The 72,089-nt window shown below is 32.9% G+C and overlaps 1 non-coding gene and 1 pseudogene across 1 annotated transcript; one reads left to right on the forward strand and one right to left on the reverse strand.

The window, feature by feature from the left end:
- Positions 1–10,792: 10,792 nt before the first annotated feature.
- On the reverse strand, positions 10,793–38,236 carry LOC109680388 (RNA-binding protein EWS pseudogene; annotated as a pseudogene).
- Positions 23,659–23,786, forward strand: LOC141422944 (small nucleolar RNA SNORA51). Its single transcript, XR_012447635.1, has one exon. It is a non-coding gene; the product is annotated as a small nucleolar RNA SNORA51 (small nucleolar RNA).
- Positions 38,237–72,089: the final 33,853 nt, after the last annotated feature.

A 72,089-nucleotide genomic window follows, 5' to 3' on the forward strand; every position in this document is an offset into this window, starting at 1 on the left:
GCAGGATACAAAATTCAGTATACATAAATCAGTAGTATTTCAATGTCCTAACAATGAACCATAGAAAAAATTGGGAAAGTAATTCAATTTACAATAACATCAAAACACAATGCTTTGGCAAGGAAGTGAAAGACTTGTACACTGAAGACTATAAAACATTGATCAAAGGAATGTAAGAAGACAAAAAATTAATAAAAATATATTCTGTGTCTATAGATTGAAATATTTAATATCATTAAACTGTCCATACTGCACAAAGCCTATACTTAGAACACAAATTTCTTAAAAAATGTTCTCAAGAAAATTCTATTCCTCAAGAAACCCTTGGGCTTTGTATGCATGTATGAAATAGAACTATGAAACCTTTTGCAATTGCTTTAAGTGGGGATGGAAGTAGTTTGAGGGGGAGATGATGCAGGCAGTTTAACCAATGTACAATGTAAGACTACTTGGAATTGTCACAATGAATCTCCCCTGTACAATAAATATATCCTAATAAAAATGGGGAAAAAAAGAAACTCATGGACCAGTGTTTACACATAATTTCTCTGTATATGTTGATAGGCAGACATCTTCATATGCTTATTTTGTTCATATCTTATTTGCTTGGATATCCTAAAAATAGTTCAAATTCAACATTCTCAAAACTGAATTCAATCGTTGTGCATTACTAACTTCTTGTTCTTTTAGTGTTTTATTTGAATGATGAATAAAATCATTTATGCTCTCAGACACCCAATACAGAAACCTTAAAGATATATTTGACTCCTCATTTTCCCTCTGTTTCATCTTACAAATCTGGTTAATCACCAAATTCTGACGTTTTTGTTCTAGGCAATATTATCAACTCTTTTTCTTTCCTGGTATAGATTTTATCCTTGGATTCCAACACTACACACCTAACTGGTTTTATTTCTTCAATTCTATACTTCTATATAATTATCCTCTGAGTTACCAGGGTTGCTTCCTTAAATGACTTTTGGAATCAGTTCTCACTAATCTTAGTTGATATTAGGTCTTTCCTATCTTATGTGCCTGGCACAGGACATAGGAATGGGTGATTAGGAGTGTTCTTCTTTGTTAGAAATTTCAGCTTAGAAGTGTAATTATATAAAAGACAAACATGTTATGAAGATCAAGAATTAGCGTAGACTCTGAGACCTCCAAAAAACTTTATAGATAGATAGAAAAAATTCACAATAAGAAATCATCTACATGTCTCTTATTCTTAAATTTGGCAAGGATTTAAGAGTCACATTCACAACTAGTTGCATATTCACTTTGGCATCAAAAGAAATGCTTGCTTTCTTTAATTTAGTACCCAAAATAATTTTGTTTACTGATGCTATTATCACTTATAAAATGCAGGATTATTTAAAATACTTTCCCATTAAATTCAAATATATTTCTAAGTATAATAATAGTTTGCATGATGGATTACTTTTAGTTTATAAATCATTCATATAGCTTCTTTTACATAACTGTTCTTAGAAAGAACACCTTTTAATAGATTTTTTTCCCCTTTATTTTATTGTATTTGTGTCATTTAGTTATATTCACAGGCCAATCACAGATAAAATTAAGTTAAATTTGAAGTCCGAACAGAGAAAAAGCATTTTAAAGTGCTACTAGGGGAATTAATTTAAACTTCTCTTTGTTTTTCTGTCTTGTTCTTTTATGTTTAAAAATATCATAATAGCTAATGGATGAAAATTGCAGCTTAGCTTATGATTCCTAGACATTCCCTATGACCTCCTTCATCTTTATTTGATCCTAAAGAATGGCAAATTAACTTAAATTGTTCTTTTTGAAATGCATTTCGTCCTTCTGACTTATCCTTTCTTCCTTGTTATGCAGTCCTTGTTTATATATTTAAATATCTTCTTAAAATTATATTCAAGATCATTTTGCAGTATTATATTTTGACTATCATTATGAATGCATACAATTTTAGAATGTGTGTTATAAAAAATAATTAAGTTACTGTAAAACTTTTCTTTGAATTTATTTTATGCTTCATATTTGCTTTTCCCTGAAGAGTTAATGGATTGCTGGCCAAGAAACCACAAGCTTAGAATAAAATACTAAGCCAATTTCAGGGTTTATCATGACCATTTTAAGTTTATTTTTCCCACCATATTTAGCTATGAAGATGTATCCATAAGAAACAATGCTTCTGCCTTGTCAATAAGAAAGTCCTTAATAGGCTGACCTTTAGCTTGTGGACAGACAGAACTGAAATCCAGCAGGTTATTTTTAATTAGTTAAGATGTCATTCCAAAGAAAAAGTAGTGAAACAAAGTCATAATTCTGCTGGACATTGGTTCAGTTGGGATTTGGATAAAGCTGACAAGAGGCAGTGCTGTCAAGCTTTAATGATTTTCTAAGCCTAAGTGACAACACATTTCATTATGAGTAGGTCAAGGTTAGTTTGTCACTCAGTTGCAGCACAAAAATACAACCACAGTCTAGCACATTTTATCAGAAGGAAATCAAAAAAGCTAAGAGAAAAGATTAATGTTAGGAATTTATTTGTTTCCTGTCAACAATTTATAAAAATTATTAGAAGTATAGTAAGTGCAAACTGAAAAAAGTATAAAGCAATATAGTTATTGGTACTTTATGTATTTCTATATATGTTTTCAACAAAGGATTAATTTGACAAGTTTAATCATGTTTAACAATTGATGTATTATTTTTTCAACTATGGGAGAGCTCTTAGTAGGGTTAAATTTATTGATAAATAAATTTAATTAATAAATTAATTAGTTAATAAATGTATTAACTTATTGATAAATTTTATTATTCTATTAATGAATGCATTTATTAATATTTTGTGAATGAATAAACTTTAAAACTTTGGGATTTACAACTAGTGTTCAACCAAATCCAATTATGTTCTGGTTGTTGTAATAATTGCAGCCATGGTTTTCTCTTGGTATTTACTACTCGACTTTCTGACCATAGTAAATTTCTCATTGCATACCGTAGGTGAAAAAATTAAATTTGTTTTTATCTTGTTCTAACTCACAATTATTCTTTAAGCTCATTCATATTAAGCTTTGTTTTGTACTAAGGATCTTTTAGAACATATAAGAAAATTACACCAAGAAACAAAATTAAAATACAGCTAGATTCAAATACATACATAAGTATAAATAAACTTATGTATAAATAAACTTATATGTCTACACTTATGCATACAAATCCAAGAATATCAAAATAAAAACAAATCAATATAGAATACATTTATTATGCTTTGTTTTTGTACCTGAACTGATGCTGCTTTGGTTTTTAGCTTCTTCTGGCCTTTTAAAAGATTTAAAAATAAGTGGCCATTGCTTACCATTTGTGATGAAATTACACAGAAATATGGGAGAAACATAAATCACCATTGTAAATACTTTGTACTATTCCTATACAATATTCATTACATACTTTTATTGGATTCTTTGAAAATGTCTTTGATTTTAGGTTGTCTTTATCTGGAAGGCAGTTTTATGGATAAATCCATGTTCCTATAAGATTTTATAAAGTTCAGTCTGTCTTGTTTGGGTTTTAGATATACCACACACCATGAAATACTCAGCTTGCATTGATTTTAGATGTGTACTAATAGAATACTCCCATTGGTTTGATTTTTAGACTGACATTGACCCAGTGCTTAATTGATAAAGCACCTAGTTTATTATTCAGGTACACTATTAAAGAATTGCTTACCTAAGTAAAATGTTGGCATGTCTCCTAAGAGTAATCCTAGCTTCTGCCCAAATCATTAGCCAATACGCTTCCTCTAATTCCTAACAATGGAGGCCAGTGCTTTCTAGAACTTCACCACCATAAATATACCCATGTCCAATTTATCTTCCCTTTTTATTTTTTTATTCTATGTTCACACAGACTAGTGATCTGCAATTAGTGGGAATAGAATGTATAGGCTACTTTATTGCAAACTGATCTAGTGAGTTTTGTTTTATCCAATATCATTGGAATTATTCCTAATTTTTATGAATGTCAATGAATGAGCAAAACAGCCCATTATTTTGATTAGAAGTATATATATACCAAGTGAGAAGAGAATACACTCTACCTCATAGGTGGTTGGAATAGCATGCCTACATTTAGAGGGAAGCGATTGATGGTTTTCCCCTTTAAATTCAATCTGCCACACATTTTTTTGGGACTGAGCTTGGAACTCAAGGCTTCACACTTGCAAAGGAAGTGCACTACTACTTAGCCACACTTCCAACCTATTTTACTCTGGCTAATTTTGAACATGGGATTTCATGAATTATTAAGCCAGGCTGGCCTTCAGCTGAGATCCTCCTGATCTCAGTCTCTCAAGTTGCTAGGATTACAAGGGTGAGCCCCCAGTGTCCAACTCTACCACACATTTTCTTTCATTTATTGTTGTGCTGGATGAGGGTACATTGTGGCATTTACAAAAAGTTCTTACAATGTATCAAATATATCATACTTGAATTCACCCCCTCTACCATTTTCCTTTATCGCCCTCTTCCAATTCCTGGAATAGTTTCAACTGCCACACACTTTTTTTAAAGCAACTATGTTCATATACAATTTAATTCATTTCCTTTATTTCAATTTACAAATTAAAAATGGAGACTGTACTAAAGTTGATTTGTTTTACATTAATTTTGTAAAATGCAGTTTGAAAATCTTTTACTTTTAAAATCACTTAGTATGAATTATTAAATTACTTTACAGAGGACATCTATTAAAAATCTGAAACTGGGTTAACTAGCTGAGGGCTGTACCACAGATCAGATTTTTTTTTATAGGTATATCCAAAGTGTTTCATACATTTAAAAATTATTTTATACAAACTTATTTTAGCTAAGTGGACAGAGCTAGGAAAGCCTTCCTTTTCCTGATGGTGCTAAAAAGCCATGTCCCCATTCCAGAATGTTCAAGACAACCTACTTGTCAGTGATTACTGTGAATGCAGAAAAATTAAATTCTCCAATTAAAAGACATATAGTGACTAAATGAATAAGGAAATCCAGACATATGTTGCTTATAAGAAACTCACTTCCCCTTTAAGGTCACACAGACTGAAAGAGAAGGGGTGGAATAAGATATTTCATTCAAATCAAATCAAAAGGGGGTGAGGAACAGAAGCAACAGTATTTAAAAAATATGCTTTAAATAAAAAAAATTTTTAAAAGACTGGGAAAGTCACTATAGAATAGTAAATGAGTCAACTCAATGAGAGGAAAAAACAAGTTTAAGTAAATATACACTCAATATTGGAGCACCAAAATAAGTAAAGAAAATAGACCTAACAGGACCAATACAATAATAGTTGGGAATCTAAAGTCCACCGTTTCAGCAATGATCAGCTCACACAGAAAACAATAAATATCATTGTTAAATCTGCTTCCTAGAAATAATGCACACAACAAACATATAAAAAACATTCCACCCAAGAGATTCAGAATACCCTCTTCTCATCAGCATATAGATAGAACACTGTCCAGGGTAGATCATAGGAAAGACCACAAAACAACTCAACAAATTTAAAGTATCTCTTGTGACCACAAGACAATAAAACTGGAAACCTTTAACAAGAAAAATCTTGAAAACTCTATAAAAACAAGGACATTAACTAACTTCCTCTTAAACAATCAGTGGTCAAAGGAAGAAGTCAAGAAAGAAATAAAAACCTTTCTTGAAACAAATGAAAATGGAGATATGAAATACAAAAACCAGTGTGAGACAGCAAAAGCATTATTATAAAGGAAGTCTGTAGCAATCAGCAACATCAAAAGAAGCAGAAATATCTCAAACAGACAACCTATTGCTGAATCTTAGAGAACAAGAAGAAAAAGAAAAAGAAAGAACACGCCAAGTCCAAAATTAGTAGAAGGAAAGAAATAAGAAAGATCACAACAGAAGTAAATGAAATAAACAGTAAAAAAATCACAAGAACAGATTCGTGAAATGAAGAGCTGGATCTGCCAAATGTTAAACAAAACTAGGAATACCTTAAACAGGGTAACTTAAGAAAAAGAGAAAAAAGTCTCAAATGATAAACTCAGAGTTGAAAAGGGAGACATTGTACCTGGTAACACAGAAATAAAAAGGATTATTAGAGATTATTAAGAACAAATATATGTCAACAAATTTGACAACCAACAAAAAAGATACAAATTCCTGGACCCATACGCCCCACCAGGATTGAACCATGAAGAAATAGAAACCTTTCGCAGACAAAAAACAAGTAATAACACTGATTTAGTAATAAAATGACTACCCATCAAAGTAAAGCTCAGGATCAGACTGCTTCACTGCTGAATTCTACTAAATATTTAAGGAGTTAATATCAATATTTCTTAAATTACTAAAAAGAAATTTGATGAACAAGAAATTCTTCAAAAAACACTATATGAGGCCAGTATTGCACTGATATCAAAGCCAGGCAAGGACACAATAGCAACAGAAAATTACAGGCTGACATCCTTGACCAATGTAGCTGCAAAAATCCTCAGAAAATACTAGCAGACTGAATCCAAAAACATATTAAAAGACACATTAAGAAGTGGAAGAAGGCTTGTCTAGCATGTTGAGGCCCTTGATTTCATTCCCAAAATAGCAAAAATGAATGAATATATATTATATTGAATTATATCATATCATAACTTAGCATATATTTTGTCATATATTATAATTTAAATATTTAATAGATAAAGATGATTCATCATAATCAAGTGAGATTATCCCAGAAAGCAATGATGCCTCAGCTATGTAAATCAATGAATGTGATAAGTGATGTAAATATAATGAAAAATAAAAGCCATAAGATTATCTTAATATATGCAGAAAAGGCATTTGATAAATTAAACATCCTTCAAGCTAAAAACACTAAATTAGGAATAAATAGAACATACCTCAACATTATAAAGGTAAAATATACTAAGCTGATGGCTAACATAACACTGAATGGGGAAAAACTGAAAATTTTTCCTAACATTTGGGACAAGGATCCCCTGGTTCACCAATTTTATTCAACATAGTAATGGAGGTCTTAACCAGAACAATCAGAGCAAAAAAATACATAAAGGACATCCATATTGTAAACCAGGAATTAAAATTGTGACTGCTTGAAAATGACATATATATATATATATATATGTATATATATATATATAAATACTTATATATATAAATACTTATATATATAGTACGCATATATATAATATAAATATATATATATATATATATATATATATAAAATCCCAGTAATGCCACCAAAAGTTTATTAGAGTATTAAATGGGTGAAGCAAAGTTGTAGTGTATAAAAATCATACAAAAATCTTTAGCATTGCAATATATCAATGATGAATTGTCTGAAAAGGAAATCAGAAATCAATCCCATTTGCCAAAAGTTAGAAGAGAAAAAAATACCTAGGAAAGACTTTAATAAATAACAAAGAAAAATACAATCTCTGAAGTGAAAATTAAAGAGACTTCCAAAAAATGGAAAGACATACTACTTTCAAGTTGGAAAGAATCAGTATTTTTAAAATTTCCACACTACCAAAAACAATTTACAGATTCAATGTATCCCTATCAAAATACTAATGGCATTCTTACAGAATTAGAAAAAACATCCTAAAGTTTTTACAGAACTACAAAAACTCCCAAGTAACTATGCAATGTTGAACAAAAGAACAATGCAGGGGGCATATCTTCAGATTATACTACAATTTTGTCAAGCTCCAAAGAGCAGAGTATTGGCATAAACACAGACACATAAACTAATGGAACAGAATAAAGAGCATAGACGTAATCTCACATATCTATAACCAACTAATTTTCCAACAAAGAAGTTAAGAACACACACTGGGACATGACAATTTTTAACATACCATGCTGGGAAAATTGGATACGCACCTGCACAAGAATGAAACTGACACTTGCCTTCACCAATTATGAAAATTAAATAAAAGTGGCTTAAAGACTTAAATTTAAGGCCAGAAACTATGAAACCAATAGAAGAAAATACAGGTGTAATGACTCTGAACATCAAGAAATTTTTATACAAGGCCCCAAAAGGACAGGAAAGAATACCAAAAATTATAATCAGGATTACATCAAATTGCTTCTGCACTGCCAAGGAACAATCAACAGAGTAAAGAGACAATCTATAGACTGGAAGTAAACATTTGCAAGCTATATGTCTGATAAGGGGTTGATATGCAGAATATATATGGAACTCAAATACTCTACATCAATAATAATTATAATAATAAATAAGCTAATTAAAACTTCTGAATATACCTGAATAGATATTTCTCAATGGAGGACAGACCAATGGCCACCAGTTATATGAAGCAATAATCAACATTACTGCTCATGAGGAAAATGAAAATTAAAGCCAAAATGATAGATTACATCACCCCAGTAAGAATAGGTATTATCAAAATAAAAAAGATAACAAGTTCCAGTAAGGATGTGGAAAAGAGGTAAACCTTACAACCCACTGTTGGTGAGAATAGAAATCAGTACAGTTATGGAAAATTTAATAAAGTTTGCTCAAAAATTTTAGAGTAGAACTACCATAAGATCCAGACATCCCATTATTGGATATATATGCAAAGCAAGTAAAATCATTATTTCTAAAGAGACAACTTCACTCGTGTTTTTTGTAGCACTATCCCAAGAGACAAGAAATGGAAGCATTCTAAGTGTCCATCATCTGATGAATGCAAAAGGAAACCACAGTGCACATAGACATAAAATACTTTTCAGCTATAAAAATGAAATCCTGTCATTTGTAGCAGCACAAATGGAACTGGAGATCATTGTGCTACAGAAAACAAGATAAGCACAGAAAAACAAGTATAATATGATTGTGCACATTGATGGAGTTAAATAGTTGACCCCTAACTTCATAGAGAAGTTGAGAGTAGAATTGTGGTTACTAGAACCCTGGGAAAGTAGGAGAGAGATGGATGATTAAGGCTGATCATTGCACAATGTGTTGCAATTAGACAGGAGTAAGAAATTCTGCTATTTCATATTATGGTGAGTATAGATAAAAATTATGTACTGTATATTTCAAAAATCTAGAAAGATTTTAAATATTTTCACCATAAGGAAATGATGTGTTTGAGAAGATAAATATGTTTAGTCTGATCTAAAATATATATTACATATATATGTAGCGCTTAACAAATACATTGCACTACTAGAGAAAGCTGCATAGGTCCTCCTTGTCTTGGTGTTTGTTTCATTTCTGCAAGAGGAAAGTAATACCTTTGCTTCATTTCCCTGAAGTATAATATTCTTGCCCTACCTTTTCTAGGATATCAGAACCCACAACTTAAACAGCACACAAATATATTCACTGAAATACAAAATCACATCATTCATGACAGAATATTTGCAACCCTGACATGTGATTGATGTCTATCTCTAACAAAGCTCTGACTCTTCATCTATTAGGACAGTCTATATTTTTATGGTTTATATTCAAACTCAAGTTAGCAATACTCATAGCTAAAATATCTTACCAGTCAATTCAACAAAGTATTATGAGGTAAAGCAGAATAAAAAGACAAACCTGTCTCAGTTCTTCCTTTCAACTTGACAATATTGACATACTTTAATTTTATTTTGTTTTTTCTAATTGATGATCCTTCCTATCTCCTATTAGTCTAAGCCAGACAAAGCCTAACATTACTCTAACATCAACATGAATGGTGTGTGTGTGTGTGTGTGTGTGTGTGTGTGTGTGTGTGTATGCGTGTGTGTGTGTGTGTATGAATGTGTCTTGAGCTTTGGTTATATGGCTTTTGTATGCAGCAATACACAGAGACAAAAAGTAATCAAAAATCTTTATAATGATTCATAAAAAACCATCAAATTTTGTAGTATGTGCCAGTTTGTCTTACACAGTTTCAGCACTGACAGAAAACTCCCTCCAACACACGTTCACATTCATGCATGCACATATGTTAACACAGGGCATTTTAGTGTAGGAATATTTAAACACATATTCTTATACTAAGAATAATATTCTAAGTAAGAATATTGAATATAACCTGGAGAGAGCAAAAGAATTATTTATTAACTATAAGCTGAATATAGTAAAGACTCACCAGTTGATGTAGAAAGTCTGTCATACTAACTGTCCATCAGACTTTTAGTAAAGTTTTTGACCCCAATATTCAATACAAGGAATGTCATATAATAACCACAATGGATTGGAAAAAGATTCATAAAAATAAATTTAACAGAAATGATTTATTTTAGTCTCAGAATATAGGCTTTGAAGTTTAATAACAGTTTTATATTGTAAAAAAACCATGTTTTTGCAACATAACAGCAATAGATATTAATTGCCATAGGCACTTCAAAACTTATTTTCCCACATACAATCTATGATTATTTTTCATCATCCTATATGGCACAGTTTATTAACTAATACTTTTTCAGTTGCACAGAAGCAGAACCACAAACATCAGATAGTCTTAAACATCCAAAGTAGTTAGCCTCTGACTGCAGAGAACATGCTACTTTTAACATGATAAGCTGCCGTATTTATAGGCAACCAGTTCAATGATAGAATATGCTGTAGGGACAACCCAGACCTTTTGCACTCCCAGGAAATGGATTTTGTCATTGTGGTGGTTATATTTATTTTTGGCTAGACTATGTTGCCAGTTTTTTTGGTAAAATGCCAATCTAGATCTTACTTTTTTATGTGATTATATTTGTATAAGCAGGTTAGTCTCCATAATGTGAATAGGTTTTATCTAATCAGTTAAAAGCCATAGGACACAGTAGCATCACCTTTGGGCTTTCTTGATTTCTTGTCTAGGTGGATATGGATCACAGGTTGCTCAATTCTCTTGTTCATCTTAACAATCCCATGCTGCTTAAAGATATCCATCAGATCAGAGAGAGTCACATTATCATTTAATTTTTACCCATAAATTGCACTGTTGTCAGTTTTCATGAGGCTCCATGGAGGGCCTAAATCAAGGTCCCATCCTTCTTTCATGTCTCCACCAAATTATTGAAGCCGCCTCACTCTTCAGAATCAATTCTGCTGTGTGCTCCTCTCTACTCATTTCTGCTTGTACATCTACAATACCATCCCTCTCTTCCTGTCCCCAAGTTGTCTGGTTCTCTTCTGGTGCAGACTCCTGCTCATAAAAATTCATGCTACATGGGTAATCTTGTCAGAGTGAGTCTTGTCAGAATTAACTCTACTGTCCATAGTCGATGCTTTGTTGCCTATATTGACTTGTAGCCTGGTTGTAGGATCCAGTCTTGTGGGAGTAGGAGATAATTAATGAGAGGCTGCTGCCCATAACTGTTTTTTAAATCATAACTACTCTGCTTTCTATAGCTGCTCAGTTGCCCATGGATGTTCTGCTGAGAGTAACTGGTCTGATCCTAACCAGTCAAGCTGTGTAGAGGAAAAGGTAGCAAGAGAATAGGATGGAGTTATAGTGATTAACTGAATGGTACAGCTCCCAAGAACTTGGGGATAACTGAAGATACTCTGTCCATAGCCCAGGCTGATCTGGTCATAACCTCCTGTGCTAGATTAAGGTTCACTACTCTTGGTGGGTTTGTTACCATTATGAGAGCTCGCAGAGGTGGTGGCTATTGGCTGATGCCTATATGCTGGATAAGCAGGCTGAGTAGCATATGCAGACTAAATTGCCTAGGAGACCTGGATGTTAGTGACTGTAGCTGGCGTGTGTGTGTGTGTGTGTGTGTGTGTGTGTGTGTGTGTGTGTGTGAGATAAGCACATGTGCTGTGCTCCTGGACAAGCTGGCTGTATACCTGGGGTAGGGGGCAGCTAGGCTACAACCAGTGGGAGGATGCATATGAGAAGTTGTATATAAATTCTACCAACAGGTGCCTAGGTATAGCAGACATCAGTAGGCTGTGCGTAGGTTCCTCAGCTTTGTTGGCCATATGCCTGGGTCGTCTGTGCATATCCTGAGTTGGCTCAGCGGTAGCACTGTAATCCTCTTGGACTACCACCAAACTGTAGGTACTTTAATGGAGGGATATCATTTTCTCTCCCTCATTCTCTCAAAATCTCTCTCTCTCTCTCTCTCTCTCTCCCTCCCCTTGTCTCTCTCTCTCGCTTTCCCTCTCAAGGACAACTCTTAAAGGAAAACAGTATTCAAATTGATACACAAAGGATGAAAAGGAACAAGTAACTAAGATTGCCATAAGACCTGTTCAGACAGAAGAATCAGTAAACACAAAGTTCCTGTGGTAAGAAATAACTGTTTGTGAAACACACTAGCAGGCTCTGAACATTCAGTAATGGATGACAGAGGTTAGCTTCTGAATTCATAGAGTTTAAATCTAGTGGCTATGATTTATATTAAGTGAATAATTATACAACTGGTATTTAATTACATTTATGAGATAATTATATATTATAGTTCTTGTTGATTGGTAATATTTGATTCAGTGAGAGAAATGCAATCAACAAGTGATATCAAAACCCAAGAGTTCTGGATAAAAATGTTCACGAATTCCAAAACTTTTAGGAAATTCATTTAGCAGCAAAATTTTATTCAAAAAGATGTGATGCTTTATGTAACCTTTATGAATCTTATTTAGTGTGAGTATTTACACATATTTCTGGAATAAAATGATGCACTTGAATATGAATATTGACCTGGACTCTTCTGGGAGTATTAGATAAATTAAAACCTAAAAGCTCTTAAATTACAAAGAAACACACTTATAACGCTAAGATTGTCAGATTGTGAGATATAAAGTTAGATTTCTCCAAGAAGTACATTTAATGGTATGGCATGAAATGGAATCAAGACAAAAACTGTAGCAATTCCAAAAAAACAAAAAAAGGATTTTATTGTGTGAATATATAGAGAATCCGAGCTCTGTACTTCCCACAGTCTCACAGAAACTCTGATTTAGCAACTACATACTGGCCAGAATGAATTGAAGACTTAGAAAAATTCCTAAAAACATATTAACTACTAAAACTGAATAATAACAAAATAGAAAATGTGAAATATTAATAACAATGAAGAGCAAGTCAGTAAATAAAAGGCCAGAAACTGATGGTCTTGTGTTTGGTTTCTAACAAACACCTAAAGAAGTATCATTACTTTTCAAATTCTTCCAAAATTTTACCATGAGGGAACAGTTACAGCATCATTTAAAAATATTATCAGTACCCTAAGAGGAAAGCCAAATGAAAAATAAAATTAAAATTTAGAAATTAATGTAATGTGGTATACTGGATGGATTCCTTAGACACAAAAAGCAGATTGGGCCAAACTTTAAAAAATGTAATAATGCATGAACTTTAATTAATAGCAATTTACCAATTGATTCATTAGCTTTCTTTAGCATACAAAACTAATATAAGATGTTCAGAATAGGTAAAACTTTATGTGAGAGTGTTCTGCATGATTATCAATACTTTTTCTCCAAATCTAAAACAATTTGACAATAAAAGTTCTTTAGAAAATAAGCAGTAAAAACAAAAATTTAGGGCATCTCTAACTTAAGAACAGGTAAAAGTTTGAGAGTTCAAATAGTCTTACATTATTAAAGAAGCTAATGATAGAGATGGTAATTATTAGCATCTTTTGCCAAGTGTGTTATCTTAGCCTTTGTACTGACTTTTCTTTCCACAAACAAAGTAGGACCTATATTGCTGAGGAAAGCAATCTTGGTGTATGTCCTCTGGACTTAGGTGCTCTCTGAACTTCCCAGAATCACTAGTGCCATCTGTTGTTAACCTAAGCTCTCTTTGTTCACAGAAGACTTCATTCTGATTGTTGCCTCCATAATAAGAATAATGTAATCTTTATGGTTAAAAACTTTATTAAATGTGTATTGATAAATATACAATATTCTAACAAATCTATTAAATATCTTGGAATGAATTGCCTGGGTTACAATGCCAAAACTTTCAATTGGTTGGTTTTCCCTAGGTGATTCCTGCCTCTGTTAACTTTGTGACACAGTTGCAGCTTTTCTTCTTTAATCATATCTCATCGCATTCTACGATTTATGGATTTCACGCAATTATATTCTATCTCTCCCTCTACTTTTCCTCTCTCCTCTACATATACCTGTCAATCTACCTACCTACCTACAGTCTATCCACCTATTTTACTAATATTGACATATTCTCTGTTTTGGGGGGAGGAGATTGTATGTGTCCACCATTTGAAATCCCATTGGATTTTTCTGCCCAAACAGATATTTACCCTAAATGAATATTATAATAAGTGTTTGCAGTTCAAGTTGAATAATCTTTAAAAGATAAGAAAATAAGAATCAGCATTTTAGCAATAATACATCACAATGAGCATCACTGGTGATCACTCAGTGACCCTGATTACAACACAATGTTGTTTCAGAGCTTTGGATATTTAAAGAGTACATGACACTATAATGAATTTGAGTTGGTCATAAACATAAAAAGGATAGTTATTAGACTATTCACAAAATACCTTAAAATTGAAAAAATACAAATGGTACATAACCACAAGATACAATGTTCTAGAAAGGTTTTTATTTTATTGTATCTGTTTGTTTGTTTTGTTTTTTGTGCAGTTAGGTATCAATCCCATGTCCTCATGAATACTAGGTAGCAGCTTTACCATTAAACTACATCCTCATACCAGTAGAAAGTTTTCAAATGACATTTTTATATATTGGTAATAGACATTTTCACAGATATTTAACAGTTATATATGTATATGTATATATGTTTAGCATTCTACCAATAAGTATCAGAATTTTTTCTGTCTCTATACTATAAATACAAATAAGTATAAAAATATAATTATAGAAATACTGTATTTTATTCAACAAATTATACATTTGTCTAGACAAAATATAGTTTTGAATTCTTAAGGGATAGTAAACATAAATTTGCAAATGCTGTGTTTTCTGCCTTAAGGAAATATATGAGTAAGTTATCCTTCTCTGATAAGTAGCTATACTCTGTGGTGCTACAAAAATGCTTTAAAATAACCAATAGAGTGATGTATTTTAAAGTAGACACATTATTTTCTACTGTTTTGTTAAACAAGTGATTTCTTTATAAAAATTGCTTTACTGGAAGAAACTAAGTATTTATTTGTCAAAATATCTATGTTTTAGATAGAATTCATTTTTTTCTTCCATAAATATAAGAAGTTCACTATGTATAAGATAAAATAATATATCATTAAATAGTTTTTTCAACTACATATAACTTCTCTTTAAAAATAGCCCAAAGCTTTTATATTTGCCTATCTTATAAGATATTTATCCACATCAGTTCTAAATGCATGTGAACTATATTATTAATCTCCAAAGAATATAAATTTCTCTAAGATTGCAAACAAATAAAACTAGCATTATTCTTTAATAGTTATCTTTCTTCAGCTTCAATATTGCTGCCATTTCAGTTTTCAGACCTGAAGACATTCCAGGATAAATGATAAAATTAAATAAATATTTATTATTATAATACAATGCATAAAATATATAAAACTAGGTATAAAAATCACATTATATCTTATATTTTCATCTCAAATGAACCAATATGGATAATCATATTGTTTGAATCAATGAAATAATCAATTCAGGGACAGAACTTGATTTCTATATTAAATTTGAGATCTATTTTTCAGTTTTAAGCTACAAATAATCCTAACAACCAAGCAGAGTACACAGTAAAGTCTTTGATTATACAATGATATTTAATCCAGTAGCAGTCCACTTAAACAAAATTGCACATAGACATGTCAGTGTTGAGAGGATGTGCTTCATGTCAGCTCAAATGTGTCACCTCTACAAGAAAATGGATTTGCTTAATGTGCTCTCAGTATTGAGGTAGTAAACTGAGATCTCTAAAGCTTCACCAAGTTCTAATTTTCCATCCTGCCTTCTCCATCTTTGCTATACAAAATCAAAAGATATATGTCTCTTAACTGAATCACTGAAATTCATTTCCTAAATGAGTTCCTTATTTCTATGATGTTTTTAAGACTTTTTCTGAAAACTCAATAGCTCCATATCTGAAACAAAGACACAATGATCAAGATATCCTTTGAATTGTTTTAGATTCTTGGAAGAAAGCTTGTAATGGTGGCTCATTCCTGAAAACAGCGGTTCACTGATGTGACTGTGTTTTATAATCACCTGGATTATTTGGAAGAAAGAAAGAAATGAAAGGAAGGATGGAAGGAAGAAAGGAAGAGAGGGAGAGAAGGAAGGAGAGAGAGAAGGAGGGAGAGAGAGAAAGAAAAACAGAGAGAAAGAGGAAAAGAGAAAGAGGGGACAGAAGAGGAGCCAATAATGTTTTTGCCTAATTTCGGAAATTTTGGTTTATTTGACCTAAGGTGGATCCCACACATTTGTATTATTAAAATCTCCAGCATGTAATTCTAATGATAGGACAAGCTTGAAAATGACTGGATTAAAGAATGAAATCTAAAATCCTTAAAAATGTAAGATTCCCAACTCTTCTGATAATGTAACTGCATATTGCATAGTACACAAGTCCAAATTTTTTCAATCACAACAGGCTATTCACAATTCTAGAGTCTATTCATGTGTTTCCTTTTGACAAATTAGAATCTCCAATTACTATATTAACAATACAAATCACTATAGAAATATCTGTATTCCCATGTTCATTGAAGCAATACTCATAATAGCCATGATATGAAATTACCATAAGTATCAACTTATGATTGGATAAAGAAAAATATACACACAAGAAAAAAAGAAACTTCTGTCCTGTGTGACAACATGGATGGAACATAGTCAAATGTTAAATGAAATGAGCTGGGTTCAGAAAGACAAGTACAATGACATTCACATGTGGAATCTAAAACAAGTTGACCTCATAAAAGTTGAGAATAGAATGGTCTTTACTAGAGGATGGGAAAGATAAGGGGAAGAGAGGATGGAAAATATTGGTTTTAAATAAATTATAGTCATCTAGGAGAAATAAGTTCTCATATTCTATTGTGCAGTTGGGTGATTATAACAAATGATCAAGTATTACATATTTTTTAAAAAGCTAGATTAAAATTTTTTAAAGTTTTCACTGTAAGGAAATGATAAATATTTAGAAAGATAAATGTGCTTACCCTGATTTTAAAAAAATTATACAATGTATACATTTATCAAAACATTGTATGGTCCCCAAGAATATACAATATTGTGTCAATTTTAAAAATAAGCATATACAAAAAGAACCACTCTCACACTGTTAAAATCAATTCTAAATATGAATTCTAAGTTGTCTTGCTTTAACAACAAATACCAAGCCAAAAAAAAAAAAAAACCCTCTATACAACATCTTTTATCACATAAATAGAAAAAAAGATGCAGAGAATATGACCAACAATACAGTAATATAATATTTTGCCTAATTAACATGTTTATTTTGTAGTACTCTGGGAGGGTACTGGGGATTGAACTCAAGGACTGATGCTTATAAAACAAGTGCTTTCCACTTGAGCCACACCCCTAGTCCTTTTGCTTTTAGCTTATTTTTCAGATAGTATCTTGTACTTCTTTTCCCACTGGCCTTGTAATGAGATCCTTCGACCCCCACCTCCTGAGTAGCTGGGATTATATATTCACTATTTTCTCAACATAGTGCTAAGAGCATGAGGGAAATAAGTGTAAGAAATCGTCTGGCTTATGTCTTTGTGTGTACATCAGAATGTAGAAAACAGATTGAGAAATCATCCTTTCAGGGCAACTTCCACTCTGTATAAGATGCTGATGCTTTCTGCAGTACTAAGGAAATCCAATATTTTATGAAGGAAAAGGAAAGACTCATGTATATGCATTCCTGCTCTCCAAAATGGAATAAAAACATTTGAGTTACCATGTTGCAGTATGATTCCTTACAGTCTCTTCAATAAAATTCAGTTATTTTTACAAAATAGAAATTCACCCACCTGTTACTTGCTATTAATTTATTTAGGTTTTCATGTACATATAATTCTCAATCAATTGATAATTCTATGACAGATAAAATAATAACTTTAATGGTTCAGTAAAGTTCTGCCAATACTACATTTTATTTTATTGTGTTGGTTAGACTTAGCATAAGCCTATCAGTATTACAGAAATCAGACAAGGCCTATGCTTCTTTAACTTGTATCTAATACATACATTGCTGTCTCAATATACTGATTAGATAAGCAACAACTTTTGTACAAAATACTTAAATTTGATATGTAATAGTGTATGTTTTTACTTAAATATGTTTAACAGACATTGTAATTTCACCATAATGGAAACCTAATATTTCCAGATGTAGAGATAATCAGAGTGAGAACTATTATTCAGTTAGGTTTGACCAGAGATCCAAGATGGTGACTAGAGGGAAGAAGAAGCTAGCGTGTGTTCCTTAAAGTAAAAATCTTGCAGCGATACTGGAGACACACCTGGCAGGAAAAAACACCAAGAAGAGGCAAAACTCTGACAACTCCACACCCCCAGCCGGCACATAGTTTCCCCACGCCATGATATACAGAGAAAACAGGAGGGCTTCTGTGATGCCAGGCACTGGCTCCTAACCTGCTTGGGAGACTCAGACCAACAGGTGAGCAAACAAGAGGCACATGGTACTCCCACAGCCACCCCTGGGATAAAACAACATAGCCCCCTGGACAGACGGGCCCCCACCCTGCAAAAAAAAAAAAAAAAAAAAAAACCTGAATAATAAACAAGTAACTAAAAAAAGAAACATGGCAAAGACGGCAGGGTGTCCTGAGCTCCAGAGAAAGGAGGAGGGGTGCTTCCCCACACAAACTGTAAATAAGCCTTTCAGAGAAGGCAGGTGTGGTAACCAACCCCCCCACCCCCCACTCCCCCACCCCCACAGTGAGCAGGGAGTAGGGAAGGTTTGTAACAATGCAGAGAGTGGGGGATGGGCAGTTCCCCACATGAACTGTAAATAAACAAGGCCTACAAGTGTAAATAGGCTGGCAGGACTTACACTGGAGAAAAGAGAAGGGGTAGGCGTCTGGGAGAACTCTAAATAAACAAAGCAGCTGGATTAGGTGAGTGTGACAGCTCAGCCTTGCAAACTGCAATAAATAAAGCCTGCAGCTGCAACCGACTGACAGTAAGTGGCATTGAGCTGCAGCCTCAAACAGACCAGTTAGAGGCTCACAAAGCTGTCTTCAGACCCAACCACCAGGCAAGGCAACCACAGTACTATTGATTAAATACCAACACCAGGACTGCATGCTGAAGGAGAAACACCACAACTACTAAAACTGAACTGGTGTGGTTTCTGGACCTGAAACTTTTATTCTTTTATAGTTTTAGATACCTTTTCTATTTTTTTAATTATTATTTTTTTCTTTTCTTTTTATTATTATTTTTTGTTTTGTGTTTGTTTTTTCATGGTTTTTTTTTCCTTTGATGAGACAACTACAGAACTACTACTCAAACACTAACCCCAGGACTGGAGACACAAGGAGTAACACCAGAACTATTAAGACTGAAACTTCATGGCATTTGAACCTGGGTTTTTCTTTTATTTCTTTCTTTTTCTCTCTTCTTTTTATCTTTCTCTGTCTCTCTAATGCCTGTTTAGCTCACTGTTGATTAGTACTCTCTCTGTTTATTTCTTTGACTTAGTATTTTTTTTTCTCTTTTTCTTTATCTTCTTTGTTTTCTTTCTCCTGTTACCCTTCCATTCCATATATCATTATTTTTAGTATTACAAGCTAGATAATACTAAATTACACATAGTACAGGGACAGTAACAGCAGCAAGTGGAAAGATGGGAAGATGGAAAAAAGATTTTAGAAAAGCTCCAAATATTAAGGAAATAAACAAAACACTTCTAAATAATGTGTCAAAGAAAAAATCAAAAGAAAACAATTTTGAATTGAATAAAAGAAGAAACAGAATATAAAAATCTATGGTCTTATCCTGAAACTCTGAAGTTAGTACAGGAAGGAGCAGGAAACACTCTGGAACTAATAGGTATAGGCAAAGACTTCCTCAATAGAATCTCAGCAGCCCAGCAACTAAGAGAAAGGATGGACAAATGGGATTTCAAAAATTAAAAAGCTTCTGCACAACAAAGGAAATGATCTCTAAACTGAAGAGACCACCCACAAAGTGAGAGAAAATATTTGCCAGCTGTAGATCAGACAAGGGATTGATAACCAGAATATACAGGGAACTTAAGAAACTAAACTCTCCTAAAATCAATGAACCAATTAAGAAATGGGCAACTGAACTAAACAGAACTTTCTCAAAAGAATAAATTCAAATGGCCAAAATACACATGAAAAAATGCTCACCATCTCTAGCCATAAATGAAATGCAAATTAAAACCACACTCAGATTCTACCTCATCCCTGTTAGAATAGCCATCATTAGAAACACCACCAACAACAGGTGTCGGCCAGGATGTGGGGAAAAAGGAACCCTTATACACTGCTAGTGGGAATGCAAACTAGTACAACCACTCTGGAAAAAAATTTGGAGGCTTTTTAAAAATCTAAACATAGATCTGCCATATGATCCAGCAATACCACTCTTGGGGATATACCCAAAACAATGTGACACAGGTTATTCCAGAGGCACCTGCACACCCATGTTTATTGAAGCACTATTCACAATAGCAAGTTATGGAAACAGCCAAGATGCCCCACTACTGATGAATGGATTAAGAATGTGTGGTTTTTATACACAATGGAATTTAATGGATAAGAAGAATGAAATCTTATCATTCGCAAGTAAATGGATGGAACTGGAGAACATCATCCTGAGCGAGGTCAGCCAGGCTCAGAAGACCAAAAATCATACGTTGTCCCTCATGTGCGTACTTTAGATCAAGGGTAAACACGACAAGGGGTCTGGGCCTTTGATCACATGATTAGGCAAGAACACACAAGGGAGGTATAAGGATAGGTAAGAAACTCAAAAAACAAGAAAGCATTTGATGTCCCCAATGCAAAGGAACTAATACAGAAACTTTAAAGCAAGAGAGGCCAATAGGAGAAGGGGACCAGGAATTAGAGAAAAGGTCAGTTCAAGAAGAATCAATTTAGAATGTAACACATATGTACAGAAAAGCAATGCGAGGAATCTCCCTGTATAGCTATCTTTATCTCAACTAGCAAAAACCCTTGGTCCTCCTTATTAATGTTTATACTCTCTTCAGCAAAATTAGAGATAAGATCAAAACAGGTTTCCTTGGAAGTGAGGGGGTGGGTGGAGGGGAGAAGGGGAGAAGGGGAGGAGTCGGAAAAAAGGGAGGAGGTGGGGGAATGGGGGGAGAAATGACCCAAAAACTGTATGCACATATGAATAAAAGAAATTTTTAAAAAATTAGGTTTGACCTAATATCACAGTTTTCATCTTTTTAAGAAGAAAGTTGTTTAATGTTGATATAGCAATATAAACCTAATTATTTTCCCTTGGTTTCATCACAAAAATTAAGAGACATAAAAAAGAAGTCAATCCTTATAACATTTTATCATATAATTTATACTAAATGTCATTTAATGCTTTATCAATATACTATCTAAAATCATTTGACATAACAAAAGGGCTAGGATATTTTTAATATTGCAGTTGTTTAACACATGGTAATTTAATATCTCTCACACATGCCTATGTGTACACACCACACAAATGATAAATTTTTAGGAGTTTATTCCTGACTTGGCTGCATTTTGAATATCTATGTTTTGAACAAATGCTTGTTAAGAAGGAAAAACTCAAGTTTCCCTTCATTAGACCTGGATTATGTACTCAATCTTTTACCTATTTATATTCTACCAAATCTGTAACTAGTGTTTTGAGAGAGAAAAAAAAATAATAATAATAGATAAGAAATATGTTAGACTGAAATACATTTTATATTTGGTAAAGTGTTCTCTGGGCACCTATGGATTTAAAGGAAAGCTTTCTTAAGGAAGCCATTTGTCCACAATCATTGAGTAATAGCCTATTGTAGGGTCTCTATATAATATCAAGCTATGTTTTTAAGTAGTCAACATAATAAGTGATGTATTTGCTTCAGCCTGAGGAGTTAACAGAAAGCAATAGAGAAAATCCTGAAATTTCCAAGCTTTAGATATAAAAGAAAAGCTGGAGTAAGTTTTTATGAAGACAGCTGAAATGATGTGCAGTGTGTATGTGTATGTGTAGGCATGTGCATGTGTGTTTGTATGTGTGTGTGTATCTCAAGTGGTAGACCACTTACCTAGTAGTACAAGGACTACTACCAAGTTCAAACTCCAGAATCACCAAAAAAATTCTTAAGGCTAGGTGTGGTGGCACACAGGAAACAAAGATTGTGAGAAAAACAATGGAATTTTGTTCAGCCGTAAGGAAGAATGAAACCATGTGATTTGGAGGTAAATGGATGCAGTTGGAGTACATCATGTTATGTGAAGTAAGCCAGGCTCAGAAAGACAAAGGCCACATGTATTCACTTATATGTGTGGGATAGACAGAATAAAATATGAGCACTATTATGAAAAACAGGTTACACTAAGGGGAGGTCACTAATAGGAGAAGAAGGGTAAAAGAAGGAAGTTAAGAAGGTAAATATGGGTAATGTAATTTCTATACAAGTATGAATATAGAATTTTTAAGCCTGTTGAATACACCATAAAAAGGGAACTAAGGTAAAAAGAAGAAAAATAGAGGTATGAACCAATTTGGGTTATAATACATATATACATGGAAATGTCACCAGGAAACACCCTTTAGAGCTATCTTAAACTAACAAAAATGCTTTTTTTCAAAAACAGAGAACATAAAGACAAAGGAAGTAATTTCTGGTGATTGGTACCAGTGGAAGGAGGGAGGATATAAAGAAAGGGTGAAGGAGGAGGCTGAATGTAGTAGAAATATTATGTACTCATGTATAAAAATGGAAAAGTGACACCTGTTAAAACATTCCAGGAATAGGGAGAAGAGAATGATAGAGGGGGTAAATACAACGATATGTTATAAGAACTTTTGTAAATGTCACAATGTACCCCCAGCACAACAACAATTTAAAAAAAAGAAAAAAGATTAGGAGGATAAAGGGTCAAGGCCAGCCCAGAACAAAAGTTAGGGAGACTGCATCTCAAACCAGGCAAGGTGGTACATGCCAATGATTCCAGCTACTAAGTGGCGTAAGTATGAAGATCATGATCTGAGGCAAGCCCAGGGCAAAAATAGGTGACTCTACCAGAAAAGTAACTAAAAGCCAAAAAGAGCTGAGGGCACACTTAATGATAGAGTGCTTGGCTAGCAAGTGGGAGACTCTGAGCTCAAACCCCAGTACTGGAAATAAAAAGATAAGAAAACATAAGATACCTGGAAGGGTAATTTAAAGTACGATCACAGCATGTCCAAAGATAATGTAATTGCAACAGCTATGAACTTTCAGATATAAAAACATTCTTTGTTGGTATATATTTTTATAATTGCACTAATTTTCAAAAAGATTCTTTCTTGATTTGATCTCTTATTATAACTAGAGTTTTCTATTGATATATTTTTGCAAAACATACCTTAAAATCTGTGCATTTAGCATTGTTTTAATAGCTGTAGCTACCTGAGATGTTATACACGTAGGGAAATATCTGTATATAATTATTACCAGTTTTAAGAAATTGGAAGTTGGCTTCCTGGTGCTTACCACAGTGTTCTTACACTGAGTGTATAGAAAGAGGAGACAAAGTAGACCTACCCCATATACACCTCATCCCAGGCCCTGTACCTGGTCGGTATCGTGAATGGGGAGACATGGTAAAAAAAAAAAAAAAAGAAATTGGAAGCTCAAATGAAAGAATTTCCTCTGAGTGCAAAACTGTAAAATTACAACTACTACAATGTTACAAAAGACTTTAAAAGTATCATTAGACACATAAATTCCATACAAACTATTTGAAGTCATTATTGTATGTAAGTAATTTGACTTTACAATAATATATTTCATTGCAACGAAAAAAGATTTCATGTCACAAATGACAGACTATTGATTTTAATTGTCAATTACACCATCATTTTACATTCTTTTTTGGTTCTTGATGTTATTGGAGTTTGAACTTGGGGCTTCATGCATGATAGGCTGGTGCTCTACTACTTGAACTATTCTTCCAGTCCCTATGCCTTAATTTTAAAAGCTACAAAATACCAAATTATCCAATAAATCATAATGAAAAAACTTAATTCAATTAAATTCCAGTCTATTTCCTGATCTTTCCTTCACTAGCTTTAAGGTTTCAGGTTTTATATTAAGGTCCATAACTCACTATGAGTTAGTACTTGTACACGTTGACAGACATGGATCTAGTTTCAGTTTTCTGCATGCAGATACCTGGTTTTCCCCACAACATTTGTTGAAGAGACTGTCTTTTCTCCAACATATGTTTTTGGCACCTTTGTCAAAAAACAAGTGGTAGAGCTGTGTGGATTCATACCTGGGTCCTCTATTCTGTTCCACTGGTCTTTTTATCTTTTTTTATGCCATGCTGTTTTTAGTGCTATGGCTCTGTAGTGTAGTTTGAAGTTAGGTATTGTGATACCTCCGTATTGCTCTTTTGGTCAGCATTGCCTTGGCTATTTGCAATCTTCTGTTCTTCCAAATGAAAATTAGGTTAATTTCTCAATCTCTGTGCTGAATGTCATTGGAATTTTGGTGGGAATTGCATTGAACATATAGATTGCTTTTGGTGATATAACCATTTTCACAATATTGATTCTACCAATCCATGAACACGGGAGATCCTTCCATTTTCTGTAGACTTCTTCAATTTCTTTCTTCAGTGGTTTGTAGTTCTCCTTGTAGAGGTCTTTGACATACTTTCTTACGTTTATTCCTAGATTTTTTTTTTTTTGATGATATTGTGAATGGAATTGCTTTCCTACATACTTTTTCAGTCTGTTCATTGTTGGTGCATGGAAAGGCTACTGATTTTGTATCCTACTACTTTGCTGAAACTCTATGATGTTTAAGTTTTTCTTTGGTGGAGTTTTTTGGGTCTTTTAGGTATAAGATCATATCACCTACAAATATGGATAGTTTGACTACTTCCTTTCAATTTGATTCCTTTTATTTCTTCTTCCTGTCTTATTACTTTGGCTAGAAATTCCAAGACTATGTTGAATAACTGGAGAGAGTGGACACCCGTGTAAGATAACTACACAAGGAGATTCTTTGTGACGTATCCATGTATATATGTATTATAACATGAATTGGTTCATCTCTTCTATTTTTCTTCTTTTTATCTTAGTTCCCTTCTTACAATGGTTTCAACAAGTTTAAAAATTCTGTATTCAGTCTTGTATAGAGAGTACATCATCCACATTTACCTTCTTGACTTCCTTCTTTTACTCCTCTGCTCTTGTATGTGACCTCCCCTTAGTGTGAACTATTTCTCATAATATTGCTATATTTGTATTAGGTCTATATTTCACATATAAGAGAAAACATGAGGAGCTGAAGGATGGTGAATATAGTGCAAGTACTGTGTACACATGAATGTAAATGGAAAAATGAAACCTGTTGAAACTGTTCCAGGAATTGAGGGAGAGGGAGGATGAAAGACAATGGTAGAAGGGGTGAATTCGAGTATGATGTACTTGATATATTATAAGAACTTTTGTAAATGCCACAATGTACCCCCACCCAGCACAACAATAAAAAACAAAAGGCTAAATAATGGGAACATAAGCTTAAGCTTAGACTTGCCCTAGGCTTCAGATCCAGTGTACAAGATATTTATAGGTGCTATGTCCCTGGTAATGATCATGTTGAGAGTTCATAAAGAAATCTATGCTTATACTAGTGCTGACATAACAGACCATACCAAATATTACTTTTCTAAAAATTCCAAGGAGACTTGATATAACCAAAAAGATACTGACTGATGACCCAGATGAGTTACCAATAAATTATATCTACAACTTAGTACAAACCACTTCAACATGTCTACAAGACATGATTACACAGCAACAGTATCCAACAGCTTTTTCATACTTTGGCTGAGGTGACAATCATGATCATATTTCAGCATAATTGCATCAGCAAATTCCAGATTTACTGAAACTCACCTGTACAGCACACAATCCTTGGGATTGAAAACTTTTAACAATTAAGTAAAATAAAAGTCATTTAAAGTAATGACTACATATATAAAATAGTACTTTTAAAGTCCTATGCTAAGAGCTTTGTATTCATCTTCCTCTTTGTCTTCTAGCATACTGTATAATTTATCCTTACTTTTTTCCTCTCTTGTAGAATAAAATGCAGCTGTTTTAAGAGTTTGAAGTTACACATTGCATGTAGCCTTCCACAATTGAAATATAGACTTTCTGTACCCTGGCCCTCTGGAGAGTTCCTTCATTCTCTTCAGTCTGCAACATAAGCAATGGCTGATTTCCTCTCTGTCTCTTCTAGAATTTTATGCAAATGCTGCCACAGAGGATATAGTCTTTTATGTCTAGCTTCTTTGTTTAGCACAATGTTGTTGAGATGCTTCCCTGTTGTTGCTTGTTGATATGTGCTCATTCTGGTTAAGTGCTGAGTAGCATTCATTTCATTTTATAGAACAATTGATTCACTACTCGATGGACATTTGGGTTATTTTCAGTTTCAAACTATTATGTATTGTAAACTTTTGGTAAAAGTGTTTACACAAACATAAATTTTCCTTTGTAGAAAAGGATAAATGCTTAAAAAAATAAAATGGCTGGACTATGTGATAGGTATAGTTTAATTTTACCAGAAATAATCAAATTGTTTTCAGACTGACTGTAGCATTATGCATTCCTACCCCATCCCATCTATACTAGGAATTGCCATTCTTTTTTTTTTTTAGACATTTTGATGATTGTGTAGTGCTGCATAAATTTTATATAAGAAATAGAGAAAGTTAAACTATATTTCACTTGAATACTATCTACCTAAGACAATTTCTTAACCATTACTACTGTAAAATTTCTAGATTAAATGCATAAAACTACATGAATTAATTAAGACTTGGAGCATAAGTGATGAAACTGAGACATGGATTTAAATTATGAACTTTGAAACAATATATAAAAATAATAAATATATGAGGTAAATTTTGTGATGTGGTGTGTACTTGTGTATGAGAGACAGAGAGAATATGACAGAATGAATGTCTATATAATTATTACCTTACAATAAAGTAAGAACAGTGTCAAAAAAACTATAAAAAGATACTAATAGCAAATAAGAATAAAATAAATTATACATGAAATAAAATCAGTTTTTGAAAAAATGTTAAGCATGAACATGAAAACAATAATGGGATACTGCTTAAGATTTTTAAAAATTATTAGAAAATATGTTTCAAAATAAATCTAGAGGTATTGAGTAAAAATTGAAAATGTTTTGTTAGTGGCTCATGCCTGTAATCCTAGCTGCCTGAGAGGCTGAGATAAGGAGGACAGAAGTTCTAGGCCAAACCTGGGCAAAAAGATCTCAAGACCATATCTTTTGTAATTTTTTTCAGTTTATCATGTTTATATTTACTCACATGTATATACATTGTTAGGGCCACCTCCTTCCCCACCCCTTTCCTACCTTCCTCGGGGCAGAACTTGTTCTGCCCTCTTGTTCGCCAATTTTGTTGAAGAGGAAATATAAGTGATAATAAGAAAGACATACCATTTTTGCTAGTTTGAGACAAAGATATCTATACAAAGAGATTCCTAGCCTTGCTTCCATGCACATGTGTATTACAACCCACACTGGTTCATTTCTACCAGAATTCTTCACTACTTGCTGGTCGTCTTCCATAGTAGCCTCAGCAAGGTTAAGATTACTATATTCAATCCTCTACAGTAAGCACATCAATCACATTCAAGTTTTAGGTTTCCTTCCCTTTCTCTATTCCTGCCTACTAAATGTAGTAATATTAGTGTGTGACCCATATCCAACAATATTACTACATTTAATGGAAAAAAACTGAGAATGCTGGCATGCCTGTCATCTCAGCTACAGAGGGAAGTAGAACAATAGGAGTATCAAAATAATCAGAGCAAAATGGGCTGAGTTGTGGCTCAGTTGGTAGAGTACCTGCCTAACAAGCATGGAAGCTCTGAATTTAAGCCAAAGTAATGCCAACAGTGAGAAAGAAAAGAAAATATGCCAAACAAATTTAAGAGGATTATGGAAATTGGATAGATTTTTGAAAAAAATTAAATATAGCATCTTCTTAAAAGAAAATTGGAACATTTTATAAAATATTCTACCAATGTATCACTGCACACAAAATCTTTAGCATACAGTACACAGACAAAAAAATCACTGCTCTCTCATGCTGTGACCTCATTTTCAGACACATTAATTTCACAGGGATCTACAGTTGGGAGATGTTACCAACCTCTCGCTTTGAGGAGTGGAGGGCGGATGGGTAAAAAGGATACCATACGTTCTCTTGCACAGCCAGTTAAGGAAATCAGATGAGGTAAACTGAATTTGTACAAAGTATTAACCTCATTACCTTTTGGGGAAAATTCTTAATTTAAAAATGTAGAACTTTAATTATTTGTAAATATCACTCTTATGTTCTTATTGATCATCACATTTATTTAGTATCTTGAAATGTACAAAATTAATTTAAAATAGTTATAAATTTTTTTACATCACCCTTTGAGATCTTAAGAATCACTATTATAAGGACAAATTTGGTTGGCGAAATAACTAAAGCATTACACTTTTTACTTTGAAACTAAAATCATTCCTATCTAGCAATATATTAAAGACCTGTTAAAAGCAGTAATAGTCTATCCATTGTTATAGGTTTCATTTATTTAAATTGTGCCCATAACTGATTTTACATGAAGTGACATTTTTATTCCATATTTTTAAGTTGGCAATGTAGACCGTCCAAGACTTAAATAACAAACTGGAAAGTTCTTTTTATGTTATAAACTGTATGTAAAAAATTATAACAAGAACTATATACTTGCAAACTACTTATGTAATTTTTTTCAAATACTGTGATATGATGAAAACAAGTGCTTAATTAGAAAGTTTAACTAAAGGTAGACCTATGGACAATAGCAAAAATTATATCTGATAGACTGAACCATAATTTTCATTGTGGTTTATCCATGGATATTATCTAACCCGTATCTACTACAATTCATAAATTGCCAGTTGCTCCACTTGTACCTTTTTCTAGTCTAGGGTTTAACCCAGATTATATAGCACATTTAGTTTCCACATCTCTTTGGTTGCCTACATCTGGAAAGAAAAATGTACTCGAATGTAACCCTATTCTGTTAGCCACCATGAGGCTTGATAAAGAGGTCTAAGAAACAATGAGCATTCCCAAAATGCACAGAAATATTCTCACAACAAAGAGTGGGGCCCACTGAAACTGAGAAAGTGTACTAGACAAGCGACCACTCCTCTGTAGTAGCCAGGGTAGATGTAGGAGGGGAGGGTACCAGAGGATCACCAGTGGACAGACAAGTAGAACAAGACAGAAAAGGAGGTCCTGTTCAAAAGTCACAGGAGAATTTTAAGAAATACACATGGTCAATATCATCACCAGCCATAGAGACATTAAGCTTCTCACTAAATATCATCCATTGGATGTATCCATAAAGGGATTACTCCTTACCTTTGCCCAAAAAGTTTGAGGAGGATGATAGGGACAAACTAGGCTGACAGGGATCGAGTCAGTGAGGTGACAACAATGAAACTGTGATTTTAGTTTGGCCAAGCAACTCAAGAAGCTTGTCTGCAATTAGGAGAGAGAGAACTAAAAGGTGAATAACTCTTTTAATACCAAAGAAACACAATCATTTTTATAACGCTGGCAGGAAAAAAATCAGAAAGAAAGGGAACATGAAAAGGGAGGGGAAATGAAGCTCCCTGAGAAGAATCTAGACCAGTGCTTGTCACTTTCACATTCCTATGACTTGGGGGTCTTGGAGCCATCTAGGGGTTTGGGAATGCAGATTCTGACTCCTATGTGTGGGGTGCGACCCAAGAGATACATTTTTGTTGAGAACAGGCCATATTATTGCTCTGGCAGGTCTCAAACATATGGGTTCAACCATTTCTCTTCCCTCAGACTCTTTAATCACTGAGACTACAGGAATGCACCATTTTTCCTATGATAGAATTTAGTTTAAACTTAGTGAATTAAATGAAAAATTCACTTTGTATCATCTTTCATGTCTAAAATTGTAAAAGACAAAATGCTAGTTATATAACTGTAAAGTCAGAAGTATTAGATTAATAGAAAGAAAATGTAGGAGCACAAAATATGAAGCCATTTAGTGTACAAGGCATTTTCTGACTCATTTTCACTAGTATTCTTTATTATTAGTCACAAAGGTTTCAACAGGAATCGAGAGATAACAATTAGATAACCTTTGAAGGCAGTTCCTTAAGTACACAAGGTGCATACTCTCTACATGCTCACACACTGATGCACACTCATCAATTGTGCACACTTATACATTCACTCTTACACTCAACACACACACTTTCAAACACACCCTCACACACATGCACACACTTAAACACACACATTCTCTCTCATAAAGTCACTCAAGCACACACACTCACACGCACAGAAACACTCTTTTCTTTGTAAAAGAAAAAGTGAAACTGTGTGTGATGGTATGTGCCTGTAATCCCAGCACTAGGGTGGCTGAGGAAGGAAAGCAGGAACGAAGGAAGGAAGGAAGGAAGAAAGAAAGACCTCAAAAATAAACTATTATTTAATAACTTTGAGATTCAACCAAAATACTATGCATTGGAACACTATGATTGCCTTATATTCCAAAGTCATATATTCAGAGGATCTTAAGCATTAAAATAGTACACTTGACTAAATACTTTAATGTTATTATCATCACAAGATATTCAGAATACATGTACTAGAATACATACACACACATATATATTATATATATACATAAAATATATATGTATTTATCTACAGAGAGGGAATTTCAGAAAATGATTGTTCAGGATAAACCTTGTGGTGGGCTAAAATAACTTGATTGTAGTCTAATCTCACCTGCTTTACATGATTATGACTATGGGCAAGTTTCTCAACAACCTTCTGTCTCTTTTGTCTTGTCTGTATTTAAGGAACATGCTTATCCTATTGACTTATTATTGAAGAAGAGATTTCTATAGAAAAATGTGTTTCTATACAATATAGAAGGGTCCCTGACATAATGGTTTTACTTATAAGATTTTATAATGGCATGAAAGTAAATGATATTCATATACTTTAAAATTTGAATTTTGAATTTTCCCAGGCTAGTGATATGAGGTTCAATATTGTTTTCTGACACTGGGCAGTGGTAACAAACCAAAACTGTTAGTCGATTACATGATCATAAAGCTATGGTGCCCAGAAGGTTGGGTATATTACCTGCACATTCAACTTACAGTATTTTCAATCTATGAAGGATTTATTGGCTTCAACTCAATTATAATACAAGGAGTATACATAATGTACAGATATTTTCTATCATTTCTTTGCCCCCTCCACCTCATTCATCTCTGTCCTACTTTGTACCCTGAGGCCGAACTTCATGGATTGTATAATGGTGTTATTGTTTTCCGGTTTCCAGTCAAAGTTAAGCAATGAAAGGCACCAGCCAAATATTGGAATGTTTAAGGAAAGGAATACTGAATTATTTTTTCTACTTCCTCCCAGTTTAATAAGGAATAGTAAGATGATTCTACTGGAAGACACAGCTTTTCTTCTACTGCTATTCTTGATACAGTTTTGAGAAATGACATTTTCCCATTGCATCTATTGTTCAAGAGAGGATAATAGCTCCCAATTTTGAAATTTCTATGGTACTACTGCCCTGTAACAACTCTTGTTGATGTTCACAACCCTAACTACATACGTATAAATGTTGCAGGAACCACAAGGGAAACAAAGTCACCAAGACCATTTTTTACAGGAAGCAGGGGTTTATTATGATAGGGGACTCAAGGGAAATAATTTCTCAAGGCCCTGAGCTCCAATCTGTGTCAGGGGCTTGGTTAAATACTCTTTAGGTGACTTACATAACCAGACATTTTTGCAGTATATGGGTTACAGGTGGTTACAGCAAAACAAGTCAGTTACAAAAAGCAGGTTGGTTACAGAGTTTGTCCCTTACCTCCCCCCCCTTACTATCTCACCTTATAGTATGCAATTACAGGTGGCTGCAATGTTGCAGAGCGAGCAGAAAGCTGCTTGTAGACTCAGAGTGGGAAACCAAGGTGAATACCAGACACAGTAAATCCCAGGAAAATAGCAGCTGGCCCCAACATTAATAGCTCCTTTATTAAACTTTTTCAGTCATTACAGTGGCTTCTTATGCTTTCTTGTTCAGTAAAGTTCTAGCTTATGCCTCTCAATCTGGTGTGCTTATTAATGGAAGATTGGCAACGTGTGGAATAAGTGCTGTGCTCACTTGAGTGTGCCATCTTTACCTGTTGCAGGGTTGACAGACATAGATCATTACCAAAATATGAACTATACTTAATAAATATTTGGTAAATGGTATAGAAACATGATTGATTTATCTCACAATAAACAGATTATTAATAGCATATACATCCATTAGCCATTAAGAAAATAACTGAATAAAACTTTATGTTCATGAGTGCAAGTAATTTGGTATTAAAATGATGAGAGGTCATACTTGCTTTGTTGTTTAATTCAGTCTTAATTGTAGAAGAATAAATGTTCTGTAAATTACTTCATTCAGTTCATGAAATGATTTTGTCACTGTATATATGCCTGATTAATGAGATTTTTTAAAATATTCTTTCATATGCGTATTTATAGTAGTGTTTTGATATGTTAAAATTTTCATGTGGTTTATTGTATGTTTCCATCATGACATAAGAATGACCAGAATAATCAAAAATACCTGATTTTATGGTAAGGAATTCAAATATATTATTCAAACCTTTGCTATTAGAAAAGCAGAATCACTAGGCTGACCAATGTTCCCTCATTAAATTAATCCAATTTCAAATAGGATTTTTCTAGGAAGATCTAATGACATTTTGTTTATTTGTTCTAGCTGTAGAGACTCACAAAGACTAACCTCAAAATACTTTCTCAATAATTTTGCTGCTTTATGTTATTTACTGTGAAGTGATTATCTGAGGTTAAGTTTTTTAATATCATTAATTCATAAGCTGTTAACTTTTTAAATCACTCTTTTCTAATAAATTATATATATATATATATGTATGTGCATCTTCTTTTATGTTTCAATTATTTTTTATTAGTTGAATTTTGTCTCCCCAAAAGACAAGTTGGAGTTCTAACTCCCAATAAATCAAAATGTTCTCATTTTTGGATATACAACTCTAATTTAAACAAGTAATCTAATTAATGTGAAGTCATTAGGGTAGGGTCTTAACCAATGTGACTGATGTTATAAAAACTGGGAAACTTAGACCAAGGCAGATACACATGGAGAGAATGAATATGAAAAGAAAGAGGACAAAAAGAAAAAATGAGAGACTCTAATATGAAAATACCAGAAGACAGCCACCTAAAAAAGCAAGGATAGCACTCCCAAACAGATCCTTTCCTCCCAGCACTAAGAAGAAATCCATAATGCTGACACCTTGACTAAGGTGCCTAAACTTCAGCACCATGATAATTAGTTTCTGTTGCATAAGCAAACCAGTTTGTGGCGCTTCATTATAGAAGCTCTAGAAAATTAATACCCTTGCAAAAAGAGAGCAGGTATCTCCATCAGGTCAATCATGGAACATTTAAGTAGGCAAAGAAAAGAAATGAAGACAATAAGTATGGATCTCACTTTTTGTTAGAAGACAGATAAAAACAAATAAAGATTTTTTCCAGTTACTTTATTCTACACAATTTTCATGGATAGCATTAAAATCAAGGATAGCTAATGTGTTGATAACAATTTTCACAGTGGAAATTACAGGATTGTTTTTACTGATATCTAAAGTCACTTTTGCATCTGTTAATGAAAAAACACCTTGTTACTATTTTTTGCATATTCTCAACAAGATCATCCTTAATATCTGAGTAACAGTTGAAATAAACATCTGATTTAAGACATTGTAGAGTTACCACAGAATCTGAGACTTCAGAAACTAAGATTCTGGAGTGAAAACAAAAACAGACAAAAAAACCACAAGACTGATACTCTACAGTGTTTTTCTCCTTAAGACATTTGGTGATTGGTAAGTGGCACAGGATAAAGGGAAAAAGAAGTCAAGCATAGAAGAGGGAGCACAGTACTGAAAAGACAAAATCATAGATTCCAGGGTCTGCAGTGGAAACATTCTACATTTGCAATTGGAATCTCAGAAAACGTATACCCTAGGATTAGACACAGAAACAGTCCTTTGGAATAATTCAGTTCTTTCTCAAGTCAGCACAATCTCAGGTTGAACAAAGAGACTTTTCCCTTTAAGACTGCATCCCAGAAGTTATCCTCCCTGATTAAAATGTTAAAACAGATCACGTCCAAACATTTTCACAACTGAAAGTTCTTCCAACACTTCTCAACCCAATGTAATATCATTCCTCATTTTTTTCAGAGCATAGTAAATGCAAAAAAATTCAAAACATTGATAACTGAAATAATTCAATAGAACAAAATAAAATAAAAACAAAAATATTTTAGAATAACAATAATAAATGTGTGTGTAAAATCAAACATTACGAAGTATGGTAAAAGTCAACCGGAACAAAATGGAATGATATCACTATTTTGGAAAAAATGATTTAACAAATTAGGGTGTAATTTTTTTCTAAGTGTCTATAAACCCAATAAAAATACTAATGGAACAGCACCCATTGATACAAAAGCTCATAATGAAAAATAAAATAAGTACAAGATGTAGGTGCTCTATCACTTGAGCCACAACCCCAGCCCTAACATTTTTTTAATTTTAAAGAACTTCGAAATTCATTTCAATGAGCATATACATGAGTAGAAAATAGTTTGAAGAGCTACAAAATAGTTTGAAGATCTGTACAAAATAGTTTGAAGAGCTGTATTTGATCTAAACATATTGGAGGATTTAGAAAAAGAAACAAGAAACAAGGCTAGAAAAGGGGAAGGAAAATAATAAAAGAAAGTAAAGGAGAAGATGAATTCAAGTATGATATATTTGATATATTGCAAGAACTTTTGTAAATGACACAATGTACCCCACCCAGCACAATGAAATAAACAAAGAAAATAAAAACTGATTGTGTTATATATTTCTTGTACCTTCTCATTCCTGTCCTTAGAATATTAATACATTACATTAAATGCTCTGTAATAGTCACTGTAGTAAATTCATCAAATCTCTCTTTTTAGGTCATATGTAACTTCTTCTACATTTTTATTAAGCTATCAGTTTTATTTTCTTTCATTTTGTTTTACTGAAATATCTTCAGTTTAATTGCTCCTGTACATTTGTAGGGTGTGTCTAATTTGCATATATAACCAACGCGGTGGAAATGACCACATTAATCAGAAAACAGTACTCAATTCTATTTTTATTCAAACCAGTGTGGTAAAAAAAATGGACTTTGAAAACTTATTCTCTTTCACAATCTAATTTTTTAACTTAAAAATGGAATGAAATAATCTATATAATATCAGAGTTGATGGCAGTTGCCAACCCAAATCAGATTAAATATTATAAAAAGCAGTTGCATACATTCAATTTTTCTCTTCAAATAGAAACTCTGGATTTCAAAGCTTGGTCTGGAGAAAGACTTTGCCACATTGGCAGGACAATATTATTACAGCTGTCTTTGCATACAGCCAGTACCCTCTAGTGTACATTATCTATAAAACTCTCAAATAAAATGAGCAACATCGCCTTTTTCTTAGTGATTCCCATTTCTCTGCACTCTCTTCCTTGTTTTAATATTTCCAAGTCTGTAATCAAGCAACAACTACCTAGGCAAAATGATGAAACATGCTGATTATAACTACTTCTCAGCTATGGTGCACTCCATAGGAGTCTATTCCTTGGTACAGGGCTGTAATTCCTATTCACGTTAATGTCAGTTGAAAATTTCTATTGATGGCAGAATTAAATCTCAAAGTGGTTCTCATTCTAAAACTCTGTCATACGTTATTGATTTAACTGATATTTAAGCTATCATAATGTATCACAAACATACATGAACCTTTACATGTATTTGTCAAGATCAATAAAAATTCAGGTACAGACAGTAAAAATTTAAAAAGAAATGAAGTGTAGCTTGATATTAAGTTAGTGGCTTTCCAAATCATTGAAATTAACCAGAATTCCTATCATATCTGGCAAAAAGCCTTGAAGCCTAGTTATATACACTGGGACATTCTGAGCAGCACCCAGATGCTGCAGCCAGTGCTTGATGAAATAGTTCTCTGGCTCCGTATTAACCAATTGCTCTCAAGTTTACACTGGCTGTTCTACATAAACCAGTACAAGATAATCAAATAATATGAAGAAGAGATACTTCTAAGGTCAGAAAAAAGAAAGATGTGATCCAGTTTAAAAAAAAACAAAAAACAAAAAAAATGTTACTTTCTTCATTTATTTTGAAAGTCAAGTAGCATTGGTCTTGAAATCATTATTTTAGAAAACAAAAATTCCAAGAGTGTCAAAGTAGTTTACCATTTAATATGCTCAGCTATTTGTATTTTACTACAACAATTACATTTTCTGTTTAGTATGTTAGGAAGATAATATTTCAAAAGCAAATTGGCTGTCAGAGGAAATTACGCACTTCTAAGGATGTAGATTTATCACCTGAAGAAACTATTTATTTCTTGCTTATAAACAGATAACTATACAAAGGCATACTTTCAATGCAAGAAAGTAACCTATTCCCACATTCATTTTCAAATGAATAAATGCCATTTTTAAATTAAAAAAACTGACAAAGTTAGAAACTGTTCTTTAGAGGCTCTGAGAATTAGATTGAATAAAGAAAAATAAGAAAGCAATTTGATCATAATACTATATCGGTGCAGATTCTGCAATTTTTAACAAGAAAAAAGCTAACGTGATATATTAAAACTATATTGTAGTCCTTAGCTAAATGCCTTTTCTATACAACCTGAATATTTGGAAGAAAACAAATATTAAGTTTTAACAATTGTTGGAATGTGTATAAAGCAGAAGCGCGCACACACACACACACACACACACACACACACACACACTAGCTCTTAGACTAGCCAAATGGAGTAATGAGTGACAAAGAAGCAGATAAAGAGGCAATTAGAAAATGAAAATTCTAAATGCACTTATTGCTAATAATTTCTCAGAGATTCATGGGAAGATGAAGAGAAAGTAAATAAAAATGAATTCACCCTATGGTAAGATAATAGTTTTAAAGCTTTCTAATTAAGCCAGAAAAATATTATAATCAAATAATCACTTTGTGTAATGAGGGAAATTTTCATTTCAGTTTGTTTCTTATATTCAATCTTCTTACAATCATTATTAAAAATGAATATTTCTCAAAAATTATTTTAAAGAAATGATTAAATTACATGAATATGTAATATAATATTGTGGATAAACAGGGTAAGTGTCCATTTCTGTCAAAACTGATTAGTGAGTTTTATATTTTTGTGATCACAGACCCCCATAACATGATTTATTTCATGGCTCAAGGAAATGTTATTGCTCCTTCATGTTGAAAAAACAGAAGTAATAAAATTTTTAGAAGAAAGAGATAATACTTTCAAGGAGTTAAATCTCAGTATTTGAGAAAAACTGACTTCATCATTATTAAAATTAATTCCCTCCTTATATTTCTTATAATCATTAGGATCAATGGAGAAAATGAGTAAGGTCAGAAATTTCTTTTTAAAACTCTGTCCTTAAAAAAAATCCATAGAATACTGATTTTAATTTATGAAACTTACTTTCATTATTTTGATATAAAATTGCTGATATTCAACTTTTCTAGCCCAGTAAATATAGCAATGATATATAGCCAAATACATGTAAACACATAAAAACTAGAAAGTTGTTTTGTGTTGTATTCTTATAATACATTATACAACTAAACTTGAAAATTTCATTGCTTTTCCTAGGACTTCTGTGAATTTGCTGCCAAAACATCCACAAATAGGGTAAATCGACCTGGGCCGTTTTCTGCTGGTAGGAGCACCTACCTGGATACCTGTGGTTGCTTCACTACAGATCACTGCCTTTGCACTTATCCAGATGAAGATCTTTATAACCATGGCTTGTTTTGAGCTGAATTCGTCTTTAGGAGTAAAGAGATGAAGCAATATTTGCTTAGAAGAGTTCTTTCTACCCAGTCAGACAAGATGACAGTTCAAGAACAAAAATAGGTTGTTTTCAAGAAAGCTGTGATATACATTATATCTTTTCATTTCTTATACAGCATTTAAAAACGTACTCTCCATGCAAGAATGAAAGCCTGTTGAAACCACCACAAGAAGGTGACTAAAGTAGAAAGAAGAAAATTAGAGGAGATGAACCAATTTGAGTTATAATACATATATACATGGAAATGTCACAAAGAATTTCCCTGTGTAGCTATCTTAAACAAACAGAAATGTCATTTCTTTTCTTTTATAAAATCAGAGAACAATAGGTCTGAACAGGTCCTGCCTACAGAGGTCGATACCCGTTTTTGGGGGAGGAAGTGGAGAACATTGCATGGGGGGTGAACATAGTGCAAATACTGTGTACACATGTATGTAAATGAAAAAATAATATCTGTTGAAACTATCCTAGGAATGGGGGAAGGGAATGGAGGAAAAGGGTGGAAGAGATGAATTCAAATACAATACATTTGATATATTGTAAGAACTTTTGCAAATGCCACAATGTACCCCCACCCAGAACAATACAAAAAGGAAAAAATAAAACAAATTCAGTTTAAAACAAAAAACTGCTTAACCCTAAATATTAAATGAGTAAATATTTACTCTTGTCATTTCTTTTTATTTTATTCTTGTGTGGGTGGGGGAATATTTTGAACCCTCTTCCAAGGGATAGGCTTTAAACATTGACCAACAACTGCTCTACATAACCTCCTATGTATGATGCCTTTCTTGTACAGATAAATGTGCAAATTGTTGTGTTATTAAAGTACCACTACTTTATTTTTTCTGAAACAAAATAAGCCCTTGGGTTATTTATATTCCCTGATTCCCCATGTAAGCCTTTGAATGGTAAGACTGGGACTGCATTTAATAAATTTCAAACTTTAAGAGATTATATATGAAGAAGGCCATAAGTACAGAGATAGGGAAGCCTGAACAGAAATTATCTCAGAAATATAAAGTACTAAGCTATTATAATAACTTTGAAAAGAAAAAGGAAGCTATGAACCATAATAAAAGCAATGGTAAAAATTCTTCCAGATAGTGTGAATATTAAATAGACATTTTAACAATTGATGTGAAATATATATATATGTATATATGCAGAGAAATATTTTAACTATCAAAATAATTGATGTCACTTTTATCAGAATTTGACATTATGTAGATAATACCACATTATAAAGATAACATTTTTTTTAATATTATTCTAATTTTTGTAAGCAATCACTATTAGAGTTTTAATTTTCAAATACTATCAAAAGACAGAAGTTTTCCCTTTATAATTACTTAATATTTGTGATGCAAAATAGGATACAAACACTCTTGTTAGTATTGCTGTGATAGCATTTTCTATGTCCCTGACATTGATGAAGGGTACCTGGTATTTTCTGAAGCTAGAAGTACTTCAGATGCAAAAAATTGTCATTGTTGTAACTCCAAAAAAAAATAAAGTTAATCGTGAACATTGTGGATCTAAATATCCAAAGAGCAAATGACAGGGGAAATTCAGAAAAATAATTGTTAAAATATGGAAAAAATATAACTTATTTAGAACTTTTTATCAAACAAAATTAACAGATTCTTTCCCTTCAATGTGTTCTTTCATCCTGAATGATCAAGAGTTAAAAATTCTTAGCTCTGTGAGAAATTTAAAATTAAAAGAAGCTCAGTTTGATTTCTAACCTAAACCAGAATTGTAGTGAGTGTCTTGTCAGAGTCATGCAGAGGAATGAGAGGTTAATGAAATTAGTAAAAACTTATAAGTAAATAAGTAATATGATTCTGGAAGCTTAGGAAAAATGAAAGCTTGCAGATGGCAGAATTGAAAGTTTGTTTCAAGTTTTGAAGTATCAGAAAAGTCCAGAAATAAATACAACAATATGAAAATTAAGACAGAAACAGGTTCTAATTAGAAAGGAAATTATATCCTGTGGTTAGAGCTAGTAATGTTTCCAAACAATGCAGTAGAATAAAGATGGTAAGGGAGAAGATATTTGTCTCCTCTTATTTGTCTCACACACTTGGTTATATAAACACAGTTGCATAATGCATGCAGTGTATCGTGGTGTATACTGGGAACCAGATGGCTATTTCAGTGGTAGAATTAGGAACTAGGGCATGCCTCAAGTGGTAAAATACCTGCATAACACGCACAAAGCCCTGAGTTCAAGCCCCAGTATCACCAATAAATAAATAGTTTATTCAGTGGTACAATTTGTGTTTTCCTCCATTCACTGGAAGGTTTGAAGTAAATGGCCTTATTTCACAACTTTGGGCCGCTTTAAATTTCTTTTAAATCATTTTGGTTGTGCCCTAGGCATTTTCATTTTATAATGCCTACTATTTTTCTTTTTTTTCCATTCCATTTACTGTGGTTAATTCTAGATGAAATCTAATGTTTGTTATACCATTTAGCAGTATCAATCATATAGGAATATACTAAAAACAGAATCACAAGACTCACTCCAGAACTACTGTGTCAGAATCATCGATTTCAATGATATTTTTAGATGATCGCACAAAAGTTAAAGTTTGTAAAGAACTGGAAAACGAAAATAAAACCTGCATAGATAATGATTAGTAACCATGCCACTAGAGCTAGAACATCAGTTAGTACCTCATGAGAGAGTTCTTTTCCATATCCACAGTTAAACTGCCTTTGTCCAGTCATTTTTCTGATGTTTGCTCTTAAGTCTTGTCCTGACCCTGCTAGAGCAACTGAAGCACAATCTTTCATCACAGCTTAGGCACTGCCTCCATCCATGCTCTCAATAGTCTGTGTTAATGTGCAATGGTTTCCTACTCTGTATCTCTTACTAATGCTACCTTATCAAAGCCTAGATCCATGAATCCAAAGTAAGTAGTCTGCACACAATCTTAATAGGAAAACATTGCACTTGAATTAGAATTATTCCCCCTTTCAGATATTGTGATGATTAATATTGTCAATTTGCCTGAAAATTAAGGTATCTAGAGGATTAGTAAAATACTTCTGGGTGTATCTGAGGATTAACATGTGGCAGAGCAACTGAAAAGGAACAACTTGTCCTGAATATGGGTAGCAACAACAAATAGGATAGAAGCCCAGATTGAATAAAGGTGGAAAAAAACAGGACAGCAAACCATATGCAGCTCCATTCTCATTGTCACTGTGCCATTGCCTGTGGACATCAGAATCCAGCTTCTTAAACCTTTTAGTGTGAAATATGTATGAGGGATTGACACTCAGATGGACATTGTTGGACTACTTATTCTCCAATCATGTAGACCAATCAAATAAATTACCTTTTGTAATTACATATATAATTGCACACACACACATACGAACATTTTCTAATTCTGTTCCTAAAGAGAATCTTGACTGACATATTGTTGAATTGTCTCTAATCAAAGTTAATGGTCCCCTTTCCTCTATGGGTGATTTCTTTCTTCACTTTCTTTCCCTCATGTTAAAAATAAATACCAAATAAATCTATGTTCACTATTCCTACTGATGTGAGCAGTCACACTTGAATCCTAAATTTATAATCTATGATCTCTAAATATCTTATGTGAATATTCTAAAAATAAGAATAGAAATATCCAAAGTCACCAAATTGGTTGTTTACACTGTTCTTTGTTTTAAGGAGAGACTGTTTTGACAGATTGATGGAGAGTTTCAAGTTTTGTGATGGTGGTATATAATTTTCCACAATTTGAGTAAATACTGTTTTCTTCAAGAAAATCATCTGCCACTATTATAAAAGCTAAACTTAAATAGAAATCCCAAATGCATTATATTGACTATTATATCAAAATTAAGTAATAGGCACTTCATATCTCAAGTCAAAAAAGAAGTTTATTACATACGTTTAGTTTTTAAGGGACTGATGTTGAATTAATACATATATTTAGATTTTTTAAGGAATGATTGTGCCTGATAATGTTTATAGTGACAGAAAAAATTGAATAAGAAAGGAATTAAGAGCAAAAAATTATAAGAAATATTGGTCAGTTTTTTAATGTTGATTTCAGTGTCATTAGGGACATGCAAATGAACTTGGAGGGCAAAGGAGCTTTGCATTTTTATTTTGGTTCTAATCTTATAAGACCTGGTTTACACAGAGCCTTGATTTTACTCTGTTGTCTCATTCAATTTACATCTTCTCTCTGTAGACACACTGCCACAGAAGCAACTAATGGTAGTTATTAAAATGTGCCCGAATTGTATAATATGCATTATAATAATATGATTCTAAACGATTTTTAATAATTGAAGAGGTAGAAACTTTCTCTGACTCTTGGGATGATCTGGCCAAATTTCAAATGGAAAATTACATTCATTCTGTCCATATTCCCCAGTATTTTCATTTTTTTGGCATCCTCTTTAAAAACAAAATAAAAACAAATGAAATAAAAACAAAACACAAATCACAAATTTATCACCTAATGGAAATGGACAGAATGCTCTTCTGTTTTATTATGCCTGGCCCACAAAGGATCTGTATACCTCTGCTAGCAAGGTGCATCTTTTGTTTGTTTGTTTTTTCATTTATTCATATGTGCATACATTGTTTGGGCCACCTTTCCCTCCCTCCCCCCAAAGACCCTCACTTCCAGGCAGAGCCTGTTCTGACCTCTTGTTCTCTAATTTTGTTGAAGAGAAAACATAACAGACAATAAAAAAGACATAGCATTTTTGTTAGTTTGAGATTCAGATAGCTATTCAGAGAGATTCCTAGAGTTGCTTCCATGCACTTGTGTATTACAACCTTCATTGGTTCATCTCTACCAGACCTCTCCACTACTTCTTGGACACCTTCCCACAGTGGTCTCTGCTGGTTTAAGATTATGGCATTCACTCCTATACAGTGAGTATATCAACCACATTCAAGTTTTAGGTTTCCTTCCCTTTCCCTATTTCTCCCATGTGCATTCTCACCTTAGTGTGTGACCCATGTCCAATAATGTTACTGCATTTGTTTTGGGTCAAAAATCAGCATATGAGGGAGAACATACAATTTTTTGTCCTTCTAAGCCTGGCTAACTTTGCTTAAGATGATGTTTTCCAGTTCCATCTATTTACTTGCGAATGACAAAATTTCATTCTTCTCTGTGGCTGAATAAAATTCCATTGTATATAAATACCACATTTTCTTAATCCATTCGTCAGTAGTGGGGCATCTTGGCTGTTTCCATAACTTGGCTAGTGTGAATAGTGCTGCAATAAACATGGGTGTGCAGGTGCCTCTGGAGTAATCAGAGTCGCATTCCTTTGGGTATATCCCTAAGAGTGGGATTGCTGGATCGTATGGCAGATCTATATTCAGTTTTTTAAGAATCCTCCATATTGTTTTCCAAAATGGTTGTGCTGAGTTACATTCCCACCAGCAGTGTATGAGGGTTCTTTGTTCCCCACAGCCTCACCAACATTTGTTGTTCTTCTTGTTCTTGATTATAGCTATCCTAACAGGGGCAAGGTGGAATCTTAGTGTGGTTCATCTTAATGAAAGATGTGTGATGACGTTTCTTTGATAGTCTTGAAATTTTTCATTTGTCACCCAAATAGTGGGGTTAAGTTTATTTGAGTAAATACATGAGCAAATATCCTTCTAGATTCTTCTACTAAGACTTGAGAATAAACAAACATGGAATGAACTAGACACTCTGTAAAACCATCTCTTCTCTTATAACAGCTGCTTAGGAACTGCTCTTACTAAATCATACTGACTCCTTACCTGGGTCCAAAATTAACTAAAAGGAGAAAAAACTTGGCATCCTTGCCTCCATTTTACAGTTGTGTTTGAGTTCTCTCCTTGTCACCTTGCTGCTAAAGATTTCAGGAAAACATCTTGTGACAGGACTGCGATCTATTCCACCACCCTCTAAGAAGCAATGACTTTCTAATTGAGACAAGGCCCACCTGACCAATCCTGAGATGATCACACCTTTTAACAGGGACTTTTTGATAATTATGCATAGTTCTCATCCTCCTATTCCAATTCTTCCTGCATTTAAACCTAATACCCCAATTATTGGCTAAAATAGCTACTTCACCTCCTTTTTCATGATAAATCTCTTTTCTCTACCCTTCATCACCACACATCCATTTAGCGCATTGTGGTGGTGAGTGGCTGAAATTGACGTGGACTCTGGACTATACCTCTAGATATACTTTGTACACAAAGAGTTGCTCTCTTGGGTCTTGGAAAGATTCCACCTGTCACATGCATCATTGTGTTAGGTATGTTAGTAGCAACTCTGTGAATAGAAAGGAACAAAGGTGACTTGATGAGAAAATACTGAGGTAAGCTTTTTAAAATTTGTTCTTAGCATATAATAGTTGAATGTGGTATACATTGTGATATTTACATATGTGCTTACAATACATCTTAATTAGACTCACCCCATTCATTGTTCTCTCTCATCTACCCTTCCCCCTTCTTAGAACTATTTCAACAGATTTTATTATACTTTCTTGACAATCTCATATCCGCTTCTTTTAATTTTTTTAAATTTTTTTTGTTGTGCTGGGTAGGAGTACATTGTGGCATTTACAGAGGTTCTTACAATATATAAAATATATCATATTTGAATTCACCCCTCTATCATTCTCCTTCATCTCTCCTCCCCGCCATTCGAGAAATAGTCTCAACAGGTATTTTTTTTCCATTTACATTCATGTGTGCACAGTATTTGCACCATATTAATCCTCTTACAACCTTTACCCACCCTTTTCCCCTCCCACTGTTATCATCCCCCACAGGCAGGACCTGTCCTCCCCTCCTGTTCTCTGATTTTGCAAAAGAAAAAATAAATGACATTTTTGCTTGTTTAAAGTAGTTACACTGGGAATTTCTTTGTGGCACTTCCATGTGTATATGCATTGTAACCCAACTTGGTTCATTTCGTCTATTATTCTTCCTTTTACCTTAGTCCCTTTTTTATGGTTATTTCAACCAATTTATTAAATATTCAGTGTTCATTGTTGTATAGAGAGTACATCAACCATATTCACCTTAAATTCATTTTTACATCCTATCCTTCGCACATGTGACCTCCCCTTGGCCTGTCCTAATTTTCATAATACTGCTTCATTTGTATTAGATCTATATTTTGGAATTAAGCAGACACTTCAATAGCAAAGAAGAAGCCCAAGTTGCAGTAGGAAGTATAAAAGACATTTATTCTATGTCTTTATTGACATGCTATAGAATTCAAATGCATTTTTCCCCTGTGTTTGCTCCCAGAAATAATCTCTTGATATTATGGGCAGTTAAGCAGATTCCACATATAACCATAAATAACAAAGGCTTTAAGGAAGTCTTGTCTTAGTTATGAATGCTTCCATGCTTTTTGTAGTTGATGGAATATCAAAAAATTATAAAGGGTTATTTTGGAGCCCTGAAGCATGGCGGAAAAATATTTCTCTATTAAGAAATATTGCCTCTAATGGTTTACACATCATGTGAAAAAGCAAGTAGTACTGCTTTTGCCTTGTGACAATACAGTAAAGCAACTTTTCCATTTCACTTGAGGAATATTTTTAAGAGATATTTCACTGAGCTGTGAGAAATAAGCTATATTACCTCCCTCTTGAAAAGATGAGGGATAGTGAAATTGGAAGGTTAAATGGTTTGCCCACTATCTCATGCTAAGTTATTGGCAGAGGAAGTATAGGAGAATAGCCTCTGGACTTTAAATCTGTTGCTTAGCTACTGATCCACAATAGCTCCCAATTGACTTGAACTACAGAGTACTAGAGAATTTGAAAACTCAAAAAAAGATCATGCTTCCTCTGAAATGAAAAGTGGAGAATTCTATCAGCACATTGTTCTAATATACAAGCCATTTGATCATTCGCCATCAAATTGATTCTTGTATTAGTATATTCAATTTTCTTATCATCATAAATGAATTCCTAAGTAATACTGTGTTATAAATGTCCACTAGAAAACCTTAGCTCACCTTATGTAATCTCTTCAAAACATATATAAGTAGAAAAAATCCTAATCATCTTTATTTAATTTCAGTTGTAATAAAAAAGTTATAGCAGATGTCAAATGATGTATGTTGTTATATATGCACTTTACTGCAATGGAAAATTAAAGTTGAATTACTACTGTTTTCTAATATTTGGATAATAAGTATATTTTGATTTAAAGTTATACAAGCCAGCTAAAATTTAGAATTGTCTAAAAAACATCTGGCCAGAAAGATTTTGATCTCTAGCACCTTTCCAGCAAGATATAAACATAATTTTAATTGATTTTCTTATTTAATTGTTTTCTTATTTTAATGAATACATCATAAAAGAAAAAAATATCTCTATCTTTTTCCATCGTGCTTTTATTAGTAAGGTGATCTCTTCCATTTCCAAGTGTACATCTTGCTTAGCTAGAAATATTTTAATCTCTACTAGGATTCATTTAACTTCATTTTATGAGCTCCTCTACTATATCTCTACGTGGAAATGCACAAACCTGTGGGATGATGATATGGATGAGAAGAGCCTTTAAAAGCTCCAGTCTGTGGACCTCTCAACTCTAAGATAAAGTTAGAGAGAGAACCAGGGGAGAGCGTATGCTTTTCTATGACTGTGTTCTTTCAGCCAGAGACAGCAATCAGCAGAATACATAAGATGAAAAAATGTGCAACTATATGATATATTATTAATGCTGAACTGTCTACAGTCAGTAACTTAAGAAATTGTAAGTACTTCGGAGCCCTCAGGGCTTGCAGACACAGGTAATTTATTTATACCTCAATCAACTGAGCGCTTCCATGACCTAAATCTACAATAACAAAAGCCCCAATCTCTTCACAATACTTTTACAGGATCACAATTGGACATATATTGACTGCTTTTGCAAGTATGTCTGTCAATATAATGCCATTGCTGTGAACTAGAAGCCCTATTTCCAAAGCATTTACCCCTTTAAAAAAAAGCCTCCACTTCTCCACTTTGGTTAAACTACTGAGTCTCTCTCATCTCAAGGCATTGTTTGAAAACGTATAAACATCCTGCGAGATCTTTTCTTCTATTTATGTTCATTGCTCATCAGGTTTTGATGCACTCTCTATGATTAATGAATTTTCTTTTATACATACATGTATTTCTACTAAATTAAGCTGATGACTTCTGATGATATATAATATATTCTCTACTCCTTATATTTCTTCAGATGAATATGTCCCTGAGAATATACCCCATAAGAAAAACAAAAAACTAAAAATAATGGCCTACTCTTATATAGTCATAGCAATTATAAAGAGAAAAATCTATGTTAATTGCCTTGTATTTTGGGCACATAAGCTTATGATTAAATAAAAAAATGATTGGTAACATTTGTATGATTTCTTAATTTTCTACAGTAAATCACACTCTCTATTTTTTTTGCACTCAATAAAAACCAAAAGATGGATTGAGTTAAACTTTATCTTGACTGAACTGCAGAAACCATTTATCATAATGTAGATAGATGTATCCACTTCTTAGTAATATCATCTTCATTTTAGTAAATGAATGCAGTGCTGAATTTTAAGAGTACACTGAACAAAAATAACAGTATAATACTGATTTATCTTCCTTTTGATAATTTTCAAAATAACTTTGGAAATTAAAGCATTCTTAAATTAGAAGAACATGCTCAAATTCTAATAATTCAAGAATGACAATTATAAAATTAGATTAATTTATGTAATATCCATAGTCATATACAATTTTTATTTTTAAGTTTTTATTATTGGATGAAATATATTTTCTTCAAGATGCTTCATACACTTATTCAAAAAGCATAAATGCCTGAAATAAATGGGGCAATCAAAAAAAGTTGCCAAGACCACCCCAAAATGTGAAGGCAGCTAAAAACTCATTAAAATGTGTCATGAGCTTACTGTTTCATCAATCAAAAGGTAAAATAGGCAAAAAGGAAATAAAATCTGTATATGCCATTTTTTAAAAATAAATCATCACAAATGTTTTCAGTAACAATGAGAGAAAAATTGTCATTCTGTAACTGAATATCCTGTAGTGTTTATAAAACCTGGAGCTAGTAAGTCTTTCTGTATTATGGACACTATTCTTTTTTGTTTAGTTAGCTTTAGTTCTGAGGAATCGATGTTTCTCAGACTCTCTCCATTAACATGTTTTTCCCCTTGTGATCTGTCTGTCTGTATTCTAGAGTTTAGTCACTCTAAAACATTTTAACTCCTGAGGATGAAATGGCCAAAAGACAAAATTTTTTCCTAACATAATTGTAGAAGTACTAGTGTGTAGACCTAAATAAAAGCACAGTATACTTTACAACCTGTACTTTAAGAGTAAGTTATTAAAACCTTTATCTGAGATAGATTGTATATGTAATACAATTTTATATTATTCTTAACATAATTATATTAATACACTTATGTATAATTAACATACTTAAAATTTTGCTACTAAACATAATATGAAATTGTGTTACAATTTTATTTTACATATTCACAGACTTAGAGCATTTATAATGATGGCACATAAAGGAAAGCTAAACCAACATTTAAGAAAGCTAAATCAACATAAAATCAACATTACATACTTTCCTACACAAAATTAGCAACATTTAAAAAAATTATTTTGCATAATCAATTTATTTCTGAGAATGGCCTGACAATACTAGGATACTAAGATTTTTGAGGAACAATGTTGCAGTACCTTAAATATCATTTCTAAAGACAATGCAATGAATATCTGAATCATCATACATCTTCATCACTATAATGAAAAAAATGGAAACAATGCAATGAATATCTGAATCATCATACATCTTCATCACTATAATGAAAAAAATGGAAGCAATTAATATTAATTGATAGAGTCATATGTAATCAGGGCTATAACAGCAAATATTCACCAGTATGGATATTTGGCTGAAAGATTGTTAAAATGAATCTGTTCAGGTTGAGAGGTAACTGCGGTTTTACATGAACTGTGTGTCTCCTTTCCCACAGACATTAGTGTCCAAATTTTCCCTATTCATTTCAACAACAAATAGAGTTAATGACTGGCATAGAATTGGGCTCCTAGAACCAGGGTTCATACAAGGCCAGAGTTGCCCTAAAGCTTTGCCACATTACTTGATGGCTATTACCACTCTATATTCAAGCAAATTAAAATCTGTTACAACATAACATTTTACATTGGAAAGTTGTAAAAAAATCATTCTTTCATTCCTAACAAAATCCATTTCATCTAATACAATATCCCTAGTCCCAGTCCCATTCTAGTTGTTACTAACCAATATGGAGGAGTATGGAATACAAATTAAGTTGAAGAGGTGAAAATCTTTATAGAAAACATTACTGGAAATTTTGCATTTGTAGTATGGAGTATCATGCAACCTCAACTAGCTTCTGAATGACTCATATTATAAGTTTATGCAGTATAGTGTTAAATCAGGAATGTAACATTGTAAATGGTATTGCATTTTAATTTCAGTTTTGAAACATTCGTGGCTAGTATGTAAAATATGGTTAATTCTTCCTGATATTTTTCCTGTGACCTTGAAAATTCACTTATTGGTTACGGGTACTTTGTTGCAAATTTTGTTTTGTTTTGTCTATTTGTCACATCTAAAAATTGAGAAAGTATCTTTTCTTTTTCTTGCCTTAATTTTATTAAGAATTCCGCTACAAGGTTGAGTTACAGTGGTAAGAATGGACATCTTTGACTTGTCCCATATGTGAAAGGAAAATAATCTAGTTTTTCAACAATAATCATGAGGTTAAGTGAATAAGCAAGTTGTAGGATGAGTAAACATAAAGCTCTAACTTTGTCTATAATACAGAGATGGTAAATTTATGCTGATGACAATCATGTTAAGTTACTTTCTTGACTTCATCAAGTAATAACATTCAGTTTTGACTGTAGTGTTTCAACTTCTTGGGTACAGCCTCTTGCATCGCAAACCCAATCTTTTAATAAGCAACCAGACTGCAAAATAGAAATTATACATTTTATATTTAACAGAGGTTCACAGACATTTCAATATATATGGCTGTAATTTCATTAAGAAAGTATTGTATTTTCCAGAGACAGACAAATCATGTTTAAGACAGAGCTTAGATATTTTTCTCTAGCCTTGTATTCAGGGAAATTTCTTTTGACTTAGTGACAAGTGTATTTGCTAGATAGCTGCACTTTTTATTTAACTCACCTTATCAACTTAACCTCTTCCTTCTATAGACATCACTGAGTAGGCACTGGATCAAAGGTAAAGTTGGAAAAAATATTTTAGATCAGACAGGCAGCATAGGGTAGTCATATGATAAATCCATGTAAAGAGGCAGAAAATGTGAAATGTTTTTGAAATGATGCAAATAGTTTATTGTTGACAACCTTTCCTGTAAGTTTTAAGATTTATTTATGAATTGATTTTACAAAATGAAATCATAAAAGATATTTCATTTAATAAATTAAGCATTTTATAATACTTAAAATTACCATCATTAATTACCATCAAACAAGGTAAATTCCTACAAACTAAATTATTTACATTATTTTAATAGTAGAATATATTCCTTTAGTGTGATGTAGTGACTAAAGTACTAATATTTAATATAATGTTCTCATTTTCACATCTTTCATTTGTAGTCTTGACTGTGAACCATTTACAAACTTAAGTACTTTACCAATTTTTTAGGAAATCAAAATAGTGAGTACATGAATGCATTTAGAATATTAAAAAGTAATTTATGGACAATACAGAAAACAGCTCTATGAGTTAGGTGAATGTTTTGTTCCAGATCACAAAATTACACATTAAGGAAGAAGGGACATGATAATACTTTACTAATTAAAGAACATAGAATTCCATGTATATACATATAACTGTACCTGTCAGCTGCTTTTACTTCAATACTGAAGTCTACTAACACGACTGAAATAGTCTTTTAGATTTTTCATTTTATGCTGTTATTTAGTTCCATATTCTTCCATATTCCTCTATTCCCCTTATGAAGTTCTGTTAATTATTTTTGTGCTATGAAAGATGAAGATGCATGGATGAAACCTTATGTACATGTGAGCACTTATCTGAGACCAACTTTTGCTTTCCTATGTTCATTATTACAAGAGTTCAATTTAAAAATAGAATATAACAATCAATTGTTGTCTCACTGTAACTGGCTGCTTGGTAACTCAATCTTGTATTGGAATAAAACTTATAGAGGAATCAATCATTTCCCAATGTTATAAAAAAGCCCGACAGCTATCCAATCCAGTTTTAAATCGATGTTACTGTAGAGTTAATCTCACTTATTCCCTGGTAATGTTCTCTCTCCTAGTTGCAGCTTAGTTCTAGTTTTTCATTAACCTTTTTTATTACCCTAATATAGTGCAGAAAAATTGTATTTCTCAGGATAAATTATATAATTTGACTAGAAACAAACTGATACCTGTCACATGAAGACATGAATGACAATCCCAAATCACAATCAACTAATGTAATTTTAAAATTCCACTATTTTGTAAATACACTCTCCTTTAACTTCACAAGAATAACATTGCAGTAAGCTCTGCTTTCCCACCATGTCTTTGTACAGTTATCACACATGTGGTCAAGGGCTTGCAGTCTTACATTAATAAGCTCTATAAAATTCAATTTAATATTTTTTGCAAACTGAGACAATGTGGGAAAATACTCTTAACTGTTATTTTGGGAGAATTAATAGAAACTTTGATAATGACAGAAACTCTATGTTATTTCATACACTCAGAAAATACAGCCAAAGGTAAAGTCTTTCTAATAATATTCTTTTGTTTTTGTTTTTGGTGGGACTGGGGTTTGAACTCAGGGAGTCACTTAATAATGTCTTTAAATAAAATCCCTTGCCTTCAATTTATGCTCTCTCTTCACTTGCTGGTTATTGCATAAATTGAAAAATGCCACTACATTTTCATTTTCATTAGCTATTACTTATTATCAGAAAAACTAATGAAGCACAGAAAGGGGAGAGAGACTATAACATAAAGCAGTTAGTTTTGTTATTAAAAGAAGAGTTGAGGCTGAGACTATAACTCATTTGCCTAGTGTGCATGAGGCCCTGAGATCAATCCCCAGCACTCAAAGAAGAAAGAGGATGAAGAGGAGAATGGAGAGGAGGAGCAGGGGAAGAAGGAATTGAAATTATTTTTTAACATGAAGACTGTATTTTCTAACAACTCAGACTCACTGTCCAATTATAGAAAAAGTTAACATAAAATATTCTATATTCACAGAACATAATGCTATGCAGAATTTAACAACTCTAATATAATTTACACTTATCAAAATAAAAAATGTTTAAGAAACTATCATAAATAAAAAACTTGTAAATATGTTGCAGAAAAATATATTCACCATTATGTACATGTATGTATTTTTGAGGTATTGACTTAAGGAATATTCTTCTTATCTTTCCTTTGTTTCAAAACTTCTAATTTTAGTATTATTTTTAGCATAAAAATAAAATACAACCTCAAATTGACTGCACTGTTTTTGGTTTGTGTAATGTGTATTTTATCTCTGGCTTAATAGCAATTGATGTGGCTACTCAGTCACAGTTGTGACATTTTCTGACCCTATAAGCCTATGACCTTATTTAAAAATAAGCTTATTAGCAGTAAATTTAATAAAAAAATGAACTTACTTTAATAGGCACAGCTATTTCACATGATCCAGCAAGGCTTGTCACATTTCACTATATTGGGAATGGAGAGACTGAGCAATCTTCAGGTTCACATGGAAAGACTCAGAAGAGGGACTGGAGCCCAAACACATCTGAAGGTATTTGAAGAAAGTAAAGGCTGGCAGTGACTATGTGAGATCTTCCAAAATATGCTACCAAATAATATTCATATTAATCCACAGACAGAACACTGCAGATTGAGAAAGGGATATAAAAAATGTTACCAACCAGAAGTGATGGAGATAACTAGTATATACATATGGTAACCATACATACCTATACGTCTTTATATTCAAAATATACATATCAGTCATATACATTTATATATATGAAGAAAAACATCCACTTATGAGATGTCTATCTATGCTAGTATAATTAGTCATGTTTGATATTTTCGACATTTGTATTGGAATGACAAGAATCTCATAAACAGGATTTGAAGTCCAGACTCTACTTTTGGATAAAAGAATTTCTAAGAGTGAACTAGTTTTAGGCATCTTTCTAGGTAACAAGATGTTCAGAGGCAGAAATTGTGTTAGAAAAATAATCTGATGCTATTTTACAGAAGATAACGTTATAAGCCCCATCAGAAGAAATGGCAATAAAGTGCATCAAAAATCACTAATATTATACAAAACCCCAGAAATATGGGACTAGGAAATTTTTTATTGCATTGATAATTGTGGAAATTAAAATAAAATTTATACCTCCATATTACTCTGATACAGTATAAAATTAAAGCAAAGTATCTATTTCAAGAGTTAATTTCTGCAACTTAAAAAATGTAATAGTTTTTCAAGTGATCACAAAAAAGGACAAAACTAAAGTTCTATGGTAACAACTGATAAATTCAAACTTAGTGTTCAGTTATAGAAATATATGGAGCTATAGGGTTAGATAAATAATTTTGCCCAAATAAGCTCAAATTATTCCTATTACAATTTTTCTGTTTAAATTAACATGTTTTCTCTTATATATAGAATATAGACCTAATACAAATAAAGGAATATTATGAAAATCAGGTCACACCAAGGGGAGGTCACAAACAAAAGTAGTAGGGTAAAAGCAGGAATTTAAGACGGTGAATATGACTGATGCACTCTCTATACAACAATGAACATAGAATTTTTAAAGTGGTTGAAACCACCATAATAAAGGGACTAAGGTAGAGAAAAGAAAAATAAAGGAGATGAACCAATTGGGCTTATAATACATATATACATAGAAATGTCAGAAGGAAATTCTCTATGTAGCTATCTTAAACAAGCAAAGATGTCATTTTTTTGTTTGTTCTTTTCTTCTACAAAATCGGAGAACAAGAGGGAGGAATAAGTCCTGCACCTGAGGTAGGGGTGAGGAATTGGTACCAGTGAATGAGGGAGGTGGTGGGGAAAGGGTGTGGGAGGGTGAATACGGAGCAAATAGTATATACACATGTAAGTAAATATAAAAATTAAAAAATGATGCATGTTGAAACTATTCCAGGAATGGAGGGGGAAGGAGAATGATAGAGGGGATGAATTCAAGTGTGATATATTTGATACATTGTAAGAACTTTTGTAAGTGCTACAACGTACCCCCCACCATGCACAATAATTATTTAATTAATTAGCATGTGTAGCTGAGTTGCTGTATATTTACTGTATGATTGGAAGGTCTCCAAATGGACATAAAGCACAATGTTACTAAAGACTAAGTATTAAAACTGTGCTACCTGACAGTCATTTATGTAGTGATGGCCACCCTCACTTTATGTAGCAGTCCAGATGGCAGAGCACAACTTGTAAGCAGAAACCATGCAAAACTGATTTGGGTAATAAATGGGAAAACATGTGTTCCATGAACCTTAAAATATATTTTTCCAACATTCTTGGTGGGATTTTTTGCTTTTAATTTGCCAAAATGTTAAAAACTCTCTTACCATTAATTATGTTTAGAGAAATGAAAAATAGTAAAGCTACTCTTTCAGTAAAAATATTGAAGTTAAAGTGTTTTATTTCTTAGTAAAAAAGCAAATTCACTTTCTCTTTGTCATGTACTTTGTTTTTTACATTTTTTTATTGTTTTCTTGGATGGGGTACATTGTGCCATTTACAAAAGTTCTTACAGTACATCAAATATATCATACTTGAATTCACCCCCTTCACCATTCTCCTTCTTCCCACCTCCCCCATTCCTGAAATAGTTTCAACAGATATCATTTTTCCATTTATATACATATATACATAGTATTTGCACCACATTCACCCTCCTTCACCATTTCCCCACCTCTTCCCCCACCATTATCATGTAATAAATGATCCTGAGTGAGCATCTCTTCTATGCTTTGTGAATTATCATATTTGATTCTAAATTGAGCTCATCTCCCAGTATCTTTTCCTGTGTTTGTTCAATATTGTGAAATAGCTTTACAGATTCTTAATGTGAAAGTTTTTATCAGTGTTTGTTTCTTTGGGGCATTTCCTTATAAGCATTTTCCTCCTTATGTTTCTAAATTTGCCTTCAATAAAGTCTTCTACTTTTCTAGTCTCTAAAATAGTGGCAATGTCAATCTGTCCATCATCAGCTCTGTGTTCTATATCTCCAACTGCATTCCATTCAAATTGTACTTTGTTTTGGTCAGTGTTATCATTTTTCATTTCTTTGCTCCACTTTCATCTTTATTGCAGGTTGCCTCATTGTATTATTCATTTCAATTGTCATGGCTGTTTATCACTGTGAAATAAGGAATCCATCAACTTCAGGCTCAGTTGTTGGGTACACTGACTAACACATGCAGTGACAGAAAGTGACAGAAGTGACATGGTTGATCACTGATCAGTTAATCACTTAATGGTGTGTGTGTAATGAAATCCAACACTGAGGTTCATAATTTATACAACTACTTACATTCAGTATGTCATGTTAATTAAAATTTGAAGTCTGTTTTGTTGGCACTGGTATTATTTTATTAAAATATTAAAAGTATTTACATGCACATGTAAATACTGAAATTTACATGTAAAAGAAACATGCAAAGTGAAGATGTCCTATATTTAGAATCAGTAATTCCAAGAATTATTTAGAGCTTAGGTTGCCAAATACATTTTAGGGAGGAATATGTTATCACTGGAAATATTAGAATTGCTAATGTGCACATTTTATTTGTGTTTTTTGTTTTTAAGTTCTTTACAGTAAAAGCATTCTGCTATTGTCTGCAGCCACTGCAGACTTCTGTCACCTCTCCTTTGTTTAAGTCACTTCGGGAACAACACCATGAATGCAACCTAAAGATGACTTGAAGAAAGAAATGGCTGGATAGGGAGATTAAATGATAAGGTTACAAATCTCATTAAAATTGTCTTATACCAACCAACCAACTCTAGAAAGGAGCACAGAAGAACTACTAGAGCTGTGGGAATAATTGAACAGACACAATATAAGGTCTCAGTGTTAATCTTGACTCTATTTTCTCCTTTTTGGTATGGCTAAATATCTCAGAAAACTCCAGGCAAAATTCTCAGTTATTTTATTTCTTTCCACTGATTGAAAAGCACTCTCAACTAAATTAAAATTCTTACTATGGTATGTTGCTGTTATTACTAAGACTTATACAGAATTTTAAAATATGCTTTCTCCAGTTAGAATGAATTCTGCTGGTAATGCCTTTTTTTAAATGGGAGACTCATTTAATTTTTCAAGGATTTTATTAAGTCTGTAATTTGCACACATATTGCTAGATTGATTTTACCTCAATACCATGTGTCGTGTTTTTTTAACACGTATTTAACAAGTGTTCTCCCTTACTCTAGGAAAAAAAAAAAAGATGACTCAATTTAAAATTTCCAATATTCTTCTTTCTCTTTCCTCAGACAATTCAGTCCTTTTATAGTGGCTTCTTCTCTGCCCCAGTACTTTCTTGTTGTGAATAAGCTCTCTGCTATTGCCTGACCCTTTGAGTCCTTCGAACATGGCCCATTCTTTCACCACTCTTCTACCTATATTTTAAAGTTTTCTTCTTTAAATATCAAACACTAAACCGATCTAAATATTCACCTTTTTTCTGTCCTATAGTTGAATTGCTGAATATTTTCGATGAAATTATCCAGGTAATTGTAGTAACACCAATAGAAAATCCACAGATTTTATCTGGTGACAAAACAGTGTTCAGAAACTTTCACTTTTACTCCAGGTAAGCATTTTACAATTTTTATCTTATTATTTTTTTTCAAAGTTTAAAAACCAATTTTATTGATGTATAATTTACCTGCCATAAAATGCATGCTTTTTTTTAAAGTAAACATTACTTTTTAGCATTGCTTTAGATTTGCAGGAAAAAAAATCTGAGGATAGTATAGAAAATTCCCACATATTGGGAGTTCAGTTCCTCTCATTAGAAGCATCTCACATTAGTCTGGTACATTGACATAAATCACATTGACTGAAGTCCTTATATTATACAGACTTTTCTTAGTGTTTTATTGTTTATTCATTTATTCATATTTAAATTAACATTTTACAGTATTTTCTCTTTTGAAAGCTCCTGAGAAACCTCAGCATTCCCAGTGGTCTCCAGCAAATGACCTTGCTTTGTTCTTTACAGAGGTAATGGTCCATCTGGTGTTACACAACTTACTTAAACCAAAGCAGAATAAAATTATGCCTGCACCTTCACACACAAACACACACACACACACACACACACACACAAATACACATATCCACCTACACACATACATGTATATATTCTATATTCACTATTTTCCCTCCATCATAAGGAAATTCTATCACATTCTAAATATTAACTTTCTACTGATATGCTGCACTATGTACTTAATTCGCTAAGGAAATTTGATTATCAACCATCCTCCTGACCTGTATCTTCACCTCTTTGTTCTCATGTAAGTCCTTAAATGTGATCAAGTTTATTTTATATTTCAAAACATTCTCTTCTACTTAATTTTCCCTTTATTTACTTTTTTATTTACATTTTCATTATTATTTTCTTATCCTATTTTATTCTTTCCTATTCTTAATTGCCTATTGTCATGCAGGAGTTATCTGGATATATTGTCTGTGTCTCTTTTCAAGAACCCCTCAAACTACTAACATCTGGGACTTGCCAGACTCAGTTAACCAATATGATGACAAAGGAGCATCATAGTATCCAACTATGTAAGCTCTTCTTCAAACCAATACTATGTTCAAAACTTTTGACAGCTGTCATTTTCAGAGAACACAATTATCTCAAAATATTTTGTCACTACAGAATATCATATTTATTTTTTCAGAAATAGTCACATTAGGAAATGTATCTATATATTCAAAAAGATGAACAGATAAATTTAAAGAAAACTACAGTTGGTTATATCAAGTAAAACTAAATTACGTGAAAAATACTGGAAATAGAAAGACGTTAGTAATCCTAACATTTGTTGGTATATATTAAGAATTCATGACAGATATAGAAAAGTATTTATGACTAATAACTATTAAGAATATGGAGAGCATATTAATAACTCCCCAAAATAAAAAGGGAAAAATGATACATGTGTCGCATAAAAATAAAGCAGTCACATGGGAAACTTAAAGTAAGATATGTTAATAATTATATTAACAGATTAATGAATAAGTACTCCTGGCAAAAGTGTCAGATTTTATCCTCATTAAAAATGAATGTGTAATAATTTTTAGGAGGAAAAAGAATATATCACAATGTAATTTATATAATCTTCAGCAATGTACCATTCTCCTATAAATCCTAAACCTAAATGATCTAGCAATAAATTATATAAATATTATAAAAACCAAAGGAGAAATATACAAATCCACAGTAACAAATTAACAGAGTGACTGTAGCAAAATGAAATAAAAAATCTCAACAAAATATTTCAGAAAAAAATAGCAAAAGAAAATCCACTGATCTGTAGAATTATGCATCCAAAGAACACAATTCATAATTGTCTTCAAATGAACTCAGACCATTTGCCAAATTTTTGAACCATGGAGAAATTTCTCATCAATTAAAAAAAGAGAGAGACTTTCCAGACATAATGGAAGCAGTGTAATGATCAATTACAAGGAAAGAATCACCAATCTTCTATTATTTAAATATTACTCTTTTTTTGACAGCACTGGCATTTGAACTCAGGGTTTCACACTTCCTAGGTAGAGTCTCTGTCACTTGATTCACACCTCAGTCTTTTTTTGGTCTGGTTATTTTGCAGATAGGGTCTTGTTTTTGATCAGGACGACCAGGGCCATGATCCTACTATTTTACACTCCTTGATGTCGCTGAAATGACAAGAGTACCATCATCATGTCCAGCTTTTTTTTCACATAGAAATGGGAGCTCACAAATCCTATTGTCCCGGAGGCCTGGAATGGTGATGTTCCTGATCTTAGCCTGCCTCAAGCTCATGATGACAGGTTGTGCCCCTACCCCCAGCTATTAGTTTGGATGGGGTCAGTAGCTAGAATTATAGACATGAGCCACTGGCTCCAGGTTAAATAGTTCATACCTAAATAATCAGAAGATGAAAGAAAATTTCCAGAGCATGAATTGGAGTATTATGTTTTGAAAAGAAAAATAAATTATCTTTATTTATAAAATTCTGAGAATGAAATGTGTATAATAAAAACTAAATATGTAATTTAGCCTAACATCTAGAGAAAATAGAAAAAGAAAAAACAAAGTAATGTTAACAGACTAGAACACAGAACAATTTAATGAAACAAAATAAATAAAGGAAGGCAATAAAGTAAAATTTGTTTTTGACACAATTTTTAAAAAGTAATAAGCTCCTAATAAAGGTGATAAAAATGAAAAAAATCTACATACTGTCAATTAAAGAAATGAAAAAAGTAGATATCAATATATTTCATGCTGATGCAAAGCAGAAAAGAAGATGACATAAATGAATTCATGCAAATTTTTGGATGAATTGATTGAAGTATGATTTTGTTAAATTGACAAAAGAAGATAAATAGGAATATATATGCACACACACACACACACACATACATACACATTTAATTATCTATTAACTTAAAAATTAGTAGTCCTCCAGGGAATGGTTCCAGGCCCCCATACCAAAATCTGCGCATGAACAAGTTCCTTTGTACATAATCTATGCAATCCCTTAATATATTTTAAATATTCTAGATTACATAATACATAATACAATGCAAGTGCTATGTAAATAGTTATAACATTTATGTAATGCTTATAAAAAGAAGTCTGTCCATGTTCAGTAAAGATATTCTGTTTTCCCAAATATTTTTTAGCTGAATTGAACACATAGGTGCCAAACCTCACAGATAAAGATGCCCAATTGTACACATACAAGTATCAAAATAAATTTTAACAATGTACTTTTCCAAATGTGATGCCCAATTTTACACAATACTTTCCAAGAAATAGTAAAAAAGTGATCACTGACTAAAGCTTTTTCCATTTGAGCATCACATGATAAGAACGTTACAAAGAAGGGAATTTATGTAGCAGTTTTCTCGGAAATACAGAAATCTAATATTTGTTTAAATTTTGCATTTCTAAAATATTAACATATAAAATCTGGCAGCCTAGAAATCTTAATTTTGGGAGAGTTACACAGAATATAAGATTGGTTTGAAAATCAGTCTACACTATTCTTCATATTCATGGAAATAATGAGAAAGGCCATGTGATCATCTTAATAGTTGCCAAAAAAGAGTTGATCAAAGGAAACACTTATTAATAATAAGAACTCTAAATAACTAAGGAATAAAGAAAGCATTCTTAATCTGTAAAAATAGCCACAAAAATTCCATAGTAGATATCAGGTTAGGAAGTATATTAGTGAAAACTTTGTTATTGAGATTGGAAATAATATAAAATTGTGCCAACTTTTGCTACTGTATTGTTTGAGGAGGCAAAAAATATTCAATAGGAACTGAAAAACAAAGACATAAAAATCTATTCACATTGTTTGAATATGACAAGATTATCAACATATTATTTTAAAATTTTTGTAATATGTTCAAATTAATAAATGAACTTAAGGTTCTAGAATTAGTATCCATATATAAAACTCTGTTGTATATCTGTATAATAGTAACAAATAATTACACCTAGAATCAAGTCAATGTTATTAACACCAACAAAATACAGAATTTCTGTAAATAAATCCAAAAGTATGATACAAGTATCTACACTGAAAATTACAGAAAGTATTGAGAGAATGCAAGGAAAAGTTAATGCAATGGTTGATGACTGATAATACATGCATTCAATACAAAGTCTCTGCAGTTATTTGAGGAGTTTTCTCTATTTTTCTAGTCTTGAATCTGGACGGGTCTTGTGACATGCTTTTACAACAGAATATAATAACCCTAGACCTTACTAAGTTTTACAAGTTGCACTCATGGAAGTGTTCTAATGGTGAAGTGTTTCCAGATCATTATGTAAAAAAGCCCAGCAAGCACACTTGCTGATAAAGAGTCAAGTGGAAGAAGACTGAGGTACCTCATCTAAGAACCATTAAAAAAAAGTAAAACCCCCACATGTATCAAGAAGGCCATCAATTTATTCCAGCTGCTGCTGGAATAAAGCTCACTGAAGCTAGCCAAGAAACTGCCCAGATAACACACAACATTGTGAGGAAAAGCAAAGGATTATTAAATTATACACAAATTTTGCAAATCATGCAGTAATAAATGATGCCATTAGTATATAAACAAGAATAAAAGTAAAGTCAGGATGAAATCGGGCAAATCAAAACAGAAAGAACAAAAAAAAAGAAAAAAATGGAAAATATAAGATGTTTCCTGGCAGGTATAAAAATTGTTACAAGCATTTAGGAAAAGTCTTTGGCCTATGTACTAAAGCAGTCCATATGTGTTTTCTGTGGTTCACCCATTCCACTATTCAGTATATCCCTGGGAAAAACGCAATTATATGTGTTTGTCAAAATGTGTATATGTGTAGAGAGATACATGATAGATAGAGATTTACATATATATATATATTGTGTGTATGTTATATGTAACATACAAGCACTGTCAATGCAACAGTGGAATTTCCATCAACAATAGGTAACTATGGCACATTTTCACAAAGGCATATATAGAAAAAAATTCAGATATGCTAAACAGAATGTATGAATCAACAATGATTTAAAGAACCAAGACATAAAAGAGTTACTATTGTAGAATAGTAATACTATAATAGAATTATAGAATTAATTAGGAATACAAATTCAAAATTAACATGTACTATTAGAAATGAGAATAGCTGTTAACAATGTATGAACTCATGGCTGTAAACTTTCCTTTTAGGACTGCCATTACTGTGTCCCATAGGTTCTGATGGGTTGTTTTAATTTTCATTAAATTCCAGAAACTTATTTTTCTGTGACCCACTGATCATTAGCACTGTGCTGTTCAGTCTCTAATTGTTTATTTTTTGCTGCTCCTTTTGTTGTTGAGTTTTAGTTTTATTGCATTTTGATCAAATAGTATTCAAAGTGTTATTTCAGTGTTTTTCATATTTGTTGAGACTTGCTTTGTGCCCTAAAACATGGTCTCTTTTGGAGAAAGTTGGACTGCTGTGAACATGCATATTTTGCTGTTACAAGATGAAATATTCTGTAGACATCTTTCAGTTCCATGAGATCTATAGTGTCATTTAGTTGTAGGATTTCTTTGTTGATTTTTTGTCTGGATGACATACATATTGGTAACAGAGGGATAGCAAAGTCTCCCACTACCACTGTGTTGTAGTCTATATACACAGTTTTAAGTCCTTTAATCTGTTTAATGAAGTTGGGTGCACTAACTTTGGGTGCATATAAGATGATAATTGTTATTTCCTCTTGATGTATTGCTCCTTTTATTAGTATGAAGTGACCTTCTTTGTCTCTTTTGACAAATGTAAGTGTGAAGTCTACTTTATCTGATATAAGTATTGCTCTTCCTGCCTGTTTAGGGGAACCATTAGCTTGGTAAATCTTCTTCCAGCCTTTCACCCTAAGCCAGTGTTTGTTTTTGTCAACAAGGTGGGTCTCTTGTAAACAACAGATTGTCGGACCTTCCTTTTTAATACACTTTGCCAAACAATGTCTATTGATGGGGGAGTTGAGTTCATTAACATTCTATGTTAGTATTGAGAGGTATGTGGTGATTCTGACCATTTACGTATTTTTGTTGTTCAAGGATTTGAGTGCATGCAGCGAATTCAATGATACCTTCTGAGTCCTTGTCTGTTCTTGTGGGGTTTAATACTTCCTGTATGTCATGGTTATGTTTGTTTTTGTCTCCCATGTGTTGCATTCCTTTCAGAATCTTCTGTAGTGTTGGCTTGGTGGTCATATATTGTTTCAGTTTCTGTTAGCGTGGAAGACTTTTATTCCTCCGTCAATTTTGAATGATAGTTTTGCTAGGTAGAGTATCCTAGAACTGAAATTGTTTTCTTTCAGTTCCTGAAATACCTCACTGCATGCTCTCCTTGCTTTTAAGTTTTCTGTTGATAAGTCTGCCATTATTTTGATGGGGTTCCCTTTATATGTTATTTGTTTTTTCTCTCTTACCACCTTCAATATTCTTTCTCTGTTCCCTGTGCTAGTTGTTTTAACAATAATATACTGTGGAGAGGTTCTATTTTGGTCAAGTCTGTTTAGTGTCCAAGAGGCTTCCTGTACAACTCTCTGACAACTCTTTCTTGAGATTTGGGAAGTTTCCTGCTGTTACTTTGAATATATTATGTATCCCTTTGACTTGTACCTCTTCTCCTTCTTCAATGCCCATGATTCACAGATTTGGTTTTTGATGGAGTCAACGAGTTCTTACATATTCCTTTCTCAGTTTATCTTTTGTCTAAGAGTTCTCCTGTTTTTCTTTAGTACCTGTTTTGTCTTTGCTTTACTGACCCAGGTGGGAGGAAATTAACAGAGAGAAAAAAGAAAAAAGCAGTGGATCGGCTGGGTCTATCTGATCCTGCTCCTAGCTGTTCCTAACTGGCTGACAGGCAGGCCGACAGTAGCAGCATGACCCTGAACCAGGTTGTTACGCCCTTTAAAAAGTTAGCTTATGTGTTAGTCAATGAATATTATGTGAACCCTGTGAATTGACAGTATCTTGGTCGGCAGAAAAAGCAGGATTACCCTATCCTTGCTGCCACGAAAATCCGGAGTATTTGTTTGAAATCTTGCAGGTCAACGTCCCAGGGTTTGTCAGCTATTCACCATCTTGATTTTTCCTATGGAAAGTTCTTAAATCAGTCTTGTCACCTGTTTTCAAAATGAAGTTTTACTAGAACAAAGCCATACTTATGTTCCATATTATCTACAGAGGTTTTTGCTATTGTGATGGGACTGATTAGTTGCAATACAAAAACAAGAAGCTAAAATATTTACTATCTGGCTTTTTACAAATAAAGGTTGCAATCTTCTGCTGAGATAAAATTATTTTATAATTAATTTTGCTTAACAAGTCAGTTATCTTTTACTGTAGTTTAAAAAAGTTAATATAACCTTATTTCATGTTGAAATATTTATCATTGCATAGTAAAGATCTTTTTCCTGAAGAACTTCAACATTGTTTGTGGATTAAGTCTGCTGCTAGTGAATTACTCTGGTGTGCTTAAGAGTCTTTAATTCTGCTTTTTACTACTGATGATTATTTTTGCTGTTGCTAATATCTTGGTTGAAAGTAATTGTTTTAGATTTATAAAATATCAATATTTTCCATTTTGTTTTTGTTTGCACTGGTTTCTAAGGAAAAATACACTTTAATTCTTATCCTTATTCTTTTATTTAAAGGTTTATTTTCCTCTGCCTTCATTTGAGATTTTCTTTTGGTCTTCATATTCAGACATTTGAATATAATATGCACATGGATTTGTGTGACTCTGAATGTGTGTATTCACACATGGATGCACCCATACTCTGTGTCATGGTACATATACTGACTGGTATTCAAAGGTAACTGAAGCTCTGGAAAATCACCCTATTCATGTGTGTTCTTCTCTTCTAAGGTAATTATTTACTGCAATTATTTTTCTTAAATTTTCATTTGTACTCCAGCCCATATATTTTGATATGATGTAATATGGTCCAATTGTAAATGTCACTAAAATTCCATTATTACTTATTTGTTTCTTAATGTTTTTAAGCTAGTTTTCCTAATTCAAAATAAATGACTATATTAATTATTTTTATTAAGGGCCTAAGTTAATTTTTATCTTGTTTATATGATACCAATTATTGAAATTTTGCCATAAAAAACAAAATGGAATTTTCAGTGTGGAAAATAACTGTTAATATATTTCTCATATCTGTGGATGGGAATAATTTCTTACACTGATCCATTATTACCATCTCTATTTTTAACTTAAATTTTGGCTATATAAAACTAAAAGATTTCTGTTCACTAAAAAATGAAAACAAACTATTGAGTGAATATTTTTACAACACATGCAAGAAAGAGAATAATGTTCAGGATAGCATCTATGAACACATATACACATGAGCGTATGCACACCCATATGCACACTATCCTACAAATCAACTAACAAAGGTAAACAATATAATAGAAATAAGGGCAAAATCAAACCTTAATTAAACCAAATTTTACAAGCATATGATTAAAGTGAATTAAGGTTCTGATATACCTAATCTTATAGTAATTTCGGATGAATAGGTTTACTTGTAAGTCATTGGTTGGAATACAAACTATTGCAATCAACTTAGGGAAATAGTTTTGAATGGTTTTAGCTCTGATAATCTGTCTACCTTTCTGTTTCTCTATTATCCTGTCTCTCTGTCTCTGTCTCTCTCGCTCTCTCTCCTATTCATTATATTCCCAGATGAAGGAAGTCAGAATGATGAATGGTGTTGATAACATAGGGAGAGCACCCATGAATTAGTTTCAATATTCCAAATTTTTGACTGCTATTTCCATTGATAGGTTGACAGATTGATCAAGGTAAATATATAAATAGAAATAATGCCATGAATCACAAGTCTCATTGTATTATTTCTCTGTTCTAATGTTTTAAATCTCTGTGACACTGGCTCTCCTTTTTATATAATAGTGGTAACTTTTTAAATTAAATTACAGAAAAGTGAGTTTATATAAAGAAAACAAATTAAAACAAAGTTAAATCAAAGGTGGTAGGATGTGTGAACAATTGTGAAAATGCTAAGGATATTTAAGAACAAAGAAATTAAGAGTAGATATTAAGCAAATTCCATATAAAAATGTAGACTCTACTAAAAATGTCAGCATCTAGGAAAACAGCAAAGTACTTTACTTACCACAGTGTCAGGAAAATAAAATATTTTAAGTTAGAATATGTGTGTTAAACACACATTTATTTTGAATACATAATTAGGTAACTAAAATAAATTTTTGAAGTACTTCTATCTGGAAGCCATATTTCTTCTCTAAAAGATATATTTATGACATATTACAGTTTTCTGTATTCTTTTTTTTCCTTATTAATATGTGCACACATTTTTTTGGGTCATTCCTTCCCCTGCCCCTCATCCCCTCCGTCTCCCCCCAACTGCCCTCGCTTCCAGGCAGAAACTGTTCTGCCCTTTTCTCCAATTTTGTTGAGGAGAACACATAAGCAATAATAAGAAAGACAAAGAGTTTTTGCTGCTTGAGATAAGGACAGCTATACAGAGAGATCCCTAGCACTGCTTCCATGCACAGGTGTATTACAACCCAAATTGATTCATTTCTACCTGACCTCTTCACTACTTTCTGGTCTCCTTCCCATATTGACCTCTGTCGCTTAGAGATTACTACATAATCTCCTCTGAAGTGGGGACAGCAAACACTTTCAAGTTTTGAGTTTCCTAACTATCCCCATTCTTTCCATATGTGCTCTCCACTTAGCTTGTGACCCAACTCCAATGACATTACTGCATTTGCCCTTGATCTGAAGTCCATATATGAGGGAGAACATAAGAGTTTTGGTCTTCTGAGCCTGGCTAACCTTGCCCAGGATGATGTTCTCCAGTTTCATCCATTTACTTGCAAATGGTAAGATTTCATTTTCTTCATGGCTGAGTAAAATTCCATTGTGTATAAATACCACATTTTCTTAATCCATTCTTCAGGAGTGGGGCATCTTGGCTGTTTCTATAACTTGGCTATTGTGAAAAGCACTGCAATAAACATGGGTGTGCAGGTGTGCCTTTAGAAAACCTGAGTCGTATTCCCCTGGGTATATCCTTAGGAGTGGTATTGCAGGATCATATGGCAGATCTATGTTTAGTTTTTTAAGAAGCCTCCATATTGTTTTCCAGAATGTTTGTACTAGCTTGCATTCCCACCAGCAGTGTATGAAGGTTCCTCTTTCCCTGCATCCTCGCCAACACCTGTTGGTGGTGGTGCTTTTGATGATAGCTATTCTAACAGGGATGAGGTAGAATCTTAGTGTGGTTTTGATTTGCATTTCCTTTATGGCCAGAGATGGTGAGCATCTTTTCATGTGTTTTTTTGGCATTTGAATTTCTTCTTCTGAAAAAGTTCTCTTTAGTTAAGGTGCCCATTTCTTTATTGGCTTATTGATTTGTGGAGAGTTTAGTTTTTTGAGCTCCCTATATATTCTGGTTATCAATTCTTTGTCTGATGTATAGCTGGCAAATATTTTTTCCCATACTGTGGGTGGTCTGTTCAGTTTAGAGAACATTTCTTTTGTTGTGCAGAAGCTTTTTAATTTTATGTAGTCCCATTCATCCATCCTTTCACTTAGTTGCTGGGCTGCTGGGGTTCTTTTGAGGAAGTCCTTATCTATACTATGGTTTCCAGAGTATTCCCTGCTCTTTCCTATACTAACTTCAAAGTTTCAAGTCTGATATTAAGGTCCTGGATCCATTTTGAGTTGATACTAGTACAGGATGATAAACATGGATCTAGTTTCAGTTTTTTGCAGGCAGATAACCACTTTTCCCAGCAACATTTGTTGAAGAGGCTGTTTTTTCTTCATCATATATCTTTGATGCCTTTGTCAAAAATAAGGTGCACATGACTGTGTGGATTCATATCCAGGTACTCTAGTCTGTTTCATTGGTCTTCATATCTATTTTTGTGCCAGTATCATGCTGTTTTTATTGCTATTGCTTTGTGATATAATTTGAAGTCAGGTATTGTGATACCTCCAGCATTGCTCTTATTGCTGAGTATTTCCTTGGCTATTCATGGTCTCTTGTGTTTCCAAATGAACTGTAGGGCAAATTTTTCAATCTCTGTGATGAATATCATTGGGATTTTGAAAGGAATTGCATTAAACATGGAGATTGCTTTTGGTAGTATACCCATTTTTACTATGTTGACTCTATCAATCCATGGGCACAGGAGCTCTTTCTACCTTCTGTAGTCTTCCTAGATCTCTTTCTTCAGGGATTTGTAGTTCTCCTTGTAGAGATCATTCACATCCTTTGTTAAGTTTACTCCTTGGTATTTGGTTTTGGAATTGGTAAATGGAATTGTTTCCATATATTCCTTCTCAATTTGTTCGTTGTTGCTATATAGAAAAGCTTATGATTTTTGTAAGTTGATTTTGTATCCTGCCACCTTGCTATAGTTGTTTATGGTGTTTGCGAGTTTTGGGGTAGAGTGTTTTTGGTCTTTAAAATATAGGATCATGTCATCTGCAAATAAGGATATTTGGATAGTTTCTTTGCCTTTTTGTATTCCTTTTATTTCTTCTTCGTGGCTAATTGCTCTGGCTAGAAATTCCAGTACTATGCTGAATAGGAGTGGGGATAGTGGGTACCCATGTGTTATTCCTGATTTTAGGGGAAATGTCTTAGTTTTTTGCCATTAAGTATGATGTTGGCTATAGGTTTGTCATATATAGCCTTTACGATGTTGAGGTACTTTCCTTCTATTCTTAGTTTTCTTAGAGATTTTATCATGAAGATGTCTTGGATCTTATCAAAGGCTTTTTCTGCATCTATTAAGATGATCAAGTGGTTTTTGTCTTTGCTTCTATTAATGTGTTGTATTACATTTATAGATTTGTGTGTGTTGAACTATCCCTGCATACCTGGGATGAAGTCAACTTGGTCGTGGTGAATGATCTTTCTGATTTGTTGTTGGAGTCGGTTTGCCATTTTTTTATTCAGGATTTTTGCATCACTGTTCATTAAGGAGATTGGTCTACAGCTCTTCTTTTTGGAGGTGTCTTTGCCTGACTTCATAAAATGAGTTAGGCAGTGTTCCTTCTCGTTCTATTTTGTGGAACAGTTTAAGGAGGGTTGGAATCAGTTCTTCTTTAAAGGTCTGATAGAATTCTGCAGAGACTCCATCAAGTCCTGGACTTTTCTTTTTTCTGAGACTCTTTATTGCTGCTTCAATTTCATTTTGTGTTATGGATCTATTCAAGTGATTAATATCATCTTGGTTCAATTTTGGATTGTCATAAGTATGTAGAAATTTGTCCATTTCTTCAAGATTTTCCAATTTATTGGAATATAGTTTCTCAAAGTAGTCTTTGATGATTCCCTGTATTTCTGTGGTATTTGTGTTATCTCCCCTTTTGCATTTCTGATTTTACTGATTTGGGTTTTTTCTGTCCTCATTTTAATCAGGTTAGCCAGGGATCCATCAATCTTGTTTATTTTTTCAAGGAAACACCTTTTTGTTTTATTGATTCTTTGTTTGTTTGTTTTTTGTTTCAATTTCATTAATTTTGGCCCTTATTTTTATTATTTCTCTCCTTCTGCTTGCTTTGGGTTTTGCTTTGTCAATTTCATTAATTTTGGCCCTTATTTTTATTATTTCTCTCCTTCTGCTTGCTTTGGGTTTTGCTTGTACTTGTTTTTCTCTGAGTTTGAGATGTAGCATTAAGTCATTGATTTGACATCTATCTTTCTGTCCTTTTAAAATATGCTCTCATGGCTATAAACTTTCCTCTTAGGACTGCCTTTGCTGTGTCCCTTAAGTCCTTGTAGGTCGTGTTTTCATTTTCATTAACTTCCAGGAACCTTTTAATTTCTTCTTTTATTTTGCCAATGACCCAAGAATCATTGAGCAATGTGTTGTTCAGCTTCCAATTGCTTGCATGTTTTCTACTGTTGTTTCTGTTGTTGAGTTCTAGTTTAATGCACTGTGATCAGATAGAATGCTGGGGATTTTTTCTATTTTCTTATATTTGCTGAGGCTTGCTTTGTGCCCTAAGATATGATCAATTTTGGAGAAAGTACCATGGGCAGCCTAGAAGAATGTATATTGTACAGAAGTTGGATGAAATATTCTATAGACATCAGCTAGGTCCATTTAATCTATGGTGTGATTTAGTTCTAGAATTTCTTTATTGATTTTTGTTTGGATGACCTATCTATTGGTGATAAGGGGGTATTAAAGTCTCCCACTACCACAGTGTTGGAGTCTATATATGCTTTTAGGTCCTTCAGAGTATGTTTGATGAAATTGGGTACACTGATGTTAGGTGCATATAGGTTGATAATTCTTATTTTCTTGTGGTGTATTTCTCCTTTTAATAGTATGAAGTGTCTTCCTTTATGTTGTTTGATCAATGTAAGTTTAAAGTCTACTTTTCTGAGATAAATATTGCTACTCCTGCCTGCTTTCAGGGGCCATCGTCTTGGTAAATCTTCTTTCAGCCTTTTACCCTAAGCCAGTGCTTATTTCTGTAGATGAGATGGGTCTCCTGGAAACAATAGATTGTTTCATCTTCCTTTTTAATCTAGTTTTACAGATGGTTTCTTTTGATGGGGTTGTTAAATCTGTTAACATTCAGTATTAATATTGTTAGGTATGTGGTGATACTTGTCATTTATTTGTTTTTGTTGTTTGTTGTGTGTAGCTGAATCAATGTTACTTTGTGATTCCTTGTTTTTTATGCTCCTGTGATTTGTTGTTGCCTTTCCTCTCATGGTTTTGTTTGCTGTCATTTTCTGTGTGCAGAATTCCTTGAAGAATCTTTTGTAGTGGTGACTTGGTGATCATATATTGTTTTAGACTGTGTTTTTTGTGGAAGACTTTTATTGCTCTGTGTATTTTGAATGATAGTTTTGCTGGATAGAGAATCTTAGGGTTGAAGTTATTTTCATTCAGTGCCAGGAATACTTCACTCCTTGGCATTCTTGCTTTTATGGTTTCTGTTGAGAAATCTGCTATGATTTTGATGGATTTACCTTTGAATGTTATTTGTTCCTTCTCTCTTACAGCCTTCAATATTCTTTCTCTATTTTCTGTGCTTGTTGTTTGAATGATAGCATGTCATGGCATAGTTCTATTTTGGTCAAGTCTGTTGATGTCCTGGAGGGTTCCTGTACCTCAATGGACATAGCTTTCTCTAAATTTGGGAAATTTTCTGTTATTATTTTGTTGACTATATTATGAATCCCTTTTGCTTGCACCTCTTCTCCTTCATCAATGCCCATGATTCTCAGGTTTGCTTTTTTTCATGGAGTTGGTGAGTTCTTCATATTACTTCTCAGGTCTTGAGTTGTTTGACTAGTAGCTCTTCAGTATTTCCTTTAATTTCCATCTTATTTTCAAGTTCTGAGATTCTGTCTTCCACTTGCTCTAGTCTGCTGGAGTGGCCTTCCACTGTGTTTTGTATTTCTGTTTCATTGTTTTTTCTGAGGCTTTCCATATCATGTGTCACTTCTCCTTTAATATTGTCAATTTTCCTCTTTAATTCATTTATGTCTCTATTTTAGTGTTTTCTATTTCACTTTGATTTTATTTAGGGTCCCTGTGAGTTTATTTATTTATTTCTGTGTCTTCTCGTATTCTTTATTTTTGGTGTCTTGAAATTTCTTGAGTGCCTCTTGTACATTTTGGTTAACCATGTCTAATAACATATCCATGAAATTCTCAGTGATTACTTGCAGGATTTCTTCTTCGAGGCTGTTATTGTTGGCATGGCTGGGTTCTTTGGCATCATTTACCTTTGTTTTGTTGGAATCTGAAACTGGGTGTCAGTTTTCTTCATTGCCCTCTGAATCCTGTATTACATTATTTTTGAGGGGAGAATGGTTTCTATCCCTTTTTCATCTTCCCATCACTCCACTTGGTACTGTGCAATTATGTTCTTGATAGGCTAGTT

This window comes from Castor canadensis, chromosome 4 (genome assembly GCF_047511655.1).
Source record: "Castor canadensis chromosome 4, mCasCan1.hap1v2, whole genome shotgun sequence".
Classification (NCBI taxonomy): Eukaryota; Metazoa; Chordata; class Mammalia; order Rodentia; family Castoridae; genus Castor; species Castor canadensis.